The sequence below is a fragment of the Artibeus jamaicensis genome, unplaced genomic scaffold (assembly GCF_021234435.1).
Source record: "Artibeus jamaicensis isolate MK-2021 breed Jamaican fruit bat unplaced genomic scaffold, CSHL_Jam_final contig_233, whole genome shotgun sequence".
In the NCBI taxonomy this organism is placed as follows: domain Eukaryota; kingdom Metazoa; phylum Chordata; class Mammalia; order Chiroptera; family Phyllostomidae; genus Artibeus; species Artibeus jamaicensis.
The window spans coordinates 22,232,160-22,297,075 of record NW_026521486.1 but is presented as its reverse complement, the minus strand read 5'-3'; the positions used below and the strand labels follow the sequence as shown (position 1 = coordinate 22,297,075).

General features: G+C 41.0%; 2 protein-coding genes and 1 pseudogene across 3 annotated transcripts; 2 read left to right on the top strand and 1 right to left on the bottom strand.

The window, feature by feature from the left end:
* The first annotated feature begins 6,266 nt into the window (after positions 1-6,266).
* NECAP1 (NECAP endocytosis associated 1) lies at positions 6,267-17,903 on the top strand. The gene is made up of 8 exons (XM_037167849.2): positions 6,267-6,383; positions 11,480-11,580; positions 11,738-11,842; positions 12,510-12,591; positions 13,426-13,534; positions 13,628-13,808; positions 15,623-15,725; positions 16,049-17,903. The coding sequence occupies exons 1-8, from the start codon at positions 6,289-6,291 to the stop codon at positions 16,095-16,097; spliced, it is 825 nt and encodes a 274-aa protein (XP_037023744.2). The 5' UTR covers positions 6,267-6,288; the 3' UTR covers positions 16,098-17,903.
* Positions 17,904-17,993: 90 nt separating this feature from the next.
* CLEC4A (C-type lectin domain family 4 member A) lies at positions 17,994-55,698 on the top strand. 2 transcript variants are annotated; one of them, XM_053661566.1, is made up of 8 exons: positions 17,994-21,196; positions 34,325-35,795; positions 37,506-37,547; positions 40,112-40,228; positions 41,204-41,305; positions 51,331-51,482; positions 52,502-52,617; positions 53,634-55,698. In XM_053661566.1, the coding sequence occupies exons 2-8, from the start codon at positions 35,714-35,716 to the stop codon at positions 53,773-53,775; spliced, it is 753 nt and encodes a 250-aa protein (XP_053517541.1). In that variant the 5' UTR covers positions 17,994-21,196; positions 34,325-35,713; the 3' UTR covers positions 53,776-55,698. The 2 variants fall into 2 exon arrangements, with proteins under 2 accessions (XP_053517541.1, XP_037023706.2); XM_037167811.2 differs by lacking the exon at positions 37,506-37,547.
* LOC119065693 (serine/threonine-protein phosphatase 4 catalytic subunit-like) lies at positions 50,146-51,247 on the bottom strand (annotated as a pseudogene).
* Positions 55,699-64,916: the final 9,218 nt, after the last annotated feature.

The window sequence follows — 64,916 nt, the reverse complement described above, 5'->3', positions numbered from 1 at the left end:
AAGGTTGATCTCATGCGCAAACAGGCCAATAGCAATCAAGACTCAATTACAACAGGAGGGCCTAGTAAAGCACAAAGGGAACATATCTACTGCACCCAGCTCAGGTGAGCAGGCAGACTGCACCACTGAGTCCTACAGGACACCTACTACATAAGGCCACCATCCCAAGACTGGGAGTCATAAAAAGGTCTACGTAATAGACAGAAACAAACACAAAGAGCCAACCAAAATGGGGAGACAAAGAAACAGGCCTCAGAGGAAAGAACGAGAGAATTTTCCAGAAGAGGAGATAAATGAAATGGAGGCAATCAATTTATCAGATATATAGTTCAAAGTAATGATATAAGGATGCTTAACAGCATAAAAAAGAACATGGAAGCCATAAAAAAAGACCAGTTCAGAAATGAAAGATGAAATACTGAAATAAAGGATACACTGGAAGGAATAAACAGTAGGTTGGATGAAACAGAGGATCGAATCAGCAATGTGGAAGACAAGGTAGAAAAAAAAGCACCCAATCAGAGAAAAACTAACACCTATCCTTCTCAAACAATTCCAAAAAAACTCAAGAAGAGGGCAGACTCCTAATCTCATTATATGAGGTCAGCCTTACCTTAGTTTCAAAACCAGATAAAGATACTACGAAGAAAGAAAACTATAGGCCAATATCCTTGAGGAACAGAAATGCTGAAATTCTCAAAAATATTAGCAAACTAACTCCAACAATTCATTAAAAAGATGATGTACCATGTGCACATTTCACAAAAAATACCCTACTAGAACTGATAAAAGGATTCAGTAAAGTAGCAGGATACAAAATTAATACCCAGAAATCAGTTGCATTGTTATAGGTCAATAATGAGCAATCAGAGAGGGAACTAAGAAAACAATCTTATTCACAATTGCTTCAAAAAGAATAAATACCTAGAAATAAGAAATACCTAGAAATAAGAAAGAAAAATACCTAGAAATAAACTTAACTAAGAATGTAAAAGACCTGTACTCGAAAAACTATAACATACTGAAGAAAGACCTCGAAGAAGATACAAATAAATGGGAGCATACACGGTGATCATGGGTAAGAAGAATTAACATGCCCTGGCTGGGTGGCTCAATTGTTTGGAGCATCATCTCATACCAAAAGGTTGTGGGTCCTATTTTAGTCAGGGTACATACCTAGGTTGTGTGTTTGATCTCCTGTCGGGCTGCATACAGAAGGCAACCTATTGATGTTTCTCTCTGTCTGTCTGTCTGTATCTATCTATCTTTCTCCCCCTTCCTCTCTGATATATCCTTGGGTAAAGATTATAAATAATAAAAAAAGGAATTAATGTAATTAAAATATCCATGTTACCTAAAGCAATCTATAGATTCAGTGCAACTCCTATTAAGATACCAATGGTGTTTCTCACAGAACTAGAACAAATATTCCAAAAACTTATATGAAACTACAAAAGACCCGAATAGTGACAGTGATCTTGAGAAAAAGAACAAAGTTTGAGGAATCATGCTACTTAATATAAACTATACTACAAGGCTACACTAACCAAAACAATGTGGCACTGGCATAAAATCAGACATATAGCTCAATGGAATAGAATGGGGAGCCCAGAAATAACCCACACCTTCAGTCAGTTGATATTTGACAGAGGAGGCAAAAACATACAATGAGTTAAAGGTGGTCTATTCAATAAATGGAGCTGGGAACACCGGACAGATACATGCAAAAGAAAAAGTCAAACTATCGATAGACCACTTTCTTAAACCACACGCAAAAATAAACTAAAAATGGATTAAAGACTTAAATGTTAAATTTGAAACCATAGAAGTCCTAGAATTACACAGACAGTAAAATCTCAGACATATGTTGTAGCAATATTTTTTCTGACATATCTCCTTGGGTAAGGAGAGAAAAAAATATATAAACAAATGGGAATACATGTAGTTAAAAATTCTTTCTTTGCATAGCAATGGAAAATATTAACAAAATAAAAGACAACCTACTGAATGGGAGAATATGTTCCCTGAAACCCTTGATATCTAAAATACATGAAAAAACTTATAAAATTCAACTCCAAAAAAAATCTAATTAAAAAATGGGTGAAGGACCTCATTAGAATCTTCTCCAAAGAGGACATACAGATGGCTACAATAGACATACGGAAAGATGCTCAGTGTCACTCATCATCAGCAATATGTAAATTAAAACCACAATGACATATCACCTCACACTTATCAGAATGGCTGTTATCAACAAATCAATAAACAACACATTGGTGAGGCTGTGGTAAATGAAGAAACCTCATATGCCATTGGTGGGAATGCAGATTGGTACAGCCACTGTGACAAACAGTATGGAGGTACCTCAAAAAATTGACAATGGAACTGCTTTATCACCCAGTGATTCCACTTCTGGGAATTTTTCCAGAGAAAACCAAAACACTAATTTGAAAGAATATATGCACAGCTATGTTCATTGCAATGTTGTTTACAAGAGCCAATATTTGGAAGCAACCCAAGTGTCTATCAGTAGGTAATTGAATGCAACAGCCATGGTACATTTATACAGTGGAATACTACTTGGCTATAAAAAGAAAAAAATTACTCTTTGGGACAGCATGGTTGGACTTGGAGAACATTAAACTAAGTGAAATAAGCCAGTCAGAAAAAGACAAATACCATATGATTTCACTCATATGTGGAATCTAATGAATGAACTGAATTAACAAGCAAAATAGAGACAGACTCACAGATAGAGAGCAGACTGACAGCTCTGGAGGGGGTCTGGGGTGTGGAGGGATTGAGCAAAAAAGAATTAAAAAGAGAAAGAACTCATAGACATGGACAATGGTGTAGTGATTGTGGGGTGTTGGGGGGTTTGGTGGAGGTGGAAGAGAGTATAGGAGGGATAAATGGTAATGAAAAAATTAAAAGAAAAATATAGCTTTATTTCTAGGGCAGTTAATCTGTTTTCCAACCCAAAACTTTTGAATTGTGTAGCTACTACCCCCTAGTGGTCGGCATAGATAAATTCCTGCCAAGATATTTTAATTTTCTTGATTGGGAAGAACAAATTATTCCTCCGGATTTTTTATGTATGTAATGATGTCATCCATATTCAAGACGGTTTTATTTCTTCCTTTTCAAACTGTGTCTTTTTTATTTCTTTTCCCTGCACTATTGTATTGTTTAGGGCCTCTAGGACAATATTTCACAGAAGCGGTAAGAGCATTAACACTTGCCTTGTTCTTCATTTGTTCTTTATCTTCTCTGAAAAGTATCATGCATTGGCTGGTGTGGCTCAGAGGGCTGAGTGCCAGACTATGATCCACAAGGTCACTGGTTCGATTCTCAGTCAGGGCACATGCCTGGATTGTGGGCCAGGTCCCCAACTGGGGGTGTGCAAGAGGCAGCTGATTGATGTTTGTTTGGCTCATCAATGTTTCTCTCCCTCTCTTTCTTACTCCACTCCCCGCCCCATGCCTCTAAAAAATAAATAAAAAATTTTTAAAAAGAAAAGCATCCAATCTTTAACCATTAAGCAGGATGTTAGCTGTAGGTTTCTCATAGATGTCTTTTCTCAGACTGAGGAATTCCCCTTCTATTCTTAGTTTGCCTAGAGGGTTTTTGATGCTGTTGTTTTTGTTTTTTTAAATCACGAGTAAATATTAAATTTTCTCACTCTTTTTTCTCTGCTTCCATTGGGATGATTATGTGGGCTTTCTTTATACTGTTAATATGGTGTATTATACTTACTGGGTTTTGAATGCTAACCAAATCTTAAAATTTATAAGGAGTAAATCTCAATTCGTCACGGTGCACTATCCTTTTTATACATTGTTATATTTGATTTGTTGGTATTTTGTTAAGAATTTTTGCTCATAAGGAAATATTGGTCTATAGTTTTCTTGTATGATCTTTATCTGGTCTTGGTATCAAGGTAAGTGTCTCATAAAATTTAGTTGAAAGGTTTGTTTTTCTCTTCTATTAGAGTTTATATAGGATTTATATTATTTCTTTTTTTTAAAGATTTTACTTATTTATTTTTTGAGAGAGAGGAAGGGAAGGAGAAAGAGAAGGAAAGAAACATCACTGTGTGGTTGCCTCTCACATGACCCCCACTGGGGACCTGGCCTGCAACCCAGGCTTGTGCCCTGACTGGGAATCAAACCGGTGACCCTTTGGTTCACAGCCTGAGCTCAATCCACTGAGCTACACCAGCCAGGGCATATATATTATTTCTTTTTAAAGTGCTTGATCAACAATGAGAAGTTTAGCTGAGCCAGTTGGGAAGGTTTTTAGTCATTAATCCTATTTTTAAAATAGATTTAGAGCTATTCAGATTTTCTTTGTCTTCTTGAATTACTTTAGGTAAGTTGTGTATATCAATGACCATTTCATTTAAGTTGTTGATTTGTTCACCTTAAGTTGTTTTTAATATAGAGATGTGAACTTTCACTTTTCATTTGATACCCTTGCATACTCTTTGGCTCTTGTTAGGGTCCTGAAATTGGGGAATCTGGAGAAATGGCCAAATTAATAAATGATTAAATTGAAATAGAGATTCTGTATTATTCAATGCCCTACTATGTAAAGGGTATTGTGCTGAGTACTGAAAATGCAAAGTTCTTGCCTTTATGGAGGTTACGGTTTAGCAGGAGTTATTTGAAGTACTAGACACAATATAATGGTATAACAGAAGCAAGTGGAAGCATTAGAGAAAATTCATCTAAAGGTCCCAGCAAAGTTACAGACCTGGTATTATTTGAGTTGATATGTGAATGTATCAGTTTGCCAAATTGACAGGCTACAGGAGAGTGTTTAAAGTAGAAGGTTTAAAGCATGGAAAGGTATGAAGAACTTAAAACAATTTAGGGAGTCAGAAGTAGTCGAGGATTACTGAAATTTTAAGTGAAAGTTTGCTGGCTTGTTTTATTTTGAATCTTGGGACCCTTTCTATAGCTTTAATATCAAGGATATATGTATATGTATATGTATATGTATATGTATATGTATATGTATTATATATACATATATATATGGCAAAGCATCCTATGGTAATGGATTTGCCATTAACCATTTCCACTTGATAGACATTCATGTTGTTTCTATTTTTTCCACTAATAATGTAGTAATGTTATTCATTGTGCTTACATTTTTGTGCATAAGAGTTTCTCTAAAATACCTATTAATGGATTTGCTAAATTGAAGGTTATGTGTAATATATTTATTAGTTCTGTTAAATATTCTCTAAAAAATTCTGTACCAGTTAACATTCTTGACAGCAGTATATGAGAGTAGCCAATTCCCACACCTTGCCAGGGTAGATATATATTTTTTGAATTTTGATATATCGCTTATCTAGAGACAGGTTAAGTGGTGAAAATCAATGCTGTTATAGTCAGACAGACTTGAGTTCTATCTTGATTTTGCCATTTGCTATCCGTGCTAATTAAATCTTTTTAACTAATGGCAAGTTTACATTTGGAGTGCATAGGAACATATTTATAGAGAGTTCTTTTTTTTAAAGATTTTACTTATTTATTCATTTACTTATTTATTCAGTAGGCTTCTATCATTAGAACCGGGAACAAATAGTAGCCACTAAATAGTTCATTACACTTCTTTTGTCAGGAATTACATTGATCCCACTTAAAAGTTTACAGGGTCAACTTTTCCAAAGAGAAAACCAGAATACACAACTAGAGGTGCGGCATACTATTTCAACAGGTGCTGTTGTGGATAATATGAGAACAAAGGGTGGTACTGGATAATTAGGCTGGGCATTTTTAACATTTGGATCTGGAGGGTTAAATCCATCATGTCCAGGACTGAATCATACATTTCCTGTAGGTTCTCAGTTGGGGATTATTGACGGGTGGATTTCTGTCAGCAGGGAAACTACGGTCAAGAAGCCACTCTTGAAAGAAAAAGAAAAATTCGCCAGATTTAAAGATGGTCCTTGTCCTTCCAGAGCAACGCGGGCACCTGCCAGGCAATATGGCGCCCTCCCTCATTACTTCTTGGAGATGGGGATTTCTTAAACGTGAGTCACTCACTAGGATGGCATCTTTGCCATTACCTAAGATGGTAAATCGCGTAGCCTCACCGTCTCCAGGTTTCAATATGGTTTCCCCCGTCCAAACTATTGGTCGTTAATCTCCGGAACCAAGATAAACTGGGGCGGAAGTAGCGTAAACGGAAGTTGCCGCGTACCCAATACTCCCCGCCCCCGCGTAGTCTTCGAGTCTACGCTCCGCCCCCAGCGGCGCGGAGAGCAGAGCCAAGATGGCGGCGGAGTTGGAGTACGAGTCTGTCCTGTGTGTAAAGCCCGACGTCAGCGTCTACCGGATTCCGCCCCGGGCCTCCAACCGGGGTTACAGGTACTAAACTACACGCGCGTACTCGGTAGGGGATGACAGTTTCCTTCTGGCGCTGCTCGTCCAGGCCATTGCCCCACCTTGTGGGTTGTCGCCTCGGTCGCCTCCCCTTTACTGTTATCTTCCCGTCTTCCTGCAATTCCGCCACTCTTGACTGCAATCATCCTTGTTTCCGCTGGTTTAAGAAAATACTAGCAGCCTGCATCTTCCCATCCCTCCTCCCCCGGATCTCTCTGGGTTACCCATCTGCGCCCCATCATCCTCATCCAGTTCTGTCTGTTCCATTGCTAGTCATCCTTCGTTCGCTCTTCTTGTGCCCTTTAGTTGGTCTGTCACCCCCATCTAGCCCCATTGCCAATACTCCATGCACACGTGTGAATAATCACTGTGTTCTTGACCACTCTCTGGATGATTCAGTTTATCTTTTGTGCTGTTGTCAGTCAGTCTTGCCACCAAATAACATCCACCAGTTGGTTTTATTTGCAGATCTTTTGCCAGTGGACAAAGGTTGTTTATGATGATAGGTTTTCCAATGGTTATCCATTTTGTTTCTCTTCAGCATATTTTCTTGATGTTTATACAGTGTTTTCTATCTTCTTCCTTCCCTCTCTTATAGCTTTTCTCTTCACAGTCAACACACCTTTTCTCTGTAGGGTTAAACAACCACCTTGCTATTCAGTGCCTGTGAAGGTCCGAGAATGCTGTAGGAAGTTATGAAGTTAGTGGTGGGAAGAGTTAACATGTAACTTAGTGAATTACATGTTAAGAAAGCATGACTTTGAGCCCTGGCAACTTAATTGCTGCGCGATCTAGGACAAGCTCTTATCCTTTCCAAGACTCATTTTTCTCATCTGTAAAGTAGAAAAAAAAAGTTAATAATAAAACATGTTGTAGTTATGGACCTCACAGAAGTTTTTGGAGGGTTAAATGAATTAGGAAACAGTAAAGCAGTATATAAATATATGACATTGTACTTACTCCTCTTTCTGATCCATATTATCATCATGATTTTTCTCTGTGCATTTATTATAGCCTTGGCTGAAAAGTTATCCTCTCCCCTATGTTTTGGAGCAAAGGTTCATTCCTTATGAATCAGTTTTTGCATTTGCTGACCAATGTACTGAACATGCGTTGTACCTTTTGACGAGGCAGTCCTAATTTCATGCTTTCAGTGAGACCCCAAATTAAAGTAAGAGTAGGAGTCTACATGCTTTTTCATGGTGGTATTATACGTGTGACTCATCTGAGACATCATCTCCCTTGGGAAGCCCTCCTGGACCCTTCCATTCTGGCTTAGGTGTGCTGCTTCCATAGCATGTTTGTCTATCACAGTGCTTTTCCTTCGGTATTGTAACTGATTGGTCTCCTGTATCTCCAAACTAGACTATGAGCAATTGGAAGTCTTTTAATCTTACATTCACAGGGCTTAGCACATTGTCTGGTACACAGTGGGCACTCTATAAAGGTTGATTGTAAGAAGAAATTTGTAGGTTACACTTTATCACATAAAATAGCATTGATTGAAGTGTTAAAAAGGAAAGTAGCTCAAGCCTTTCTACTTAAGGTGTTAAGATTTCCTAACGGATGTGATTCATATTGAAGTGGGGTTCTATTCCTTTTCTTCTCCTTTAACTTTTTAAAAGACCTACCTTCTCTCACTCATCTGCATGCTCTACCTTCACTTACTAGTTTAACCACAGCCTTTAGCCTTATATCAGTTAACTGCACTGAGCCATCAAAGCAGTTTCTTAATTTTTCTCTTTTATTATAGTGAATGAGTAGCATACAACTTCATTTTGAATCGTGATTCTTCAATTATATGCTGTGTTACCTTTGGCAAGTCACTTAATCCTTGAGTTTTAGTTTCCTGATCTGTAAAAATGGGTATAATACAGTTACCTTGCAGATCCTCTCACTTAATTTTCGTAAGAATGGGCATGATAAATGCCTGATAAATATTACTTTTCTGTCTTGCATGGGTAATCTTTTTTGTTGTGTACCAGGACTCATTTTACATTATAAGCATGATTTATTCTTTAGGCCACCATTAAAGGAAAAACGGCTTTTTAGGAAGCAGGGGAAATCCTTTCTTTTAGTAATGAATGGTGCCATAGGGAATGAATGACTGTGATTCAGCTAGTGTAAGCTGTTGCTTTCCACACCATTGCTCACCAGACAAATGGAAGGAAAATGATGGTTGATGAGAAACTTTATAGTTAGAAATTGATTTCCCAACCTATAAAACTTAAAAAAATTCATTACTACCTTCTCCCCGACTAAATTAGTATTAAATTCTATAGTGTGTTTTAATGTGATAGTAAAGAAAGCTGGACTTTGAACTTAGGCATTATTAGTTACTGTATTATTGTCTTTTTCTTCATTTAGAGAGGGAGCTGTGATAGAGTTTTCATGCTTATTTCATATGACTGCTGTAAGGATTTATCGCTAAGGTAAATGAAAGTTTGTAAGGTTTAGAGTATTGTCAGAAGACCAGCCAAATCAAGAATTCTTCAGGCTAGGGCTTGGGAGTGGGGGAGGAACTACGGCTGCAGGTTGAGGGAAACTGCTGCCATGGATATCATTCACATATTCAGAAATTGTTAGATACTGACCCCTAGACATACACAGTAACTGAGACGAGGAACCTGTCCAAAGAAACTCACCTAGTAGGCTGGTTCCCAGTATTTTCAGTAGCCATTTTCACTGTGTCTTATCTCTTTGTAGTATGGTAGAATAAGTAACAACTCAATTAAAAATATTAAAAAAAAAGACTATTTTGTTTCTAGAGAGAGGGGAAGGGAGAGAGAAAGAGGAAGAGAAACCCTGAGGTGAGAGAGCAAAACATTGATGAGTTGCCTCTCATACATGCCCCAACTGGAGACTGAACCGCAACCCAGGCATGTGTCCTGACCCAGAATCAAACAGGCAACCTTTGGCTTTGTGGAATGACACCCGACCAACTGAGCCACACTGGTCAGGGCTCAGTTTAAAAAATGTAATTGATGCCACCCCTAGAGCACTCTAATTTGGATTAGATTCAGTATGACTGAGTCTTTGAGAGCAGGGCACCAAGAGAGAAGGACATGACAAGGATTTATCTTAAAAATCCTGTAGAATTCTGTGCTGATTTTCACTTTCCTCCTTTCCGCCTTTTGCTTATCCTGTTGTTAAACTCATGCTTGTTCAGATATACCCTGTTGTTACCTTTCTAACCTGAAAGTTTGGTCCTCAGATCCCAAAGGGATGAGTTATTTATAACTTTTACTTTGCCCTCCCTTTTTAATACTCTTGGCAAACAATCACAAATGCAATGTTTTGGGGTGTTATATATATATATATATTTTAAAGATTTCACTTATTTATCTTTAGAGGGGAAGGGAAGGAGAGAGGGAGAGAAATATCAGTGTATGGTTGCCTCTCATGCGTCCCCTGCTGGGAACTGGCCTGTGCAACTCAGGCATGTGCCCTGATTGGGAATGGAACCTCGATCCTTTTGTTTGCAGGCTTGTGCTCAGTCCATTGAGCTACACCAGCCAGGGCACAAGTGCATTGTTTTATAAATTGGTCATATTAAATGCCTTAGATTTCATTCAAATTCATTTTTTAAAAAATATTTTATTTATTTATTTTTAGAGAGAGGGGAAGGGAAAGAGAGAGGGAGAGAAACATCAATGTGTGGTTGCCTTTCATGTGTCCCCCACTGGGAACTGGCCTGCAACCCAGGCATGTGCCCCAACTGGGAACCGAACCACAATCCCTTGCTTCACAGGCCCGCATTCAATCCGCTGAGCCACACCAGGCAGGGCTCAAATTCATTTTTGACATAGATGAACAATCTTCATTGTTTTCTAATGTTTTATGAACATTCAAACATTTGTATGTTTAGCCCATATGTCTTTTCTGAACTCTAGACTCATGTATTCAACTGTCTACTCTGTATCTTCTTTTGAAAATCTATTAGACATCTCAAATTCAGCATATCCAGAACCCCTGATCTTTCTTCCCAGACATGCTCTATGTTGCCTTTCTTGGCTCAGTTATTGGCAACTTCTTTGCTAGCGCTAGAAACCTGGGAGTTGTCCGTGACTTCTCTTTCTCTTCAGTCTGTTAGAAATCTTGCTGCCCTTACCTTAGCTATATCCAGAATCTACCCACTTTTGCTACTGTTTCTTCCTAGTCACCATCACGCATCTTCCTGGATTTCTGCAGTAGTCTCCTAACTAATCTCCCTGCCTCAGCACTCATATCCTTACACTGCTTCTTCACACCGCAAATTTTTGTAAAAGGGAGATCATATCGCACATTTGCTAAAACCTGTACAAGCTCCTCTGTCACTCAGAGTAACAGCTAAAGTTCTTACAGTGGCCTCTAAGACCAAGCCCTCTTTTAGCTCTCCCACCTCATCCCTCACTTTATTCTCACTCCAGTGGCCGCCTTGCTTGAGGGCAAACATTCCAGCAGGCTCCTACCTTAGCACCTTTGCACTGGCTGTACCCTGTGCCTTTCCCCCCAGTTGTCTGCATGGGCATCTCTCACTTCCTTCCCAGTTTTGTTCACATTCACCTGTTAATAAGGCCGACTCTGACCACCCTCTTGATTACTGCAGACTGTTTACCCTCCCACTACTCTCCCAGTCCCCTTTCTGCCTCTGCATTTCCTTTTTACCTTTGTACTTGGCACCTTCTGAGATGTCCAGTTATTTGACTTATTTATTTGTCTTTTTCCATTGTCTGTTTTCTATTAGAATGTAAGCCTCATGAGGGTGGGAGCCTTTGCTCTGTTGGCTGTTGTATCCCAAACACGTAGAACAGTGCCTGTAACTACTGGCTGAACTCAGTGGACGGTAATATTATTGGACTCCAGAATCCTATAGAACTGTCTATAAAGACAGAACTGTCTTCTTTTTGTTGTGGACTGTGTGTAATATGAGTTGTCTATTTAGAGGGAATCATGAGCTATCCTTATTGGTTATTTGATAGGTGGAAAGAATAAGTAATCCAGGACAGGGACATAGAAATATGGCAAATGATTCTGCATAGGTTGTCAGTATATTAAAGATACGGACCCGAGGCCTGATGCTTTCCATTTTCCTGTCGTAGGGCATCTGACTGGAAATTAGACCAGCCTGATTGGACTGGTCGCCTCCGAATCACTTCAAAGGGGAAGATTGCTTATATCAAACTCGAGGATAAAGTTTCAGGTAACTATGTGGCTGGCCCTCTGACCTGTTAAGGATATTGTTATTGGTGCGCTTTTGTAAGTGCTGTCGAGTTGGGGGCTGAAATGGGAATACTTGTTAGGTGGAGTTTTAGATTTTGGCTTCCTTTGCTCAATGAAGTCTTTTTCTTGCCTGTCAGGGGAGCTCTTTGCTCAGGCACCAGTAGAACAGTATCCTGGTATTGCTGTGGAGACGGTGGCAGATTCCAGCCGCTACTTCGTCATCCGGATCCAGGATGGGACTGGTAAGGGACCTGAGATGTGGACTCTCAATGGGATCAGGAAAATAGTGGGTGCACTTCAATGACAGTGTCTCAGGTGCACTTATCACACTTCAGTTTTCTAAATTTTTCCTCCCATTTCTCCATAATTAACTATAGTTGCTAAAAGAGAAGGATTAACATGTTACTGTAATAGATAATCAAGTTCAAGATGTGGTAATTAATAGGTAGATGTAGATAAATCAAAATGTATATCTAACAAAAGAATTTACACTTATTGCCCATCCTCTCATTGTTTGTGGTGGGTTTTAGGGGGACTATCTTAAATTATCTCTTTTGGAGCAACCATTATCTTTTCTCCATAGTCAGTATCATAGATGGCAAACTTTTTCTGTAAAGAGACAGACAGTAAATATTTCAGGATTTGTGGGTCGGGTGGTCTCTACTGCAGCTGCTCAGCTCTGCTGTTGTGTGAAAGCAGCCGTCAGTAACAGGTACACAAGTGGCTGTGGCTATGTTTCAGTGAGATGTGATTTACAGAAACAAGCCATGACAGCGTTTGATTCCCGGACCCTGGTCTGTGGGCAAATGATTCACATTCCCAGACTTCAAGTAGAGTAACTTCTATTCTCAGCGGGTAGAATTTGCCATAGGGACACTCCTACTCTGAGTATTCCTGTCTTTTTCCCAGGGCGCAGTGCTTTCATTGGCATTGGCTTCACAGATCGAGGTGATGCCTTCGACTTTAATGTCTCCTTGCAAGATCACTTCAAGTGAGTGAAGCTTGTCCTTAGTTACCAGGTTAAATAGTTTGGGGAAAGTTGCTTCTCAGTTGGATGGGGACTATCTCTTTTAGCTCCTGGTTTCTTTATTTGGTAAACTAGTTTATTACAAATATAAATTTTTCCATTCACTGTTTTCTTACATTATTTTTGTATCTTTTTTATCTTTTCCTTATAGCCCGGGATGTGTTTGATTCCTTGTACAGTGGTTCGAGATGATGCTTTTGTTTATGCATTTAGGGAATTTGCTGTAACAGTTAGTGGTTGAGAAAGCATACACTAACCAGGGGGCTGTGTGTAGGATAGGTGGGAGTTACATACCAGGTTTGTTGCTTTGTGTAGCTGACATGATTCGTGCCTGTTGCACCTTTCTTCAGCCCACCTGACTTTTAGCTGTAGCTGTAGCTGTAGTGGGAAGCACCATGCACGTTGGCAGCTTGCTGCCTCAAGGGCAGGCATACTTCTGCTTTCTGGCGCGGGACTCTTGGAAATTGGGGAAGGCCACTCAGTTAGCAAAGGGGTGCAACCTGGAAGAACTGAGGAGTGAACACCCTCCCAGTGGCAGCCTTCAACCATGGGGGACGGGAATTGGTGGCTAAATGCCCTCCTTTGGAGAGACAAGTCTAATACACAGTCTCTCTGGCTCCTCAGAGGAATCCGAGTCCTGGTTGCCCTCTTTCTTGGCTTTTTTTTTCTCAGATCTTCATCCTTCCTCACTTTGCTTTCTGGAATCCTGTCTTACATAAAGTAGCTGTACTCAAATTTGTATGTCAAACTCTGCTTTCAGGGAATCCCAAGTTAAGATAACTTACTCTTTTGCTGAAGGTGGGTAAAGCAGGAATCTGAGATTTCCAAAGAATCTCAGGAAATGGACACACGTCCCAAGTTGGATCTGGGCTTCAAGGAAGGACAGACCATCAAGTTGAGTATTGGGGTGAGTATGCTTTCTTCCCTCTTTGCCTCTATTTCCATAAGCCTGTAACTGCTCTTTCTTTCCCCTGCTCGCCCTCTTTTTTTTATTTTATAGAACATTACAACCAAGAAAGGAGGCACTTCTAAGCCCAAGACTGCAGGGACCGGGGGCCTAAGCTTACTCCCACCCCCACCTGGAGGCAAAGTCACTGTTCCCCCACCGTCCTCAGTCGCCATCAGCAATCATGTCACCCCACCTCCCATTCCAAAGTCCAGCCATGGAGGTGGTGACGCAGGTAAACTTCTCCAGTACTTTTAACCTTCAGAAATCATACTTTAGGTTATAACTGGGTAACACCTATGTGCCAAGGAGAGTGCTGATGTTTTTTCTATTAAATGGCACTTGGTACGCCAAGGTAATTCAGGCAGCCTCTACCAAGGGATCAGAGCTTTTCTAGTGAACGAGAGTCATGGTATGTGGTAGGTTCCTACAGATATGGATATTAGTTCAATTGGTTGCAGATATTTTTTGAGTATCCGTATCATTATCTGCAAAATGGAGAAGTAAAACTGCCCCAGGTCGTGAAGGTTCAGTGACGGACTGTGCTCAGCTCAGTCCCGGAACATGGCAGCCACTTAGTGACTGGTATTTCTCAACCTTTTCCATTTCTTCAGGAGGGCAGTGGGAGAAAATGAGACATTCAGGTTTGTGAATATATTTTTGTTCTTACTATGTGGTAGGAAGAAGAATAGATAGTTATTTCCATTTAAAGAGTGAGAACTTTAGAATGCAGAAAGGAATTTTCCTAAGACTAGAGAACCAGGTATTATGATCAGTGAGTTATAATAAGTGTTAATAGAAGGCTAGGGATAAATATCTAAGATTTAAAAAATTTTTTTAATTAAACTTTTTATTATGGGATAAGTATATATTCACATGCAGTTGTAAAAATAATACAAATAAATCTCTTTACCATTTAGCCTGTTTCCCTTAATGGGGACATTTTGCAAAACTGTAATATCACCACCAGGAAATTGACCTTGATATTATCTACTGAGCTTACTTTGATTTTGTCAATTTTATGTGTTTTCGTTTGTGTGTATGTGTGTGTAGTTCTGTGCATTTTCATTGTGGGCAGGTTCCCGGACCCACCTGGCATAAGGAACAGTCTTGTTGCTACAAGGACCCCTTGCGTTGTTCTGTCAGAGTCATGCCGCCCTCCAGCTCTTCCCTTCTTCATCTTCACAACACCCTTGTCTCCAGCCCTTGGGGGTTACTAATCTGTTCTCCATCTCTGTAATTTTGTCACTTCAGGAATGTTTCATAAATGGAGTCAGATAGTAGGCCGTTATCAATCTTTTTCATCTCATGGCTCACATAAACCAATTACTAAAATTGTGTGACACACCAAAAAATGGTTTTTTTGCTGTTCTGAAAAAAAAGTAGGTATAATTTTGATTCATTCACACTGGACAGCTATTGTTGTGTTGGTTGTCTTTTTTTTTTTTTTATTTGGCAGTTTAAGGCAAAAGAGGTCAATACCCCTGACTAAATAGTCAGGTATTTACACATTTTAAAAAATTCTTGCAGCCCTGGCTAGTATGGCTCAGGGTTTGAGCACCAGCCTGCGAATCAAAGGGTTGGTTTGATTCCCAGTCTAGGGCACATGCCTGGGTAGGGCAGGTCCCCAGTAGGGGGCGTGCAAGATACAACCACATACTGATGTTTCTCTCCTCTTCTTTCTCCCTGCCTTCCCCTCTAAAGATAAATAGATAAAATCTTTTAAAAAATTCTCACAGCTCAGTGGTTGAAAATCGCTGATACAGTATATAATCTTTTGGGTTGGTTCTTTACACTCAGCATAATTCCCTTGAGATCATCCAAGTTGGTGTATCAGCAGTTTCTTGCCATTCATTGTTTCATAGTACTGCGTGGTTGGGATGTACCAAAGTGTGTTTGACCACCACCCACGTACAGACATCTGACTTGTTTCAGTTTCTGTCTGTTACAAATAAAGCTGCCGTGTATAGACTGTGTGAACATAAGTATTCATTTCTAAGATTTTTATTATGTTTCTCCTTTTTTTTTCTTTTCTTATCTTGTATTCAGATATCCTTTTAGATTTGGATTCTCCTGCTCCTATCACAACACCAGCACCGGCTCCAGTTTCTGTGAACAATGATTTGTGGGGAGACTTTAGTACTGCACCCAGGTACAACCGTAGGGCAGCCCGCATGCTCTCAGTCGGGGTGTATGCAGTCAGATGAAGTCTGTGATCTGGGAAAACAGCATTTGTAGGTCATAGAGCATCTCCAGTAGGAATTCTAGGTAAGGAAGTGTAAGCGCTGGGAATGGGGGGATAAAAACAAACTGTAGGATGAAGTTAGAGTGGGATATTTCAGGCCTTGGTAAGTAGAATTGCTGTGAAATACAGTTTTTGGAATTCTAGGCATTGAGTTCTTTGAAACTATTAAGTAAAGAATGGAGTAGCTATCCCAATATTATGTCCTTGGCTTTCTCTGTTTTGTTTTGCAGCTCTGTTCCAAACCAGGCACCACAGCCATCCAACTGGGTCCAGTTCTGAATGGCATTGGCTTAAGGACAGACTTGAAGAATAAAATGACCTTGAGGGCACCAATCTGTGAGGGAAGTTAGGAATCCCTTCTCTCCCCAGAACCAAAATTACCGGACAATCTTTTTCATAGCTTCTCCATTGTATTCGAGCTGGTTTTATTTTATACCCCTGTATTGTTACTTGCTGTGCAGCCAAGAAAGCATTTCTTATCTCCTCTTTAAGCTCAAGGCAGGGGAACAGTAGGTCTTATCATACTTGTGGCTGACTGCAGGGCTCCAAAGGCCAGGGTATCTCTGAGGGGGAAACAACCTCTACCATCTGCAGAATTTTTCTCCATCTTCTAAATTCTTTAACATATTTCAGAATCATCTCATGACCCTGTGTGCCTCTTTGTGAAGCTCTATTTAGCAATTTCAGGAGAAACAAAACCCTTGAAACTTTCCTTTCTACTAACCCAAGACTCTGAAAATAGACAGCCTGACCTCAGTGTTTACAAACACAGGATTTTCTTAGGAATGGAGAAGAGCCTGTTTCTTGGGTCTGCTACATACCCTCCTTCCTGCTTACCCTGATCAGTGAGCATCCGGTGCTGGGTGCAGTTCCATCACCCTTTCGTGTGTCCACACGTTTCTTTCTGTGATACCGGGGTTGTATTGGTGGCACCTCCACTATTCTGTTTGTTGAATCGTGCAACATCTTTGATCAGTGGGTGTCTCGGTTGAAGGAGGTTCAAGGAGCTATGTTTTCCAAGTTATATTCTAGAGAAGTGTTTACAGTAAAGTTCTCAGCATTGATGATAGTTTCTCAACTTTAAGCTAAACCGCTGGTAACAAAGCCAGTTTTACCATAGGCTAATTGATTTGAACAAGAGTGAAGTTCCTGCAGCATCTCATCAACAGCATAACAAAATGAGGTTACTGAAGGACCTTCTGTTCTTTCTTGCAGCGCCATGTAATTGCTGCATTTGAAGCACAGCGTTACTTTGTATTTGCCTGATTATTTTGAGCTAAAGTGGAGGGGTTAGAGTTCTTAACCTGACCTGTAGAGCAGAGAGGTGGGAAGCACCTGACTCTGGTTCAGTACCCACATTGCCTTGCTGCCTGAGTATCTGGCCCCTTTCCACAAACATTTTCAGTCCATTTCGCTCTTTAGTAGAAAAGCTGCTATTACGTGTCCTCATTTATGAAGGAAGCTGGGGAGTCATCACTTGAGCTGTGATAGTTTTTGCCCAAATGACAGCTTTGAGACCCATCACCCAGGGTATCTCAGCGGCAGTTTGCTCTCCCGCCACTTTCCTTTCCCTCTGCCCCACTGTCCCTTTTACAACGCTGTGAAGAGAGTGCCCTTGCACAGCTGGTTGGGCACTGCCTGTTTTGTTAGCAGCTTTGAGGAGGGAGTGAAAAGATACCCTTTCTTCCCTTAGTAGCTGTTTGGATGTGTACACTCTGGCCGAAGGGAGTCCTTATATTTACTTTCAAAATATATTCTCTGTCCAGGATTTCCTTTTTGGCTCCTTTTAACTTTGGGTCCATTTCTTTCCATTGCCTCCCTTTCCGGGCAGCTCTGTTCTTACAGAGCCGTGGCAGGGCATTTTAAATGCCACAGAAAACACTAAAAGGAAAGTCTATAGAATCACTAGTGACTGACTATTGGGAACCTGTTTTCTCAATCTTCCTCCATGTTGTGTTCTTTGTATTCTGAAGATGATAATATATTATGTATTAGAATTGCTGAAAAGTTGATAATGAAGTTTAAGATATATGTATATAAAGTGTATTGGTGCAATAATGGTAATTAAAAATACGGAAAAAGGTAGTGTCTCTCTTATCTTTTTATATGCCTCCTTCATTACCTTTTTTTACTTAATTGATCTAGTATGAATGGGCCAGTAACTAATAAAAGGACTTTTTGTAGCTATTATTTTTCAAGAAATAGGGGCCCTTAAGGAGTTGAGGCGTCACCTCTGCCCATGGTTCTGAACACATAGAGCACTCCTTACAGAGACTCTGTTCATCATTTATTTGCTAGTGCTGTTAATTTCATTTGGTTCAAATTATCTTCATGAGCTACGCCACCTCTTGCATCCCAGAACTATAGTCGACAGAATGAAAGGCATCATTGTAAGAGAGAGAACAGAAGTGAGTCATAGGCTTGGGAAGCTAGAGGATCTTGGAGTTCTCATTCAGTGACTGTTACAGGAGATGGATGAGTCACAAGCATTTGGCTGCTTGCCTTTTTTTTCCTTTTGTAAAGTAACACGTACTGCTCTCTCCAGAGATTCTGATGTCCCTCCCCATTTGATCTCCAGGGGTAGGGTTTAGATGGCTTCCCCCACGATGGTCAGTCGTACGTTACTGAGGTTGTGAGGCACTGTCCTCCATGGAACTGTATTCGAATCCTAAGGTTTTGTTTGGGGGAAAATGTAGTCAATCATTTTTTAGCCCAACCTTCTGAGTTACACATTGATATCTGCCTTCATGGTTGAAATGAGAGCCTTTATCTCCATTCTTAAAAATATTTATTTTTAGAGAGGGGAAGAGAGGGAGAGAAACATCATTGATGGGTTGCCTCCTACATGCCTCCAGTTGGAGACCTGGCTTGTAGCCCAGGCATGTGCCCTGACCAGGGATGGAACCAGTGACTTTTTGGTTTGCAGGCTGGCACTCAGTCCACTGAGCCACTCCAGCCAAAGTGTGGACCTTTATTATTCCTCACTTTCTCTACGCTGATAACCTTCTAGACAGTCACTTGCCAGTAGCTTTCTTAACTATAATTGAGTTTAAATGTGGCCCCAGAATAACTTTCCTAAAACCAAGCCCTGCACAGGTCCTTTAGCCCCTGCTTACTGCCTTTAATAATTTTTTAAAAATTTGTATTGTATATTTTCCATTACAATTTAACCCCCTCATACACCCCCCCCCCCCCCGTGATCCATGTCCATGAGTCCTTTTTCCTTTTTGCTTTATCCCTCCACCCAACTCCCAGGGCTGTTAGCTTGCTCTCTATGAGTCTGTCTCTATTTTGCTTGTTTAGTTTGTTCATTGGATTCTACATATAAGTGAAATCATATCGTATTTATCTTTCTCTGACTTGCCTATTTCACATAGCATAATGTTCTCCAGGTCCATCCATGCTTTTGCAAAGAGCAAAATTCTTTTTTTATAGCCGAGTAGTACTCCATTGTGTAAATGTCCCACAGCTGTTTGATCCCCTCATCTATGGGCACTTCGGCTGCTTCTATAGCTTGGCAATTGTAAATAAGCTGCAATGAACATCGGGGTGCTCATGTTCTTTCGAGTTAATGATTTCCCTTTGCTTACAGAATAAAGTTCAAAGTACCATTTCCTCCACCACTCAGTTTTCCCCTTCGCTCACAATATGCTCCAGTGAACCGGGGCACTAGCCATTCTTCAGTGTCATCAGCACCGTGAGCACTGAATGCTAAAAATTCCCTCTGCTTGATACACCTTTCCCTCTCTGCCTGCATGTTAAAATCCTTCCCATGCTGTAAAGCTAGCTCACCTGTTCTCTCTCCCACTCTGAAAGATGATTTCTAGTTTCTTGGGGTTGCTTTTGAATTTTTCTTCCTTAAATTAGCTTTTAAGCTCTTTAAGTGTAAGGACTGTGTCTTCATTTTTATCTGCTCACCATACTTCCCATTTGCCTTTCGTATAGTAGGTGCTCATTAACTGCTTGTTGAATTCACGGTGATTGCAGTGAAGAGGGACTAGAACTCAGTTGGTTATTTTCCTTCTTTTCCTCATTCTCATTTAGGTTGTTCCTAGCTACCTGACCTAAGTACTCCTCATATGCTTTGTCATAGTTGCAGAAAAATCTCATTTATTTGCTCCAAAGTCAATCAGTATTTGGGATCAAGAAAGCCATAGAGAAGACCAATTTTACTTTGGTATATAGACCCTATGGTCTGGAAAAAAGGAAAATTGAATATTGTGTAGTATAGTTGCTGATAAACTTGTCTCCTTGTAATTATCAGAACTGGCTAAAGATTGTACTTGGGCTATGTTCTAGTTATTTTCTAGCTAAGAAAAACCATTTCTGTCATTGCCTCTCAGCTGTACGTGAAGAAAATTGTGTATGGTTTGTGATTATAGAACTAAACTCAGGTGCTCTCCATTAGTTACATTCTGTGATGAGAAAGAAAGGAAAAGAGTTACTTTATTTGAAGGTCCCTTAACCCTGGGTGATGTGTAGGCTTGTGATGATTTTCACAGCATTTTTTTAAAAGAGAAATCTGGCCTCATTTTTTAGGGAGTTTTTAAAATTTTTATTTTTGAGTTGCAGTTGACATGCAATATTGTATTAGTTTCAGGTGTGTGCCCCTGTAATTGGACACATGTAACTTACAAGTGGTCACCCTGATAAATCTAGTACCCATCTGACACCATGTGGTTACTACAGCATTATTAACTATGTTCCCTACACTGTACTTTCCACCCCCACGACTGTTCCGTAACTACCAGTTTGTACTTCTTAATCTCTTTGCCTTTTCCGCTCACTTTCCTTCACCCCCATCTAACCACTGTCAGAAAGTTCTGTGTAAGAATCTTTCTGTTCTGCTTGTTTCCTTATTTTGTTTTTAAAATTCTACATACAGGTTTTGCGCAGCAATTTTATGGTTTGGAATTACTTCAGAAATTTGCAACACTTGTAATTTTTGGTCCCCCTTTGAAAGCTATCAAGATACAGAGATGGTATCTTTTTTAAAAAGCTCTGGCAAACAGGAGTTGCTCACATCTGAGCCAGCAGTGAAGTAGTGGTCCACTGTGACCTCATGTTTTGCCCGACCCATCTTGGGTTTTTAAAAGTTTGCTTTTTAATATTAAGTGTGCTCTGCCACTAAACCTGTAATAGGAAAGAAATGTTGAAGCATTTTCTGTGAACGTTTTATCTGGCTGCATAAAAGCCAGATAGAGCCACTAGAGGGCGTGCTCCTCTCAGCAACTAACACACCTAGGAAATACTGCTCACTCTCTCGGAAGATGGGGAGAATTTAAAAAGAAAGACGAGTGAAGACTGCCAGGGGACACTGCAGTCTAAACATGCATTCCAATCCAGACTTTGTTGGGAATGTGGAAAAAGATGTTTGGGTAGGTAATAAAGTACAGAATAAAACTTTCTTTAGACTTTAATACACAAATATTTGAATGGGGAATATCCTTATTAATGACCAAGCCCCACCAAAATAGATGACTGGTGGGCCGTAATGAGTAATGGTTATGAACATGGGTTTGGGAGGAGGCAGATTGCCTTGGTGCAATATTTCGCTCTGCTGCTTACTTTCTTTTTGACCTTGGACGACTTATTTAAACTTTGCCTCAATGTCCTCATATGCAAAATGAAGACAATAGTTCCTACTTTATAAATTAAAAATTTAAAGTGCTTAAGAACCGGACTTGGCATATAGTAACCTCTGTGTCAGTGTTACTACTTCCAATTCCGGCTATCAGGATGTGCAGTGAGACGGTAAGTGTAAGGGCAAAACGATGGGAGTTTCTTTCCTTTTTAAAATGTATTTAATTTTTATTGTGATATAGCTGATACGTAACGTTGTACACATGTATACAACATGTCCTGGGGGCGGCGAGGGGCAGAATGTGCCTTCAGCTGAGGCTGTTGGGGTCCACACCATCGACAACTGTGACCCTTGGTGGGCACTGCCTGGGGTCTGCAGAGGCTGTACGGGCTTTTGTCCTCGGCAGTGCCTCCAGATCCAGGGCTGGGGACACTGGCAGGCAATGGTGGTGGCTGGGCCTGGTGGTGCGTGCACACTTGGCTGTGGGGACCAGCTGCAGGGGCCCATTGCAGACGTGTGTAGCGGTGGGGTCCAGGGAAGGCAGCGAGGGCTGGCGCCAACCGTGAGCTCCCTGAAAGCTGTGGCGTGGGTCCCTGACTGGTGGTGTGTTCTCTGGTCATTGCATAGTCTCCACCTCTGTTGTGTGCCCTGCAGTGGTGGCTGGTGACAGACAGCATGCAAGTGCACAGCTAGGGAGGCTAGCCTCAAGTGCGCCTATAGAGTTTGGGGTCAGCGACTTGCTGACATCTGTCCGTGCTGGCATCTTGATTTGTGCAGCTGCAGAGGCCTGGGCCAGCTGTTGTGGGTCCAAGGCTCCACTGAGAGGGTTGAAGGGGGGAGTTGGAAGTGGTGGGGAGAGACTCAGGTGGGTGACAGCAAATGTGGAAACCTGGAGGGTGACAGTTGGTGAAATCTGCAGGGATCTGCTGCAGCTGTTAGTTTCTGCAGCCTGCAGGCAGGTCACTGGACTGGCCGATGTTGGTGACCACTTCCTCCTCCCTCCTTCCTAGCTACCACTGTGTATCTCAGTCTGTGTATCTCAGTCTGTGTATCTCAGCTTCGCCAGTATGGGTGGGGTGAAACCGAAACAGGGCCTTTCTGAAGCTCCCCGAAAGGCTCAGGAAGCTGATCACTCATCCCACTCTTTCTTTCTGCGTCAAGGGAACTCTGTCTAGCTGGTTAGTTCCCTCTTGGTGCTGAGCAGTCCTGGCTTGATGGGTGGGATGATGCAGGCTACATGAAACTCTCTTCCCTTTTGTGTGGCTATTCCTTTTTATCTTTTTGTTTTATAGTGTTCCTAAAGTTTCTTAAGGCTTCTAGCACTGTTTTTATTCACAGATAGTAGTCTAATTGTTGATCTTTTTATGGGGACAGACTGTGGTCTTCCAGGGCATTATTTTGGTGACACTGGAAAGTAATTTATTCAGTTTCTTTATATTTCATGGAACAAGATATTCCAGATTCACCTTGTACTTTCCTACTGCCCTTTCTTTTCTAATCTTGAGCCCAGGGAGAGGTAGTACTCATGGGTGGTCTCTTTCTAGTTTTCCCTTTACTTAATTTACAGTTTTACAAGAATTCTGACTTAGGCAGAGGTCTGGTTGCAACTCCTTGCTTAGTGCTTGTCTGAGGCCTTGTTTTATCCCCTTTCTGTGCATTTAAATCCAAACCATAAGGCCTTATGGAATCTCCCACTCAGACGAGATGACTCTCGGTTCATGATGGTTAGTTAACTCAGGTCGAATTTTCACCTCTGTTCCACCCTCACGTGTTCTGAGTCTGCGAGGGTCCAGTAGAAAGCTAAGAGCATTTCAAAGAATAGAATAGCAACTTGCTGGAAAGGCGTGACTCGCTCTGAAATAATCCCGGAAGCCTTTTTTTGGATTGTACTACTAGAGTTTGCCTTAGACTCCAAGTATGGATCGGCCAAAGAGGGCTCGAGCACCACGGGTTTACCGGGGCGGTGTGCAGGCGCTGCCCTGCAGCCTGGATCACCTGGACGGCCTCTTATGTCGCTAACACCGGAAATGTTGTCAGTTTTCTAGTAACTAATGTATTTGAACACCCAGATGTGAACTGTGTCCCCTTCAAAATCCAAAGAGACTTATATGATAACTTGTTATTTTGGAGGGGATATTTATTTTTATTGTTATTTTTAAAAAATAAACACTTTTCTAAATGCAGTACAGAGGAGCTCTCTCTTCTATTCATGAGCAAACACTCCACTCAATGTATCCAGCAAGTATCGCTTTTATGAATGTAACATGTGCCGGGGTCCAGCCTCGGCAGGTCTCAGGGTCCCCGAAGGATGGATGGCGCAGGCGACGAATGAAGAGTCAGGCACTCGGTTGGATGCTGGAGAACAGCCAGCCTCTGTGGGTCTGACCGAACTCTCAGAGATTGATTTAAGCTTTATTTTTATAGAGATTGATACATAACATTAAAGGAACACCTGCATGGCATGAAGTTATGTTAGACAAAGGTTATTTTGACCAGGAGAGTAAAAAATCATGCAATTAGAGTTAGCTGTATGAATAGAGCTTTTGATGTCCTGTTTTTCTTATCTGTCTAATTCTATTCCTGTCCAAGGTAGAGGAGGGGCTGTTACTCTAACAACTTTTAAATATCCAGGGGCTACTTCATTAAAGGGGAACTTTGTTTTCTGACCAAGAAATTATTTTGTACAACTTCACTGAAATTATGTGAATCATTGACCCTGAAATGCGGGTGTCTAAAAATCCCACCACCTATTAATCACAAAGACAGACATGCAGGGAGAGATAGACAGGAAATCCAGGCACAGTTGCCTCTGCTGTGCAGATGCATCTCATCCGTCCCAACTGTGTCAAGGGAAGGCTGCTGGTCGGCTCCCAACAAACGTGCTTTAAACACTTCTCTAATATATAGTACAGGGGGAGCATGTCCATCAACGCCCAGAAATAACACTCTTGTCAAGCTATCCTGAATGCATCACTGTCATAAACATCTTTAGTAGAGGTGCTTTCAGACAACTTTCTAAAAATGTTACAGAGGTAGTACTATCACTTTTATTGTGGAGGGGATATTTACATGCCCCAGATATCCATCAGAATCACCTGGAATGCTTGTTTAAACACAGGTTTCTAGGCCTCAGCCTCCACATTTCTCATTCAGTTGGTCTAGGGTAGGACCCAAGAAGTTTGCATTTCTAACAACTTCCCAGGTGATGGTGATGCTGATGCTGCTGGTTTGGGGACCACGGAAAGAGCCAGCACCTTGACCACTCTTACCAAGGCATCTCGGGTACCAGATTGTTCTGTTCTCTTCACGGTACCTGCCTACCATCAGTGGAATGCACCAGCTCCATATCCTGTGACGTGGTGAGGTGCTTCAGTTTCTCTGCAGTATAAACGGTAGGACAGAATGAGTTATACAGATCTGAGGCAAGGTGGTGAAGCTATCCTGTTGTTTCTCATAGGAGAAAAAGCGAATTGATTCTGAATTTCCTTTAAGCAATAACATTTTTTTCTTCCACGAATAATTATTGGGCACGCTCACTATATGGCAGGCTGTGTGTGAGGCACTGGGAGGGAATGTGGTCAAAAAGAGGAAATAGTTACTGATCTTAAAAAGTTTGTAGTGGCAGAGGTGTGTGTGGTGGGGAGGCAGCTAAGGGGCAAAACAAGCAAAATGATTTCAGTGTGGTGTGATGTCATGTATCTTAGAGGTTTACTCCTTTGTATTGCGGGGTACTATTCTGTAATTTGTTTCTTTATTCACTTGTTGATATTTGTTGTGTTTCCAGTTTTGGACTATGATGAACAAAGTTGTTATAAATATTCATGTCTATATGAGAGTGTACATTTTCGTTTCTCTTGGGTTATTGATCCTGATTTTTTTTTTGATTATTTATGAAGTGGAAGGAAAGATCCACCATGTTAACAGCATGTACTGAGGACCGAGGACAACATTGATTTGCTCTAGACCTAACGTCTGAAATATCAGCTGAAATTGGAGTTGCCAGCTGAATAATTTATGATAATTCATTGCCATTCTTTGTGACCCATCTACATGGGCAAGATGGATGAGTTAAATCAGGAATAAAATAGGAATGGTTTGAGGGATGGGTGAAAAAGGTGAAGGGATATTGAGCATCTTTTCATGTGTTTGTCGACCATCTATATGTCCTCTCAGGGGTCATGTCCTCTGCCCATTTGTAAATCAGATTGTTTTCCTGATGTTGAGCTCTTTGTGTTCTTGATGTACTTTGGGTATTAACCCCATATCTGGTATATCATTTGCAAATATCTTCTCCCATTCAGTTGGTTGCCCATTCAGTATGTTGCCTTTTTGTTTTGTTGTCGGATTCCTTTGTGGTTCAAAAGCTTTTTGTTTGATGCAGTCTCATTTGTTCATTTTTGCTTTTGTTGTCTTTGCCTTAGGAAACATACCAAAAAAAATACTGCTAAGATCAATGTCAAAGAGTTGATTGTATATGTTTCTTTTAGGATTTTTATGGTTTCAAGTCCTACATTTAAGTCTTTAAACCCATTTTGAGTTTATTTTTGTTTGTGTTGTAAGAAAGTGGTCTAGTATCCTTTTTATCTTTTTCATGTGTCTTGTTTTCCGACACTATTTATTGAAGAGACAGTCTTTACTCCATTGTATCTTCTTGCTTCCTTTGTCATAGATTTTCTGCCATAGGCATGGCTTTATTTCTACCGTGCCCATTTATAATTGAATTTTTTCCTACTGAGTTGTATGAGTTCTGTATGTATTTTGGGTTTTAACCCCTTATCAAATATTTGCTTTGCAGTTGTTTTCTCCCAATCTGAATGTTGCCTTTTCATGTTGGTCATGATTCCCTTTACTTACAGAAGCTTGTTAGTTTGACGTAATCCCACTTGTTTTTGCTTTTGATGACAAATAAAGATACTGTATTATATATACTTGAAAGTTGTTAAAAGAGTGTATCTTAAATCTTATCACCACACACACGCAAATGGTAATTATGTTAACCCTACTGTAATAATAATTTTGCTATATGTATATATATATGTGTGTGTGTATATGTATATATATTTTTTCAAACTATCACTTTGTACATTTTCAAATTACATATGTCAGTAATATCTCCATAAAGCTGGAAGAAATGACAAATACTGTACAATCCCACTCATACGGGAAATCTAAAGAAGCTGAGCTCATAGAAACAAAGTGCAATGCTGGTTGCCGAGGAAACCAGGGGGATGTTGGTCAAAGGGTACAAACTACGCTCTGGCATGAACAAGTTCTGGGGGGTCTATGTACAGCATGCTGACGATAGTTAACAATACTGTGTTATATAGTTGAAGTTTCCTGAGAGAAAAGGAATGTTATAAATGTTCTCATCACACACACCAAATGGCAATTATATGAGGTCATGGAGGGGTTTACTTAACCTGTTATAGTCATTTCACAATATACATCTGTATCCAATCATCTCTTTGCACACCTTTATCTTACACAATGTTATATGTCAATTTTGTCTCAAGAAAGCGGGGAAAATAGAATATTAATAAATTTGACTCATTATGCTAATTTATGCTGAGGAGCTTAGACAAATTTTGGTAAAAGATAATATAACTTTTCCTAGTTTCACTGAGAAATAATTGGGATATTGTTCTGTAGAACAGAGGTCCGAGGGGGGGCAATATTTGGCCCACCCAGGGACGGTAAAAACTGTTACTGAACAGAGGGGGCTGAGAACTGTATGCTAATACCAAAAGGACCCCCCAGGTTCGTTATGTCCACCACCAGATAGGAAAGACATTTCTCAATGCTAGAGATTTATGAAAAGGAAAGGAAATGTTTATTTAATGCTATACAGGCTTAGTGACCTAATGTCTTCATTAAAATATCAAAGTCCTTTTGCATACCCACAGATCCCCACAGCGCTTTCTTCACCCCCTGCCCTAATTCAGGGTACCGTAGCCCAGGAAACAAAGCAAAAGTTCGTGTTTCAGGCCGCTGGCACCGTCAGCTGTGTCACCGTCCAGGCAGGATCTTCAGTTAATCCAAAGCCATGTGGCACCTTCTCATGGCCTACTGGCAAAGAGTTCTTTCAGCCTTCTCCCAGGCCAAGTTTCTCCTGCTTCTTAGACCACATGACCAAAAGGAGCACCCCTAAGCTGCGTGGTCCTCTTCTACCAGAGCTGCAGGGGTCCCCACTCTGGCCAAAACCACATGGTTCTTTCCTCCACCAAAGCTGCGAGGAGTGGGGGAGGGAGGGTCGCCACTCTCCCAAAGCTGCGTGGTGGTTCTCTGCTAAAGCCACATGGTGATTCTCTTTACCCCCAGCTGCGGGGGTCCCCACTCTGCCAGAAGCGTGGCTTTCTCTCCTTCACATGGCTGCCAAGTCCGGGTTTAAATCCCCACACCCATCTTCCTCTGCATTCCCCATTTCTGACTCCTCCCACAATCAGCTCCACTTGCCAGCATTCCTGTATTATTCCAAGTTTACTAGGCTGCCGTTGTGAGTCTGGGCAGGTGTGGCCCCATGTCATGGAGCCAATCTTCCTCAAGCTCCCATGCAGCCACTGTAACTCGGGGTACCTGCCCCTAGTTATGTCTTGGGTGGAAGTCACTTCCATCCCCCTATCTCAGAGCATGGCCACAGCTATTTAGCATATCTATGCAACCAGTTAAAGGTTATAAATATGTTAAATGACCATGCCAGAGGTCAGCTGCAAAGCCATTGCTGTACAAAACAGCTCTCAATGGCTCTGCTCCATTTGTCCCTTCCCCAACTCACACTTGGGGGGGGAATGGGTGAGGACATCTTAATATTTCCTGGACACCTTGAGTTCTGGACCCCATTCTGAATTTTATTTTGGGTCCCCCCCCTCTTGGCTACACCCTGTTACAATATTTCACGTCATAAGTTTTATATAAACTTGTCTAATAATCCTCCAAATGATCTCCATATCTGCGATTCTGTTCTTGTTCTGGCTGTTTGATTGGTTTGTTTTTGTTTTTGTTTTAGATTCAGTTGTTGGTAGTTGTGAATTTGTTGCCTTTTTAATGTTGATAGTTTTGATCTTTTTATTTTTATTTTAATATTTATTTATTTATTTATCTTTAGAGGGGAAGGAGAGAGGGAGAGAAACATCAATGTATGGTTGCCTCTAGTGCATCCCCTGCTGGGAACTGGCCTGCAGGAAACTGGCTTGCAACCCAGGCATGTGCCCTGACTGGGAATTGAACTGCGATCCTCTGGTTCGCAGACCTGCACTCAATCCACTGAGCTATACCAGCCAGGGCTTGATCTTCTTTTTATTAAATAAATCCCTTAAAATGCCATGTAATAATAGCTTCATGAAGATGAACTCTTTTAGTTTTACCATGTCTGGAAAGCATGGTAAAGCATGCCCTTCAATTCTAACTGATAATTTTGCTGGGTAGACTAATCTAGGTTGTAGGTCCTTGCTTTTTATTACCTTGAATACTTCTTGCCAGTCCCTTCTTGCCTGCAAGTTTATTTTGAGAAATCAGTTGATAGTTTTATGGGTCCTCCTTTGTAGGTAACTGTCTCCTTTTTTTCTTGCTGTTTTTAAGATTCTCCCTTTATCTTTAACCCTTGGCATTTTAATTATGACGTGTCTTGCTGTGTTCCTGTTTTGGTCCAACTCGTTTGAGACTCTTTGTACTTCCTGGACTTGCATGTCTATTTCGTTTGCCAAATTAGGGAGGTTTTTCTCTTTCATTGTTTTTTCAAATAAGTTTTCAATTTCTTGCTCTTTCTCTTCTCCTGGAATCTCTAGATTTGGATGTTGGCACATTTGGAGATGTCCCAGAGTCTTCTTGTACTATCTTTTTTTTTTTTTTTAAATTCTTATTTCTTCTTTCTGTACTGGTTGAATGTTTATTTCTTACGTATGTTCCAAAACATTGATTTGAATCCCAGTTTCCTTCCCTTCACTGTTGGTTCCCTGTAGATTTTTTTTAAAATTATTTCACATAGTTTACCTTTACTTCTTCCTTCATGTTGTTGCCATACTCAGTGAGTTCTTTCAACATCCCGATCACCAGTGTTTTGAACTCTGCGTCTGATACGTAGGCTATCTCCATTTTCTTTAGTTCTTTTTCTGGGGTTTTGTTTTGTTTTTCATTTGAGCCATATTTCTTTGTCTCTTCAATTCATCAACCTCCCTGTGTTTGGTTCTGTGTTTGAGGTAGAGCTATTTTGACTCCTTGTCTTAGCAGCATGGCTTATGGTCAAAAAGGCACCAGTAAATTGGGTGAGGCGGAGCCTTAGGTAACTGCGGGGGTGGGGGCAGCCTGCTTCACTTTGGGGCTACATGTCAGGGGAGGTTTCAGAGAAGGGACTCTGCTGCTGCCTGGCTTCTGGAGGCTTGCCCTGCACTCACCCCACCTCCAGTCACTTCATCCACTCCCTGTATGCAACCGGCGCCCTTCCAGCTGATGCCCTTGTGTTGAATCTCAGAGTTGGTGGGCTTGCGTATGTTTTAAGACTGTGTGGGCCCTTTAAGAAGAGTTTGCTGAAAATCTTGCAGTTTCTTTGACTGCCCCAACCCCCACTGGTTTTACCAGCCAGAAGTTATGAGATGTATATTTTCCATGCCATAGGAAGATGGTATGAGATGTCTTATCTTCTTGGTGCTGGAATACTGGGCTGTGTAGTCTGGCCTGGGACTGGGATCACTTGCTTCCAAGGTAACCCTCCTGATTTTTATTCACCACAAGTGAACGTGGGACCACCTGTGCCCACCTGTGCCGCTGCCGCCTCTCTCTTCCACACTGCACCTCTCCTGCTTCCGCATCTCTGCCCCTCTACTTGTCTGGATGGATGTGGTTTCTTTAAATCCTTAGTTATTGGATTTCCATTTAGTTTGGTTTTCTGACAGTTCTGGGTGTTATTTGTTTTAAGATTTAGTCGTAATTCTTTTTAGGTTGCGTGAGGAGGTGAAGTGTGTCTACCTGCACCTCTGTCTTGACCAGAAGTCTCAATTTATCCTTCTTCTTAAAAGTAGTAGCAGAAGAGAAAAATACGGCAGTGTATGATGTTTTTAGTTTTTTTTACAACAAACAGTAGTACTTTCCAATAATTGTTTATTTAGTAGTTAAAATGTCAGTCTTAAAGAGGACTTCTTTATCAGCTGCTGGTCATCCATATGGCTGTCGATGCTGTTATCCATTTCCCTCGACATATTTTGTGTGCTCCTACTAGTTGAGAGTGCTTGGTATATGCAGTGTGTTATTTGTGTGTGCTGTTCTTGCCCCTGCTCCAAGTTATGATGGCTCCTCAGACAGGGCCCTCTAGTCTTCATTCAGTGATTGCATCTCATCCTTTTTTGGTCTGTTTCTTTGTACTTAACCGGGGTGTCTCTCACAGGCCAGCCCACTGACACCTCTTTGGACCATCTCAGTGTCCTTGCTAGCACGTGTCAAGGAGTATTTCTAAGTCTCTTTCTTTGCTTTCCTGGAACAGGAGATTGTTTAGGTCTCAGGACCTACTGTTACATTAAAAAGGTGAGCAAAAGGGAATTAGACATTGACTTTAATAAACTGGGGAACATAAGTCTGCTTGCTTGGCCAGGAAGGTGCAGCTTTACACTCCAGGGGATCACAGCATTGTGCTCTGCCAAGGAGATTAACATTCTTCTTTTTCTCACTCTGGTACCAGATTGCCAGGTGGGAGCAGGTGAAAGCAGGCACATGGGCAATAGACATCAAAATGGCACAAAGAAACCTGTCAGTCAGGCCTGGGAGAGATGGGATTCCCATCCAAAGCCCACAAAAGCTTGGGAAATTAATTGGTTCTTTGGAAAGGGCTCTTGACCTGTACCACACCTAAGTTAATATAATCCCAGGGGAACAAAGAAGCCCCCTCTCCTGCCACTTCTACCTCACCCCTTAATATGCTCACCCCATGCACTTGTGTGTTCTGTCTCCATAGCAGCTGCATGGCCAGAAGCCAAGTGGACTCTACCCACTGGAGTAGCTGGGAGCAAGCTACCTGGATGGGGACTGAGACTGCTTAATGGCCACCTGCAGGCTTCAAAGGACTAAGCTTTAATATGCTTTGGAGCATACCCAAGCCTTTTCTTGAGCATGAATTTTTACTTTTTTTCTCTTAAACTTGAAGGGTCCCATGAGACTTGCAACCAGGGGAGAAGCAAGCAGCAGCAGCTTGTCCTGGGCATCCCCCTTGAACCTGTCTCCAAGGCTCCCGTTTTCTCTGACTTTCCAATGAGCTAAAAGTAGCCCGACCTTGGCTCACTCCTGTTACTGTGACTTTCACTTCCCAATGAGCTAACGGCAGTCCCACCTTGGCTCACACTTCTTTCCTCTAACATTTCGAGGGAGCCAAGACAGAGCACCACCTAGGTTCTCTCTTCTACCTCAAGTCCTTCCTTTGTTTCACTGTCCCCAGCTTCAATAAATTACTCTCAGATCACCTAGACTTGTGTTTTGAGAGTAAAAACATAAGTAAAATCTTTTCTGCACAAAGTCAAGGACTCACACCGTACTGGCTGGCCTGAGACAGATCCACTCTGGGCCCAGTCCCCATCTGGTAACATAAGGAGCCTTTGGGACAACTTCAAGCATACCAACATTTGCATTATGGGAGTGCCAGAAGGAGGGGAGACAGAGCAAGAAATTGAAACCTATGTGAAATAATGATGAAAAACTTCCCTGACCTGATGAAAGAAATAGATGTACAAGTTCAGAAAGCACAGAAAGTTGCAAACAAACAAATCCAAAGAGGCCCACACTAAGACACATAAATTAAAATGCTAAAGTTTAAAGACAAAGAGAGAATCTTAAAAGCAGCATGATAAAAGCAGTTAGTCACATACAAGGAAGCTCCTATAAGACTGTCAGCTGAATTTTCAACAGAAACTTTAAAAAGCAAGGACTTATAACCAACATTTTTGTACCCAGCAAAGCTATCATTTAGAATCGAAGGACAGGAAAAGCAATTCCCAGAGAAGAAAAAGCTAAAGAAGTTCATTACATGAAAAATTAAAGGGTCTTTTTCAATAATAATAATAATAATAATAATAATACATATCTATCAATAGTTAAATCTGAAAAACAAATTAAACAAACAAGCAGAACAGAAACATACTCAGATACAGAGAACATTTTGACAGTTGCCAGATGGAAAGGGGTTTGGGGCCTGGGTGAAAAAGCTGAAGGAATTAAGTACAACTGGTAGTTACAGAATAATCATGGGGATGTAAAGTACAGCATAGGAAATATAGTTAGTATTATAATAACTATGTATGATGTCAGATGGGTACTAGAGTTATTGGGATAATCACTAAGTTATATAATGTCTAATCCCTGGGTTGTACACCTGTAACTAGTATGTCAACTATAATATTGTATAGTTGATATTGTATGTCAACTATAATTAAAAAATAAAAATTGTTTAAAGTAAAAAAAATAAAGTAAAAAGGTGGATTGAGTGCTGCCCTGTGAACCAAAAAGTCATCTGTTCAATTTGGGGTCAGGACATGTGCCTGTGTTGTGGAACAGATTCCCAGTTGGGGATGTGAGAGAGGCAACTGATTGATGTATCTTTCACACATCAGTATTTCCCTCCCTCTCTTTCCTTCTCTCTAAAAATAAATAAATAAAATCTTGTTTTAATGTTTAAGTTTTTATTGTTGTTTAGTTACAGTTATCCCCCCCTCATTGCTCTTCCCTGCCCTGCCCAGCCCTCCTCTCCCACATTCAATCCCCCCCCACCTGGTTGTCCTTGTCCATTGTGTCCTTTTAATATACGTGCCTTAACTGACCCTTCCTCTGCTTTCCTCCGTTATTTCCCTTCTCTCTCCCCTCTGGTCATTGTCAGTTTGTTTTTTATTTCAATGTCTCTGGTACTGTTTTGCTTGCTTGTTGTTTTGTTGATTAAGTTCCACTTATAAGTGAGATCATATGGTATTTTTCTTTCACTGCCTGACTTATTTTGCTTAGCATAATAATGTAGTTCCATCCATGCTGTTGCAAAGGGTAGGACTTCCTTCTTTATTTCTGCTATATAGTATTCCATTGTGTAAATGTACCATAGTTTTTAGATCCACTCATTTACTGATGAGCACTTAGACTCTTTCCAGCACTTGGGTATTGTAAATAATGCTGCTATGAACATTGGGGTGCAAAGGTTCTTTTGGATTGGTGTTTCAGGGTTCTTAGAATATAATCCTAGCAGTGAAATTGCTGGGTCAAAAGGCCGTTCCATTTTTAATTTTCTGAGGAAATTCCATACTGTTTTCCATAGTGGTTGCACTGTGTCTCCAATCCCACCAACAGTGCACTAGGGTTCCCTTTTCTCCACAACCTCTCCAATACTTGTTGTTTGTTGATTCATTTATGATTGGCCATTCTGACCGGTGTGAAGTGGTATCTCATTGTGGGTTTTTTGTTTATTGTTGTTCAAGTAAAGTTATTTCCATTTAACCCTCTCTGTCCCTGACTCCTACCCTCAATCCTAACCTCTTTGGTTTTGCCCATGTGCCCTTTATTCAAGTTCCTTGATGAGCCTTCTCCTATTTTCCCCCATTACCCCTCTGCCCCATTCCCTATGGTTACTGTCAGTTTGTTCTTTATTTCAGTTTCTCGGCTTACATTTTTGCTCACTTTTTTGTTTTGTTGATTAGGTCCTGCTCATAGGTGAAATCATACAGTATTTGTCTTTTATCTCCTGGCTTATTTCACTTAGCATAATGCTCTCCAGTTCCAACAGTAGGGGCCTGGACTAGGGAGTCAGAACCCAATCAGGAGAGAAAGACTTCTTAGTCAGGGAAGAAGTGGAAGCAAGAGTAGAAGATTTGTTATATCCAGGGGACTGATCAAATAAGGAAGTAAATTCAAGATAAACGGAAGCAGATTTTTTAAATCCTCACATGAGAACATTTTTCATTGCTTTTAGAGAGAGAGAAGCATTGATGTGAGAAGCATAGACTGGTTGCCTTCTCATACACACGCACCTGGACAGGGTTCAAACCCAAACCTGAGTATGTGACCCAACCAGGAATCAAACCTACAACCCTTTGGTCTACAGGATGACACTTCCACCAACTGAACCATGCTGGCCAGGTGAATAGAAGCAGATTTCTTACTGTCACAGAAGGGAGTTAGAAATGCGGAAAAAGAGCAAACCAGAACTCTTAGTGCTGGATTAGAATTAGAGGGATTAGCGTGAAGTCATATTTTCAATGTTTAGATATAGAAATAAATACAGAGGTAAGTGTGTGTGTGTGTGTGTGTGTGTGTGTGTGTTATTGAAGGGGGATGAGTTAAGTGGGAGAGATGAAAAGAAAGGATTACTTGGGGGGAGCTGAATGAACTGTGAGCAGGGAGCCAGTATGGGACAAGATTTCACATGGAGGATTCAATTTTCAGAATGTTTGTTTCTTGACCTTTGGAAAAAAATTATATTTAGCACCCAGTTTATCTTCTTTTAAATTGTGATTTCATTAAATTATCTTAACTGTTAGAAAATAGTTATATATAACTGTATAGCCTTTCATTGTGCTGTTGTGGCAATTAAGGAGATAGAGAAGGATGCAGTAGAGGAGGGTGGCCTACTCCGCCGACATCCAATAGAGCAGCCTTCAGAAGTTGCTGGAGCTGATGGTAGCAAAATGATTAGAGATTCATAACGAAGCTAGTTAAGAACAACGGGGAAAATCAGAGAGCGCTGAGAAGAAGGTTCGGAAGGCATATGATCTGTGTGTATGGGACAACTGTAATAGAATAGCAATAAAAATGATTAAGAAAGAAGACACTTGATCTAAAGTTTCACTTCCCTCATACATTAGAGGATGCTAACTCTTAAAAGTGGGAAGCTGACTTGAATTTTTCAGCCACAAATGGAGAGGCAAATGTAGCTTAAGTGAGTATAAGCCAAGGTTGGTTGGTGTACAAACAATTATGTTTGCATGTAGATGCAAACATACATTTTACTCTCGCTGGCGAGTTCAGATAGCACAGTTCTCAGGAAAGATTTTTCTGTTTCTCTTTGCTATGCCTTCCTATTTCCCATACCCTTTGAGTTCCTACTTTCATTATCTTTGCTAGCACAGGTTTAAGGGATGTTGTTTTAACTGTGCTGACCCTGGAGGACAGGCCTCTGTCTTGAGGTTTTTTGTTCTCCTGAGGTGCTTTTCAGGGCTATTTGCATAACTGGGGCCTCTGTTCTCATCCAGTTGCCTAATAGGAAGTAGAAAAAGTTGCTGTAGTGTTTGGTTTCATTTAAAAGTGTTTTAAAGAGGAGATGGAAATGGTTTTTTGAGAAGAGCAGAAGGTCTCGTCTAATATGGCTTCAGAGATCACTTACGCTGAAGTGAGGTTCAACAATGAATCCAGGTCCTTAGGCACCAAATCAGAGCCTCCTACAGGTAAGAAACTTTTCATTGTGGTCAGAATTGATGAGAGGAAGGATGAGGAGAGAATACGATAAACAAAGCATAGGTGGTATTAGATGCTGATTTTCTGCCTGGCCACAGTTTGGAACTATACAGGATTCCAGAAGATTAAGTTGCCAGAGAATAAGTATTAGGGATTGTCCTATAACAAAACTAAGATGTGAGAAATCTACTATAGTCCTGAGCTAAGGAGAGTGCTAATTATGGGAGGAAGTTGTCCTGTGTCTTCTGAGGCTCAGTGAGACTGCAGTCAGGGTTAATAAAGCCACTAAATTATCCCTGCAGATTGGTGAACTACTGGGCTTTGTTCCTTGACTCATTAGAGGAGAAGAGCTTGAGTGGAGAGTGTTTTAGGCATGTTCGTTTGTACTGGACTAAAGTGGAACAAAAGATTATTGCAGAAAAAAACACTAGAAAATATTACAAAGAAAGCCCATTATATCTCAAGGGAAATTGCTCTGTAATCAGAAAATCCATTGCATACTGCATCTCTGAGATGAATTCAACTGAGTTTGGGAGTAGATAAAAGGTAGTTTGAGTAGCATATGATATCTCAGATATAGAGGAAAAGAGAAGAAAAAAACATGTAGAGTATAAGAAGCCATGAGAGGGTGGCGATGATTGCTTACTTTTTTTAAAACACCTCTGGGGAGATATGGAGAGTGCTCAGAAACATTTTTTCCCTTTAAAAATATATATCAATTCCTTATTCTATGTTAAAATAGTCATTGTAAAAAATTAAAAACTAGGGGTACATAAAATTTATAATTTGTTCTTACCATCTAGAGATAACTATAACTTATATTTAAATGTATATCCTCTTATTCAAAAATATACATTTATGTATATGTGTTTTTTATCTAAAAATGAGATCATAATGTACATTACTGAGAGGTTTTGGTTTTTTTTGGTCATTACTTTGAGAAAATAATTTTTAAGCATGAAATAATGACTAAAAGATCTGACCTTATCCCATGAATGTGATGAGGGGTGATTATAAAGATTTATCTGCTATGGCGTTATTGAAAGTAGTTAAACTTGGAAACAAAATGGAAACAGATTCACTGACACAGAGAATGAAATGACAGCTGTCAGAGGTGATGGGGAATTGGGGGAATGAATGAAATAGGTGCAGGGATTAAGCAAAAACGAAAAAAGCTCGTAGACGCAGACGACAATATGGTGCTTACTGGAGGGAGAGTTGAATGGGAGGCAAGTAGAAGGGGTTAAAGGAGGGATAAATGGTGACAGTGGTGAACACACAATACAATATGCAGATGATGTATTACAGAATTGTACACTTGAAACCCATATACATTTATTAACCAATGCCATCCCAATAAATTCAATAAAAATAGAAATTCCGGAAGATTATTTAGATATATAATGTAAGAGTATGCCACAATAATAGTATTGTAGAAGAAAATAGGGTATGAAAAATGTTCTTGATGTAGCATATAAGGAAATAAGAGTTCAGAAAATATGGTATGTCATATATGGTATGTCAATCATGTGAATATAAACACTCTAAAAATTGCTGGAAAGATATATACCCAAAATATTAACCATGGTTGTCCCCAATAGTAGGGATTTGTGCTTTTATATATTTTTCAAAGTCTTTACAATGAACATTATTTCCTTCTTATTTTTACATTGCTTCCGATGTCAAACTTTTAATAATAGTACGCCATCCAAGAAAAGAGAAGAGGAAGAAAAGGAGAAAGAGTAAGTAAAGGCCAGAATTTACTACTGATAAAAACTAATTCAAGATGGTGGCATACGTAAACATGGCTCACCTCCTCACACAACCATATCAAAATTGCAACTGAAATATAGGACAACCATCACTCAAAACCATCAGAAATTGAATTCTGAGAACAATGGAAGTCTGAAAACTATGGAATTAAAGAAACCACACCCATCCAGACCAGCAGAAGGGGTGGAGATGCAGAATATGCTGGTCCCACATCCACATGCAGTGGCTAAAAAATTCAGGAGGGATATCTCGGGAGCAAGGAGTCCCAGCTCCACACCAGTCCCCCCAGCTCAGGTATCCAGTGCCAGTAAGATAAGTTTCCCTACCTTCTGGCTGCAAAAACCAGGGGGATTTCAGTTGGTGGAAGAAACGTCTAGAGTCCCAAGCAGTTCTACTTAAAGAACCCACACGTGGGCTTACACAGATGCACTTCTTCTGAGCTCTAGAATTAGGGTAGCTGCTTAAAAGGTACAAGTGGCATAAAGGGAGGAACTGAACTTTCTGGCATGAAGGCAGGAGCTGGAGGACATATTGCTCCAGACAGAAAGGTGGGCAGAGGCCATTGTCACTTTTCTGAGCCCTCTCCCCAAAGAAGCAACAGAGCTGGCAGGAGGGGCCATACCTGAGACTCCATTAACATGTCTAACACTGTTTGCCTCACCCTGGAGACCCCCTGAGACTCCATCCCATTCAACTTTTTGGCCCACCCAAACTGTTAACCATGACTTTTCCATATGAATGGCTTCTTGGCTTATGCTTCACGAGTCTCAAAATCCTGTCAAACAACAACGGTTAAGTGGCCTCAGGTCCTGCACTAGCAGCAGCCAGCCTAGAGTCACAGCTTAGTGTTGCCTGTGCATCTAGAAGCCTAGCACAAGTAGCAGCCATCTCAGCTAGCTTTATAGTTGATGCAGGTTGGCCCAGGGAAAAACACAGGTGGGGGTTGACCTTGGTCTGCACCATCTGGGAAAGTCCAGAGCCTGCATACCTAGTGGATAGCTACTGACCATGTCAAAGCACTGCCACCCTCCCCTACACAGCTGATCCTCCACAGAGGGTGGAGATTTAAGGTCAGTGGTCACAGCCTATCCTTGTAGCAACTGTGTGAATCCCTCCCATTGACTTGGCTACAGCAATCAAGGCTCAACTACAAGAGGAGGGTGTGTTCAGGCCACACATAGAGCATACCTCGAGGACCTAGCTTGGGTAATAGGGGAGGCTGTGCCACTGGACCCTACAGAAACTTACTACATTAAGGCACACTACCAAGACAGGCTGCCAAAATGAAAGAAAAAGAAACATGGCCCAAATGAAGGAACAGATCAAAACTCCAGAAAAAGAATTAAACGAAATGGAGATAAGAAATTTATCAGATGCAGAGTTCAAAACACTGGTTATAAGGATTCTCAAGGAACTCAGTGAGGACCTCAATAGCATAAAAAAGAGGCAGTCAGAAATGAAGTATATACTCATTCAAATAAAGAACAATTTACAGGGAAACAATAGTAGAGAGGATGAAGTTAAGAATCAAATCAAGGATTTGGAACACAAAGAAACAAAAAACAATCAGAACAACAGGAAGAAAAAAAAAAAACATGGATCATGCAAGCAGCCTCTGGGACTACTTCAAGAGGTCCAACATTTTCATCATAGGGGTGCCAGAAGGAGCAAAGAAAGAACAAGAAATTAGAAATCTCTTGGAAAAAACAATGAAAGAAAACTTCCCTATTTGGTGAAAGAAATAGACATGCAAGCCTAGGAAGCACAGAGAGTCCCAAACAAGATGGATGCAAAGAGTCTCACACCAAAGCACATCATAATTAAAATGCTGAAGGTTAAAGATAAAGAGAGAATCTTAAAAGCAGTAAGAGAAAAGTAGTTTGTTATCTACAAAAGACTTCCCATAAGACCATCAGCTGATTTCTCAAAAAGAAATTGTTAGCTAGAAGGGATTGGCAAGGATTATTCAAAGTCATGAAAAGCGGAGACCTACAGCCAAGACTGCTCTACCCAGCAAAACTATCATTTAGAATCAAAGGGTAGATAAAGAGGTTCTCAGGCAAGAAAAAACTAAAGGAGTTTATTGTCACCAAACAATTATATGAAATTTTAAAGAAACTTATTTAAGAAAAAAGATCAAAATTATAACAATAAAATGGCAATAAATACATATCTATCAACAATTGAATCTAAAAAACAACAAGCAAACAAGAAAGACAGAATCATGGACAGAGAGCATTTTGATGGTTGCCAGATGCAGGGAGTTGGGTGGAATGGGTGAAGAGGTGAAGGGATTAAGAAGTACAAATGGGTAGTTACAGAATAGGCATAGGGATGTAAAGTACAGGACAGGAAATGGAGTGGCCAAAGAACGGACATGCGTGACCCATGGACATGAACAATGGTGTGATGATTGCTTGAGGGCGTGGTAGGTGCTGGGTGGAAGGGGGAAAAGAGGGAATAATTGGGACAACTGTAATACCATAATCAAATATAGTAAAAAAGGAGAAATAACATTTAATATCTCTTTTAGCTCCCAAAGAGAAGACCAGCCCTCACAAAAGTAACCCTGGTTTTCCCAAGGTACTCTTCTCCTCATTGGTGATACTTCTGTTGTTATTGGCAGTCTCATTTTTTATTGCTTTCATCAGTAAGTATCCAAGTGAAACTATGAGAAATGTCCACAGACAGAATCCAAACCATTGCCATTGGTCTCAGGAAGTTCAGAGAATGGTAGTAACTGGTCATGTGAACCAGTGGTTATAAGGTTGTGCAATAGTATTGCACAGGCAAGAAGCGCAGAAGGCTGAGATAGGCTTCCTGAAGGAGGTGACATAGAGATTTTAGAGAATGTGGGAAAAGGTGGGGAAAGCTAAAAATAAAAGACTGGAACATATGGTGCTTAGTGAGCTGTGAGAAATGAAGTCGTAGGTGGGAGAAAGAAGCAGGCTCAGGTCATGAAAAGTATTGTGTACAATTCTCATGAAGGTGAGTTTTTACACTGAAGGTTATTGTATCAATTACCTTCTGCTGCTTAATAACTATGCCAGTGTAAAACTTGGTGGATGAAAATAACAGTTACTTAACCCGTGATTTTGTGATCTGGCAGTCTGGACTGGGCTTAGTGGTCCTGGCTAAAACCAGGGGGTAAGGTGGGGAGAGAGCTGAGGTCAACTATTGCAGGAGATAAAAGAGGAAGAAAACCAAGAAGGAGCCCTAGAATATTACTGATGACCATTATAGGGGTGACTCTCCTAAAGTGTGAAAGCAGAAGCCATTTTTTCTCTATTCCTCCTCCTCCAAGTTTAGCCTTTGTGTGGGCCATACATTATATTGGAGGAGAATATGGATGATGAGTGCCTTTGACCCATAATAATGGAACTGCTGTGTCTCTTTCAAGTACTGATCTTGTAGCTGTACCTGGATAAATATCTGATTTCAGAAGCAGTAGGATTGGGATTATGTTGAATATGGGTTGAAAGGAAATTTTTCCCATACTCAGGATCTTCCTACTCAAGTAATTGGGTATTTGTAAGTTTTCTTTGTATAAAGAATGCAAGGGAGTAATAATGAAAAGCAAAGTCATCACACTACCAGGAAAGTGAATGTCTATTCTCTTTTTCAGTTTTTTTTCAAAAATATGCTCAGCTTCTTAAAGAAAAGGAGACTACAAAAGAATTTATCCACACAAAATTGGAATGTATAAGAGAAAATTTAACCATGGCAGGTAAAAATTAATGTTTCTCTAATTTAGTTGTTGACTATACTATGTAAGGATCCTCAGTCAATATTTCTGAAAAGAGTCACAAGTAGATTTTACTAACAGGTAGAGTCTCATGATCATTTCAAGCTTTAATTGTAAAAATATATAGGACCTAAATACCTTATATGAATATCTTTAATATACCTGTGCAAAAACAGTCTTTAAATTTTTTATTTTTTAAGTACAGTCACATTCAATACTATTCTGTATTAGTTTCAGATGTACGGCATAGTGATTAGACAATCATGTATCAGTACTTTACAGAGTGGTTCCCTGATATTTTCAGTATCCACCTGACCTCATACACAGTTATTACAATATTATTGACTCTATTCTGTAGGTTATAATTGATATCTCTGTGAGTATTGTGTAGCTACGAACTTGTACTTTTTAATCTCTCTCTTCACCCCCTTCGCCCAGCCCCCCAAAGCCCCTCCGCTCTGCCAACCATCAGTCTGTTTTCTGTGTCCGTGGGTTTGTTTCTGTTTTGTTGTCATGTTTACTTGGTTCTTTAGATTATAACCTAAGTGCTCGCCAAGAGACAAGTATATAAAAAATTGTGGTGCATATAAGCAATAAAATACTACTTGGCCACTAAAAGAATGAAATATTACTTTTTGAGACAGCATGAATGGACCTAAAGGGTATTATGCTAAGTGAAATAAGTCAGACAGCAAAAGACAAATATTATATGATTTTATTTGTATGAGGTAATTATCTTAATTGTGAAAAAGATTATATTTCTTTTTGATTTCTTCAGTCTTTATTTCTTTCTGAACTTCTTGTGTACTTTCTTGCTCTTTTTCTCATATATCAGTTAAAACTTACTCTCCTATCTTTGCCATTGTGGCTCAGTTGGTTACAGCATGGTCCTGTAAACTGAAAGGTTGTGGGTTCAATTCCCAGTCAGGACACATGTCTAGGTTGCAGGTTCTGTCCCAGTCGGGGCACATATGCGAGGTTTCTTTCTCACATCAGTGTTTCTCTCTTCTCTCTCCCTCTCTTCTCCTCTCTCTAAAATCAATAAGCATGCCCTCAGATGAGGATTAAAAAACAAAACAAAACTTTCTCCAGAGAGATCTAATCTATTTTTATTTTAAGAAAATATATCACGTATGCATGAAAAATTTCTGGGAGAAAAAAATGCGCTTATAGGGAGAGAAAGTTTAGTTTTGTTTGATGAAGATGATGATGGTGATGATACAAAGATGATGATTTTAATATGAATGTGAATATTTTAAATTAGAAACATAGACTATTTTTAATGCTTCCAGTTGCATTTCAGTTGCATTTTTACCTTTCTTGAAGTAATAAAGCACAATATGCTAAAAGTGTCACATATTTTTTCATCTTAAATATTAAAATGGCTACACAAAAATTCACCAATTTTAATAATTTAAAAAAAAAGCATGCTGATACGACAACCGTCACAATACAGTCTAGCAAAATTGTTTCAAATGAAGTTGAAGACAACTGAACACTACTAGAGTCATCTTACAGAAAAAAACCAAATGAGCCTTTTGGCCAACCCAACGTTTTATTCTTTATGCTATTACAGTTGTTCCAGTTTCCCCCTTCGCTGCCTTCACCCATCACATCCCTCACTCCCACAGTCAGTCCCCTCACTGTTGTCCATGTCCCCGGGTCATGCATATATGTTCTCTGACTAATCCCTTCACCTTCTTTCAACCCTAATAGTTTTTGGTTGTTGTTGCTGTTCTAGGATTCTATCAGGGATGCTTCATTACATTTAGTGTTTACATCTCTTTAGGCTCCTCGTGGCTGTGATTGTTACTCAGATGTTTCTTGTTTTTGATGACTTTGACAGTTTTGAGGAATATTGGCCAAGTACATTGTAGGATATCCCTCTACTGGAAATTGTTTAGTATTTTTCCTATAATTGGACTAGGGCTAATTGGTTTTTGAGAGGAAGATCCCAGACATGAAATACCACTTCCATAACATCATATCAAGGGTTTTATATAATGAACATGATTTGTTGACAGCTGATGTTAACATTGATCACCTGACTGAGGTAGTAGTTGTCAAATTTCTCCACTGTAAAGTTATTTTTTCCCCTTTTCATGCTGCACTCTTTAAAGGGATGTTGCTACATGTAGCCCACAATTAAGTACTGAGAAAGTGTACTTTCTGTGCTTTAGTGGGGAGTACTATAGTGGTCTGATTGGACTGCCCAGCAAAATACAGATATCCCCTGCTTTCAAAAGTTTCTGTTATGCTACTTTACTTTTACAAAAGACCTTCATTATCACCTGTTTTTGCTAACCAAATGAAATTGGAAGAGGATTTTCACTTTTTTTATTGTTATTCAAGTACATTTGTCTCCATTTTCACCCCACTATACCCCCCACCCCAACTATCCCCTCCTCCCACCCTTGAACCCACCCTCTTTATCCCTGTCCTCGCTTTTATTAAAAAAGGCAAAAGAGAAGAACAGCACTTAGGATTTGTTTTGCAGCAAGCTGTTACGGAGGCACACACACCCTGGGCAGCAAGAGCAGCACCACCAGCTTTCTCTGGGAATCACACCGAACATCTCAGCATCAAGCCATCATACCTTTGGACTGTGTCTATGAGCTTTGGTGCTTTATCTTGGTTTATTTTATGCACCCATGAGCAATATGTGTCCTCAGGTATTAGAAAAGCCCAAGAGAGGTTATTTTGGGGGATCTGGGTGCAGCCATGGATCCCCCAAAATACTTGAAAATTTCTCTGTACGAGGTCAGTCTGTAAAAAGTCCAGCCATTGTTAATATAATGAAAACGGTTTGCGCCACATCCATGTAACCTGGCAGCAAAGGAGAGTGGACTGGAATGTGCATACATGAACAATGACAACTTCACTGTACTAGTATGTGGGGGTGTTAGACACCATTCAGCGAGCATGTGTGCCATGTGACCGTTGTATTCAAAATGACTGAGCAAGTAAACAATGGATCTGCATCAAATTTTGCATTAAGCTTAAAATTTCCTCTGTGCAAACTGTTTTCAGAAGGTCACAGCTATGGGCACTTGGTGATTGGCAGCTTCATCATGACAACACACCTGTTCATGCGTCACATTGTTACAGAAAACAACTCAGCTGCTTTTGGGTGTACGGAGTGGAAGTTTATTTTACGTGCAGACGCAAAGGAGCCAGTTTCCAAATTCTGGGCCTTGAACAAAGGGAAAGCAGTTATTTTATAGAGCAGGGGTTGGGGGATAGAGCGGGGGAGGGGGGGGAGAGACCGGTCCTTTAGACCAAAGCAGGAGACAATTTACAGAAGCAGAAAGCAGAGCGTTTCATTATCTCTGGTATGTAGTCGATAAGCTAGAAGAAACAAGGCAAATCACTGGGCTGTTAAACACCTGGGCTGTAAAAACAGTCCCCTGATTGCTGTGCTATATTTCTAAAATAATGAGTCACCCTCTACGCACTGAGCTATATTTTAAAATAGTTATCAATTTCCCCCAACAACATCTCATGCAGAGGTTTTTTTGGCAAAACATCAAATCACCCAGGTGACTCAGCCCCACTACAACCGAGATTTGGGGCCCTGTGACTGACTCCTGGCTTTTCCCAAAACTAAATTGTAGGAGACCATTCTGTGTGGTGTGGGCTCAGCTCCCAATGGAAAGCAAAGTCTGATGCACAGGATCCACACCCACAGATAGGTTCTCTCGCAGGGAATCAGGCCTGCAATATGCCTAGGCCACTTTGAGACTTGCTTTTGCTAAAAGCTCCCTCACCCTGATTTGCAGCAAACATTTACTGAAAAGTAGCTTCCTAAAATCCATGCTAAACCTTCCAAGGATGAGTGTAACTGGTTCAACCACTTTTGCCTTTTCATTTGTAAATATCCCTCTTCTGTGATGTGATCACCAGCATCCTCTCCTTTGTTTTCTGTAAATGGTAACCACCTAAAGCAAACCTGTGCGTAGTTAACGAGGACCTTCTTGTAAGGTGCCCAGAAAGACAATAAAAGCTCAGAGAAGCAAGGGCTGAGGTTTTTGCTCCCCTTGAGAGAGAAGCCGCTTGCCTTTTTTCTGCACAGGATTCAGTAGTCTGTGTGAATTTATTTTGTTTCAGCTATAACGCTGTGGACCCCCATGGCATCTAAGTAGGGGTCCTTGATATAAACTCACCTTTGAAAGGGAAGAAATTTCAGACTGTCACTGAGATTCAGGAAAATACAACAGGGCAGCTGATGGTGATTGGAAGAACTGTGTGAAGTCCCAAGGTGCCTACACTGAAGGGGACTTAGGCATCATTGTCCTGTGTACAATGTTTCTTGTATCTTGTATCTTCTTCAATAAATGTCTTTATTTTTCACAGTACATGGCTAGATACCTTCTGGATGGACCTCATGTAAATGAATAGTAATTGTTTCTTCACTTCATTCCATTTCAGTTTGCAATAGGTTTCATAGAAATGCTTTACTTTTGGATAGTAAGGGAAACCCAAATCAAAAACTGGGTGGTTTAAGGGTCTATTTATTTACTTATTTTTTAGAGAGCAGGGAAAGGAAGGAGAAAGAGAGGAAGAGAAATGTTGATGTGTGGTTGCCTTTCACATGCCCCCCCCCCCAATTGGGGAACTGGCCTGCAACCCAGGCATGTGCCTTGACCAGAAATCGAACCAGTGACTTTTTGTTTCACAGGCTGTTGCTCAATCCACTGAGCCACACCAGCCAGAACAAAAAAGAAACCTAGGTGGTTTAAACAACATTTATCTTCTCACAGGTCTGCAGGCTTGGAGTCTAAGATCAAGTTACTAGTAGGATTGGTTTCTGCTGAGGCCTCTCTTTCTGGCTTACAGATGGCTACCTTCTCACCATGTTAAAGAAAATAACTCAGCCGCTTTCAGGTGTACGGAGTGGAACTTTATTTTATGTGTGCAGACCCAGAGGAGTCAGTCTCCAAATTCTGGGCCCTTAGCAGTGGGGAAGCAGTTATTTTTATAGAGCAAGGAAGGGCCCGTCCTTTGGACCTTTACTTCTGGTGCAAAAGCAGGAGGCAGCTTACCGAAGCAGAAAGCAGAGCGTTATCTCTGGCATGTAGATGATAAGCAGTCATCCAGAGAAGCCAAAAGAAAACAGCTGGGCTGCAAAAACAAATTACTCTCTAGTCGCTGTGCTGTGTCTTAAAATAGCTATTAATTTCCCCCAACAACCACATCCCCACAGAACCTTTTCTTTGTTCACACAGAAGTGGAGAGAGACAGAGAAAACAGAGATAGATATATCTCTGGTGTCTCTTAGAAAAACACTAGTCCTGTTGGATTAGGATTCCATCTCTTGACTTCACTTAATCTTAATTATCTTCTTAAAGACATGGCTACACTGGAGGTTAGGGCTATAACATACAAATTTTAGGGGAACACAATTTAATCCATAACATTCAACCCAAAAGTCACATTCTTGGTAAAGTAGTCTTGGTTGTAGGTCCTTGCTTTTCATCACTTTGAACATTTTATGTCAATCCCTTCTGGCCTGAAATATTTCTGTTGAGAGATCAGCTGACAATCGTATGGAGCTCCCTTTCAAGTAATTACCAGCTTTTCTTCTTGCTGCTTTTTAAGATTCCTTTTTGCCTTTAACCTTTGCCATTTTAATTATGATGTGTCTTGGTATGGACCTCTTTGGGTTCATCATGTTTGGGACTCTGTGCTTCCTGGACTTGTATGTCTTTTTTTTTCCACTAGATTAGGGAAATTTTTGGTCGTTGTTTCTTCAAATAGGTTTTAGACCCCTTGCTCTCTCTTTTTCTGCTTGTACCCTTCTAATGTGGATGTTGTTACATTTCTCGTTGCCCCAAAGTTCTCTTAAACTGTCATCGTTCTTTTTTATTTTGTTTCTTTTTGCAGCTCTGATTGTGTGTCTTTTTTCTCTCTTGTCTTCCAAATTGTTAATGTGATCCTCTGCTTCGTCCAGCCTGCTTTTTATTACTTCCAATGTATTCTTGATGTCAGCTATGGTATTCTTCATTTCCAACTGGTTCTTTTGCATGGTTTCTATGTCTTTTTCATGCTGTTATAGTTCTAAGTTCCTTGAGAATCCTTACCACCATTACTTTGAACTCTATATCTGACAGATTGCTTGCCTCTATTTCATTTAGCTCTTTTTCTGGAGAGTCTTCCAGTTCTTTCACTTTGGGCCTATTTCTTTGTCTCCCCATTTTGGATATTTTTTTCTATTTATGTATTAGATAGATCAACTATGACTCCCAGTCTTCATGCAGTAGCCTTATGTAATAGGTGTCCTGTGGGACCCAGTGGTGTGATCTCTTTGATCTCCTGCACTGGGCGCTCTTGAAATATCCCTTGTTTGGGTTTTGGGGGGTCTCCCTGTTATAATTCATTCTTGATTGCTGTTGGCCCATTTGCACATGGGATGGACTCTCAGGCTTTCTGACTATGAAGCTCAACTCTAACCATGGTGTGTGAACTGCTGTGCAGGTGCTGACCAAAAATAGACAAAAAATAAATAAAAACAAAATAAATATAAGATTAAATGAAAAAAAAGAAAAAGGGGGGGAAGGGGAAAACAAGGAAAGAAAAGGAAATAAAGAAGAACAAGAAAAGAAAAAAAGAATAGGCAAAGAAGAAGAGAAAAAAAGAAGGAAAAACAAAAAAAGAAGGAAATAAAGAAATAGAAATGAAAGAAGCAAAAAATTAAAAAGAAAACAACAGTGTTCTTCTCAGCAGCATTTAGTGTCTGCTATGAGCTGTCTTTGGATATGCTATTTGTGATGTGTGTTGGGTCTTGCTGTGATGCTGGCCACTTGGCGTATTGGTTCTGGGCTCTTTGGGAGGGACTCTGACACAGGCCAATGTCAGATGCTGCCTGGCTCTAGGCCACCTGTCTGGAGCTATAAGCAATGCACAGTCTGTGTATGCCTTTGTCAGACCTGTCTGCACACAGGAAAAATGAAGCTTAGCTTCAAGGCCTGGTTTTACCAGCACCAGGCCCAGAGGCAGCCAGCAAACATCCCAATGCATTCCAGGATATGTCTCTTCGCCTCTTCCACCCACCAGCTGTCTGCCAGACTCAGTCACTGAAAGAGCCTCTGGTAGAATCGAGAGGATGAGTCTAGTGGATCTCCTATGATAATGTTACAGAACAACAGGTCTGAGGGGGGGGCAATATTTGGCCCACCTGGGGATGCTAAAAACTGCTACAGAACAGGGGTCCTTCCCAAGGACAGAATACTAATATCTACTGGGCTCTTCTGTCCACTGCCAATTAGAAGGACATCTCTCAATGCTAGAGATTTATGAAAAGGAAACAAAATGTTTATTTAATGCTATTTAGGCTTAATGCCTCCACTAAAATATCAAAGTCTTTTAGGGTATACACCTACACCCACACAGCTCTTGCTTCTCCCACTGTCCCAACTCCGGGTACCATAAATCAGGAAAGGAACACTCATCTGTTTTTCAGGCCACTGGCACCGTGCAGGCAGGATCTCTCTCTAGTTAATCCAAAGTCATGTGGTACCCCCTCATGGTCCACTGGCAAGAGTTCTTTGTACCCAGTTCCAGTCAAAGTCTCTCCTGCTTTCCAGGCCACTTGGCCAAAGGGGGCACCCCAAAGCCACGTGGGCCTCTTTTACCAAAGCTGCAGGGGTCCGCACTCCACCAAAAGCATGTGGCTTTCTTCTTCACCTGGCTGCAGGGATCTTCATTCTGGCAAGGTTGTGTGGTTTTCCCTTTCACCTGGGAAAGAGGGGGTCTGCACTCTGCCAAAACCATATGGCTCTCTCTTCACCTGGCCAAGAGGGGACCCTTACTTTGCTGAAACCGCGTGGCTCTCTCCTTAATGGCTACCGTTTCTGGCTTTTAAATCCCCGTGCCAGTCTTCCTCTGTACCCTTATTTCCGACTCCTCCCACGATCAGTTACACCTGCAAGTATTTCTGTATTATTACAAGTTTACTGGACTGACATTGTTAGTCTGGGATAACTCAGCATATGTTATCCAGCAGTGGTCCCATGTCCCATGTCCTAGAGCCAATCTTCTCCAAGCTCCCACACAGGCGCTGTAACTTGGAGGACCTGCCCCCAGTTACATCTTGGAGAAGTGACTTCATCCCCCTAGCTCCAAGCATGGCCACAGCCATTTAACATATCCAAGTGACCCACCAAAGGCTATAGATATGTTAAATGACCATGCCATGGATTAGCTGCAAGGCTGGGGCTGTACAAAACAGCCCTGCATGTTCCTGCTCCATGTGTCCCTTCCCCCAACTCACACCTGTGAGGGGGAGAGGTGAGGGCATCTTATATGTCTCTCCAATATTCCTATACGCTTTGAACTCTGGACACCATTCCAAATCTTTTTTTTGCCCCCCTCCTTGGTTGCACCCTGTATCAATAAAAGATGCTGTTCAGGCTTCAGGGAAGGTGACGGGTGTGATCCCCCATTCTAGAACCACACAGCTGACTTTGGTTTCCATGCAGTTTGCCCTGTTCCTTAATTGAATTTAATTAATTTATCTTTTCTATTAGTATTATTATTTTTCCTCAAAACCTTTACCTAAAAACAGGCAAAAGAAAAAGGAAAGAAATAAAGAAAAACAAAAATTATTGGAGACTTCATGGTTTCAGGTGGGAAGGGAGAGGAGCATGGAGCTGAGGCCCCAAGCCTCAGCTGAGAAAGCTCTCACTCTTCAAAAGTGCCCTTTTTGTAAGGAGAGAAAAGCAGGGAATCTATCCCCCATGTCCAGCCTCCATCTGGTGAAGAGGGTAGCTACACAGTGGTCTGAGGGCCAGAAGGGCTGAAGGTGGGGCAGAGGTGGAAGGGGGTCACAGGAAGTTGTCAGCCAAGGGCTTTGTAGAGGGGATGCCCTGTCTATCCTGGGAAGTGGACTCAAAGATGGTTAAATCTTTCTGGATATGGTCAACCAGCTTCAAGATGGTTGCCATTTTCCCCCAGTGGTAGCAGTAGTGGGTTCTGGCCACACAGTGAGCACAGTTTTATCGGAGTGCTGCTTGCAACCCTCCATCACTACTTGGTGGGCACTGCAGATCATGTCAATTGTTAATTGCAGGTCATGTCCATGTTGCTGGCTGCACTGAACTGGGCCACCATGTCATTGATGAATAGGTAGCTAGCCCCATGTGGGCTTACACTTCCAGCCTGTTATGTCTTCCAGGGCAGACTAGAGCAGGTCACATATGGGCTCATCCCCTGAGGCACTTCTTGCTTTCAGTCAGTCTTCTGGATCTGCAAGTGTCCGGATAGACGGGAGAGGCCCCTGTGCATGCAGATATTGTCATCGATGATGGCTGACAGGCTGAAGTGGTCAAAGGGCTCAGTGCAGCAGTGCCACACAGTCACCAGGCCATATTTATGCAGTCACTCATCAGCGAAGCCTTATACCTGGGCAGTCTAATGGCTGTCATGGTTGCTCCAGATCAGGGTGATTCTGTCGGATAGCGAACCTTGTGTGCCAGCAGCAGGATGAATGTTTCAACGCTGTAGAAACCACGTTCCACAAAGTCCCTCATGAAGAGGTAGTTGGTCTCAGGGACATCACCACCCACTCCGAACAGCCGTTTGAGGTCATAGAATTATCCATTAACATTGCTGCATACTGTGACTGGCACGTCCACCCTCTGCACGTTGCTTTCCTCTACCAAGATCTCTCTGGCCTTAGCACGCAGGACCTTGACTTCGCTTTCCTTGAAGAGTTCGCAGTGTCACAGCTGCTCACTCTGCTGGTCCAGGTCGCTGATCTCTGCTTTGCAACCCCTGCCCACCCCCTCCCCCCACCCCCGACTGTGAGGGTCGGAGCAAGGGTTAGGGCTGCAGTGCGCAGGGATCTCTGGCACTGTGACTGTGGCTCAGGCTCTGGGGCTTTCTGCCTTCCTCCTTCCCTCTGGTTTGAGCTGCTGCCTCCACCATTTCTTCCTCCGTCCTTAACTTTAATACACACTTTGAAAATTACTTTTCTTATATTGCACCTACACGGTCTTCTGTCACTACAGGGAAATACTGGAGCTGTTGTCCAAAGAACTGGAAGTCATTTAGGTCTAATTGCTACTTTATTTCTACTGAAAGCAAAAATTGGACGGAAAGTGAAAAGAACTGCGTAGGAATGAAGGCTCACCTGCTGGTGATCAACACCAAGGAAGAGCAGGTACAGTCTAATAATAACATCAAAAACCCAGACTAGATTTTGTGCACCTCTCTTTGAAAAGGAGGAGGTTCTCATTGCTTTGGGATATTGGTCTGTGGCAAGGGCGTTCAACAAAACAGGAAATGTTTCTTAAGCCAGTCCACACTTTTTTTTCTGCTTCCATAAAACTAAACTCTCCCAAAATAAATGGAGACATTTAAAATATAATATGCGGGGTATGATTGGAAGAATGAAAATATTTCAGCCTAAAATATCAGTTTATTATTTAAACATGTAAATATTTTATAAATCATTAACTAACAGAAGTGGTATTAAGTCAAATAGGGAAATAAAAGAAACGCGAGGTTGTGAAAGGAAAGTGATCTAGTCTGCAAAGGTCTGCTTACGCCTAACTTGAAAGAATTCCCTCTCTTAATGAAGAAAAGAGAGAAGTGAGTCTGAGACGAAAATTCGTTATGATCATGATAGAAATTGAACATTGCTATGTTCTGAGTACGTGTGTCCTCTCCAAATTTGTGTGTTGAAATTCTAACTCTCAAAGGTGATGATATCAGAAATTGGGATCTTTGGGAGGTGCTTAGGTCATTCGTATGGAGCCCTCATAAGACCAATTACTATTCTTATAAAAGAGACTCCAAACAGCTACCTCACCTTCCACCATGTGAGCTCACAGCCAGAAGGTGCCAGCTATGAATTAGGAAGAGGGATTTACCCAACCGTGTGAGTACCTCGATCTGGAATTCCGGCCTCCAGAACTGTGAGAAATATCCTGCTATTGTTTCAAGCTGCCCTGTCTATGGTGTTCTGTTATAGCAGGCTGAATAGACCAAGGCAAACATCAGGCTCACAAGTGGTGTCAATGATCCTGCACTGTGCATCCAGAGAAGACCTACAGTCCTGGGCAGGGCCCCCACGTGGCTTTTGCCGGGTCATCTCTCCTTTTCTTCTGTTCTCCCCAAGGCCATAAGAACCTCAATTCAACCTGAATACTCTTAAGCCATAACTCTTTTCTTTCTCAGGATTTTATCATTCAGAACCTGAATAAAAACTTTGCTTATTATGTGGGGCTGTCAGACCCAGAGGGGAAAAGAGCCTGGCAATGGGTTGATGGGACACCGTACAATGGAAGTGCCAGGTGAGTATCATACTAGATAAAGGACCCCTGAGTCCTGGCTCTTTAGGCATGTTCGGGTGTCCAAACTGTCAGACATTAAAATGAAATACCTCACCCTTCTGTTAACTCTAGGGCACTAGGTTAAATAATTTCATTTATTATCTCATTTAATAATCACAAGAACTCTATGAAGTACACATTATTTTTTTTTCTCTCTGTAGAGCTGAGGAATCTGAGTTTAGAGAGTTTAGATAACTCAGCATATGTTATCCAGCAGTGGTGACAATGGTTTATAAAGCCGGGTCTATTTTACACCAAAGTCTGAGCTTTTGAACACATGTTCATATCTCTAAACAATCACACAGTCATGTCAATTAAGATCATAACCAATTGTTAAAATATTTGTTATCTCATAAAGCAAATGAACCAAATTCTGATAGTTTTATAATATCCCATATTTATGTAGGTCTTTTAAAACTCTAAAGTACTTTAGTACATTTTAGTACGTTACCACTTTTTGTTCTTATATTGTATGTGAAATAAACGGGTATATTACTCTATTCTTTATTTTTAGATATGTAAATGAGGGACATTAAATTACTTGATCAAGATAACAGGCATAGCAGCAGATTCATAGATTTTTACTTATTGAATATGTACTTCTTTAGACTCCAAAAGCAGTACATTACAAAAAAGCTGCGGTGAGACTTGGGACCAGGATAAACCTTTTCATTCATTAAGGGAGCCCATGAACTGACAGTCCCCTGGAATGGGACATGGACAAATAGAGGGGAGACTCTGGAATATCTGCTGGAAAGTGTTTAATTCAATAAGATGACTGAGTGATGTCGGCATAGTTTTCAAGGGAAATGCCAGAGACACAGATGGAGAAAAAAAACTGCCTGATAAGGTCGGGGCGAGATGATTGGGCATGTCTGCCTTGCATTCCACACAGTTCAACCCCTGCACCCTCTTCTCACTGGTTCTAACCTTCTCATTATTCGAAGACACATCCCCATCTTTTTTTCCTCTTTCAGATTCTGGCATCGAGGTGAACCCAGTAATTCCAATGAGCGTTGTGTTATACTGAATGCTCCTCATCAAAACTGGGGCTGGAATGATGTCCCTTGTGTTGGCCATCACTCGTCAATTTGCAAGATGGTGCAGATACACTTATGAATGGGACACTCTCCACGAACATGTGGTTGAACTGATATCCACCATTGAGGGGGTAGTTCATTTGCTTTTTAAAATTCATGTGGTTCTAAGTGATTCCAGTAGGTTGTCACCTATTCAGCTTATGTAAAATCAGTGTACATATTCTTTCATTTATTCCTTCATACAATGAATACTGACTGAGCATTTTCCATGGGCAGACAGTGTACTGGCAAGCCTATCTGCAGGTAAATAAAGAGAGCATGAGCCTCCTCTCCTGATTTTTGTCTAATTGCTAAGGGGTTAGATGCTGATGTAGTAATATGATGTGGTTCTTCCATCAATCTGGATTTATCTCTTTATAGGTTGGCCAAAAGCAAAATAATACCAACCATTACATTTCACTTCCCTCAAAGAGATTCATTATTTTCACCCAAAGCGTATTATTTATCAGCTGGAATATACGTATGTCAGTGGACAGTAAATCCCAGCTTTGGCCCAGTTAACATTCTCTGGTCTTGGACTGTCCTCAGTATCAGAGCACAGGCATAGGAGTATCAGCAATTGAGCATCAGATATTTAGAATCAGAGAATTAAAAGGCATTGCTGATGTAAAAAGAATATAAATGCAGCCTCTCTAAAATGGAGTCAGAGCTGCCATCCCAAAGCTTTGGAATGTTAAAACTTGGCACAGTAACCTTTGGAGTGAACCTAAAGCAGCATTATATCCCAAACCCTTGGTAAAGACAATAATAACAATAACAATAACAAAAGTTATCACAGCTTCCTGACTGAAAATGAGACACCTTCTTTAGAGTTAGTGTTATTATGTAGTCTATCTTTCCCTCTAGAAATCCCTATATCTCTTTATATAATTGTTCCTCTTACCTTTCTCAAATACCCCTTACTCTCAACTCCTACTTGGGACATTAAGTTTCTGTCTGAATCAGCACTTCCAGAATAGCTTTTGGATCTTAAAAAAATGCTTGTTGACTGTTACTTTGGTCTTTTATTTTTAGGTTAACACTGGTAGTAGACATAGATTTAATTTCATCAGATATTCTGATACATTTTTTCTTTAAGCATTATAATTTCTATGTATGGATTGCTACTGAACATGGCCCCTGGCATATTTACATTTCCCCTTTTACTACAGTTCATATATATAATTTTCTTTCCACAACAATATAAAATATATGATATTTATAACAAAGTCTATATTCATTGCTTTAGTACAGTAGTTGCAATAGATTATGATAAAGCTGATTTTTACCTTGACTATCCCACTATGGCCTAAAATTATACCTTGACTTTCTTGATTTAACTGATTATATTTACCATCATCTCCTGACTATATCTAAAGTTAAGTTATCTTTATGCTGGTCTGATTTTATACATTATATGTAGAATTTACCACTTTACTTCCAGATCACAATTTTGGAAAAATTGGGGGGAAACTTTATTTACAATGAGTTTCCTCATAATTATTTCAATAATATGGGGACAGAATGAAGGGAGGGCAGAAAGAACCACTTTACCTAATACCTTCGATGATCAGAATAGAAGGTGTGTTTGAACAGGAGTGAAATGGATAATGATAATATTGTTCAGTGCTGGAACTTTTCTCCTTCCTCCAATACACATTGCATGAATGTGGTTCAAAGCCTATTTCTTTAAATTTTCCTAGAAACTATTAAGTCAACATTGTGTTTAATAGCTTTTCTGTAAAATTTGTGTTAAAAAGTGACATTTAAATGAAGAAGCATCTAGTTGAGTCCCAGAAAATGGATAGAATTGTGAAACATAACACAAGTATTTATAGCCACTAAGCTGTGGGGTAACTTGTTATTCAGCAATATGTAACTGAGACAACTTTAAATTATGTTATACAGTTTTGAACCAAGATTCTGCAAAATAATGAAACATCTCAATCACATTGCTGCCTCTAAAAAGATTAGTAACAATTTAATGAGTATATTAATTGTACTATCAATAAATAAAATATAATATTAAAATATCCAGTGTTTATATCATTTAATTCCTGTTATTGTATAGTGGGTTTGTTATGTTACATTACAGCATAGGTTTGTGGTTCTTAAATATATCTTCAGTAGTAAATGTGCATATAATACTTTTTCTACTATTAAGGATGTGCAATCAAAAATTGTTTTGAGCACTGGCTGGTGTAGCTTGGTGAATTGAGCATGGGCCTGTAAATCAAAGGATCACGGTTCGATTCCCAGTCAGGGCACATGCCTGGGTTGCAGGCCAGTCCCCAGCACGGGACCATGAGAGGCAACCATACATTGATGTTTCTCTCCTTCTCTCCTTCCCTTCCCCTCTAAAGATAAATAAAGTATTTTTAAAAAATTGTTTTAATATCACTATTCTAGAAAAATGCATAAATAAGTAAGTAAGTAAATAAATCTATCAATGCTTCAAGCTTTTTTCATCAAACTACCACTTGGTAAATGAATGAGGCATAAACTCAGTGGAAAAAATACTTTTCCCCTTTGGGATTGGAAATGATTAACTATGGGGGCAACTTTTCTCGCAAATCCCCGAGACCACTGCGGATGAGAGTAAACATGACAAAGAGATGTGATGTGATTTGCTTGGGGAGGAGAGGTGGCCATTTTCCCAGAGGAAAAAGTCCGTTGAGTAGTGGCCAGTTTTTCAGGGGAAAAAGGCCTTGAGCTTCCTCCTCCAGGGCCTTTTATTGGGTTGTAATACACAGGAATACAGGGCAGCAAGGATCAAACAGTAGATAACATTTCAAAGAGATCTGAGGGCTTAGTATGAATCAGAGTCTGTCAGGAACAGAGTTTTAGGGTTTCCTGCTTAAACCCTTAACATATGAAAGCACTCTTAGCAGAGCAGATTTCACAGGTATATCAGGAAATCTTTGTGATGCCAGATTTTCCCCCAGGACACACTCTAGCAAGGCAGGGAGCTGCACCCCTCCCCATCAGGTATTCAGACTTAAGGGGATTAGAGCCAGGAAGCACTTCTCCCAGAGAATATGGGGACAGTCTGGCTTAGGTTGCCCCCCACTGTAAGGGGTCTTACCCATCATTGACTTCTGACCAAGCTTTGGGGGCAGGGGGAGGAAACTGAAGCAGTTTGCTACCAGAGACAAGCTTTGTCTCCTGTGGCCCGAATTCCAAAGGTTGTTTCTCACCCTTAGCCACAAAGTGTAGAGTTACAATTCCTAGAACCAGGCAGAGTGGTCTACAACAATTAACCTCCATGATATCTCTAAAGGTTGGATTCTCCTGGCACCTGACAACTCTAGTAGGCCTGTAGGAGTTAATTTTTATTAGATGATCTTAATACCAAAACATGAATGAATAGTTCTGTCTTTGCTAACATGAAAATCGTCAATGGTTCGCGTTTTGTCAAAGGTAAGTTTTATGACTCCAGCATGGAATAAATAATGGGAAAATTCAACTGTTAAGCCAAATGTGTAGTATAAGGATTTGATTAATCATATTCTGTCCACAAAATGAAATGCTCTGCATTAGTTAAAATTGTTGCAAATGGGATTCTATAATTAGGAGTTTGGCACATATTTGTTGGGCTATTTATCCTTTTTTTCCTTACAAGCAAAACTTCAGTGTTGTTTAGAAAGTCACTTTCCTCAAGCATCTCAGGTGCCTTGGGATGCTAACCTACTTCATATTCAGCTCCATGGGTCGATACCGATTAATCCAAGGTGATCAAAATAGCCACCTAGTGCTTGGTTTAGCCATAGGCACAAATTGCAAGTTATTCCCATGCACTGCCTCTGTTTTTTCTCAGAGGAATTATGGAACTAAATCTCCCTCTCCCAAAGAATATGAATAAAGAACTATGTAGTTCTCCTTACTGATGATAGTCATGCTATGATCATGATGGGAACTAGCTTTCAGAAGACAGGAACACCTTCCATATCATTTTGTGGCTTGATAGCTCATTTCTTTTCATTGCAGGGGATATCTTAGTGTATGAATATACTATAGTTTATTGATTCACCTATTATAGGACATCTGGGTTGTTTCCAGTTTTTGGAAATTATGAATAAAGCTGATATAAGAATTTATGTGCAAATTTTTGTGTACATGTTTTTAGCTCACTTGGTAAATACCTTGGAAATGATTGCTGGATTGTATAGTTAGTAAGTCCATGTTTAGCTTGGTAAGGAACTGGCAAACTGTGGTTCAGTGTGGCTATATTAGTTTTCATTCCCACCAGTTATGAGTGAGACATTATTTCTCCACATCTTCACCAGATTTTCACAGAGTCAGGGTTTTTTGTTTTTTGGCTTTTTTTTTTTTTTAGCCATTCTAATGGGAATTTAATAGTAGTGATGTGGGAAGCTTTGGAAAACCTTTGCTCACCCAAACCCCAAGCGCCCTGGGAGAGCGATAAGGCCGTCTAGGAAAAGCAAACAGCAGGATATTCACAAGGGCTAGGGCTAGCACCCCCGCAATTAGAACTTCACATTTAGCCTTTGCACTCTGCTTCTGTCATATAGCTAGAACTAATTTCTGCATTCCGCTTCTGTATCCCGCTTTGCTACGAAGACAGGAAGACCCCTGTAGACTATATAAACCCCAAGAATCCTTTGTTCAGGGCTCAGAATTTGGAGACTGACTCCTCTGGCCCCGTGCTCATTAATAAACCTTGTACTCCAGAATCCCTTGGTGTCTGGTTGCTTCATTTTCCTGTAACAGTGGTATCTTGTGGTTTTAATTTGCAATTTCATAATGACGAAAAACACTGAATGTCTATTAATATCCTTTTTTGCCACTATATATCTTTCTTGGTAGGGTGTCCATTCAGATCTTTTGCTCACTTTTTAATTCAGTTGTTGGTTTTTTTGTTAAGATTTTATTTATTTAGTTTTAGAGAGAGGGGAAGGGAGGGAGAAAGAAAGGGAGAGAAACATCAATGTGTGGTTGCCTGTCATGTGCCTACCAGTTGCCCTGGCTGCCAACTGGGGACCCACAACCAGGCACCTGCCCTGACTGGGAATCAAACCAGAGAACCTTTGATTTGCAGGCCGGCACTCAGGTCACACTAGCCAGACTCATGTGTTATTTAATATCAAAGTGTTTTGGGGTTTTACAGCTATCTTTTTATTATTGATTTCTAGTTTACTATCACTGTGGGCTGAACACAGACATTGTATGACTTCTACTCTTTTAAAATTTAAGGGTTTTTTGTTTTGTTTTTTTTGCCAAGAATATGGCCTGTTGTAGTAAATGTTACATTTGGGAAGAATGTATATTCTGTTGTTTTTGGATGAACACTAAATGTCAATTAGATTCACTTGATTAATGGTTCTGTTCAGTTTAATTGAATTCTTACATATTTTATTTCAAGATCTGTCAAAACTGTGAGAGTGGTGTTGATAGATCCAACTGTAATAAGGGATTTCTCCTTGCATTTCTATCAAGGAGTTGGAAAGGGTCCATCAAGGAGCAATGTCTTGCTTCGTGTATTTTGATACCCTGTTGTTAGGTGCATTCACATTAAAGATTGTTATGGCTTCTTGGAATATTTACCTCTTTATCATTATGTAATGTGTGCCTTTATTCCTGATAATTTTTGTTCTGAATTCGGCTTTGTGTGAAATTACTATAGCTACAGAGCTTTATATATACATATAATATATATGAAGCTTGTCCAGAAAAACTCCAACCATTGTTAATATAATAAGAATGATTTGAGCAAAACTGATGTAATGTGGCAGGCAAGGAGAGTGGAATGGAAGGTGTATGCATGAACAATTACGACTTCACTGTACTAGTCTGCTATGTAGTACAACATTGTGAAAATGTACCACAATTTTTTAACCCACTCATTACGGTTGGGAACTTAGGCTGTTTCCACCCCCCTGGCTGTTGTAAATTGTGCTGCTATAATCACTGGGATGCATTGGTTCTTTGGAATTGGTGATTTGGGTTTCTAGGGTATAATAACAGCAGTGAAATTGCTGGGTCAAAAGGCAGTTCCATTTTTAGATTTTTGAGGAAATTCCATGCTGTTTTCCACAATGGCTGCACCAGGCTTCATTCTCACCAATAGTGCACTAGGGTTCTCTTATCTCTACATCCTCTAGAACTCTTGTTGTTTGTATATTTATTAATGATGACCATTCAGACTGGTGTGAAGTGATATTTCACTGCAGTTTTAATTTGCTTCTCTTTGATAGCTAGTGATGTTGAGCATCTTATCATGTCTGTGGATTGTCTGTATGTCCTCCCTAGAGAAGTGCCTATTCAGGTCCTTTGCTCATTTTTTAATTGGATTATCTTCCTGGTATTGTGCTCTATGAGTACTTTATATATTTTGATGATCAAACCCTTATCCGATGTATCATAGGCAAATATGTTCTCCTATACAGTCAGTTCCTTTTTGTTTTGATGATGATTTCTATAGTTGTGCAGAAGCTTTTAATTTGATGTACTCCCATTTGTTTATTTTTTCCTTTATTTCCCTTGTCCTAGGAGGTATATCAGCAAAAATATTGCTACATGGGATATCTGAAATTTTACTGCCTGTTTTCCTCTAGAACTTTTATGGTGTCACAACTTATATTTGTCTTTTATCCATATTAAGTTTACTCTGGTGTATGGTGTAAATTGGTGGTCTAGTTTCATTTTTTTTCATGTACCAGTCCAGTTCTCCCAACATCACTTATTGAAGAGGCTATTTTTACTCTGTTTAATGCTTCTGCACCCTTTGTTAAATATTAATTGACCATAAAGACTTGGGTATATTTCTGGGCTCTCTATTCTGTTCTATTGGTCTATGAGTCTGTTCTTATGTCAGTACCAGACTGTTTTCATTACAGTGGCCTTGTGATACAGTTTGGTATCAGGTATTGTGATCCCTCCTACTTTGTTCTTCTTTCTCAAAATTGCTGCAGGTATTTGTGGTCATTTATGGTTCCATATAAATTTTTGAAGTGTTTGTTCTCTATCTGTGAAATATGCCATTGGTGCTTTGATAGGTATTGCAGTGAATGTATAAATTGCTTTGGGTAGTATGAACATTTCGATGATGTTAATTCTTCCAATCCATGAATGTGATATTGATACAGGGTGCAGCCAGGGGGGCCCCCAAAAAAAGATTTAGAATGGTGTCCAGAATTTAAAGTGTATAGAAATATTGGAGAGACATATAAGATGTCCTCACCCCCCCCCCCAGGGGAAAGGAATGAATGGAGCCAGGCCATTGAGAGCTATTTTGCATAGCAACAGTTTTGGAGCTAACCTCTGGAGGAATGGTTATTTAACATATCTATAACCTTTAACTGGTTTCATAGATATGTTAAATAGCTGTAATCAAGGTCTGGACTCCTGAGTGAGAAGGAATAGCAGGGTCGGAGGATGGAACTTGGGGGACTGAGGATGGAACTAGGAGGACTCAAGATGGGAACTGAGGGGCTGCTCTCCTGAGGGAGAAGGGCTTGGACTCAGAATGTAACCAAGGGCTGCTCTCCTGAGTGAGTGGACTGGGACTCAGGAGGATGTAACTAAAGTCTGGTCTCCTGAGTGGATGGGGACTCAAGATGGAACTAGCAGGGACTGAGGATGGAACTAGGAGGACTCAAGATGGGAACTGAGGGGCTGCTCTCCTGAGGGAGAAGGGCTTGGACTCAGAATGTAACCAAGGGCTGCTCTCCTGAGTGAGTGGACTGGGACTCAGGAGGATGTAACTAAAGTCTGGTCTCCTGAGTGGATGGGGACTCAAGATGGAACTAGCAGGGACTGAGGATGGAACTAGGAGGACTCAAGATGGAACTAGCAAGGACTCAAGATGGGAACTAGGGGCTGCTCTCCTGAGGGAGAAGGGCTTGGACTCAGAATGTAACTAGGGGCTGCACTCCTGAGTGAGAAGGGCTTGAGGACTCAGGATGTAACGAGGGGCTGCGGCTCCTGAGTGAGAAGGCCTGGGAGAGAGAGCCACGCAGTTTCAGCAGAGTGAGGACCCCCTCTAGGTGAGGTGAAAGAGGGAGCCACATGGTTTTGGCAGGGTGCAGACCCCCTCTTTCCCAGGTGAAAGGGAAGAACCACGCAGCTTTGCCAGAATGGAGATTCCTGCAGCCAGGTGAAGAAGAAAGCCACATGCTTTTGGTGGAGTGCGGACTCCTGCAGCTTTGGTAGAAGAGGCCCACGCGGCTTTGGGGTGCCCCCTTTGGCCGCGGGGCCTGAAAAGCAAGAGAGACTTTGACTGGAACTGGGTACAAAGGACTCTTGCCAGTGGACCATGAGAGGGTACCACAGTACTTTGGATTAACTCGAGATCCTGCACAGTGACACAGCTGACGGTGCCAGCGGCCTGCAACACAGACGTGTGCTCTTTTCCTGATTTACGGTACCCGGAGTTGGGACAGTGGGAGAAGGGGAACGCTGTGTGGGTGTAGGTGTACAACCTAAAGGACTTTGATATTTTAGTGGTGGCATTAGGCCTGAATAGCATTAAATAAACATTTTGTTTCCTTTTCACAAATCTCTGGCTTTAAGAGATGTCTTTCCAATTGGCGGCGGACAGAAGGGCCCAGTAGATATTAGTATTTTGTTTTGGGGAGGGGCCCCTGTTGTATAGCAGTTTTGGGCATCCCGAGGTGGGCCAAATATTGTATTGCCCCTCCCTCGGACCTCCTGTTGTTCGGTAACAATATGTGTTTCTGTTTGTTTGTGTTTTCCTTAATTTCTTTCTTCAGTGTTATGTAGTTTTCTACATACAGGTCTTTTATCTCCTTGGTTAGGTTTATTCCTAGGTATTTTCTTTTTCTTTTTTAAAATATATTTTATTCATTACGCTATTACAGTTGTCCAATTTCCCCTCCTTCATTCCTCTCCACTCTGCACAACCCCTCTCACCCACATTCCTCTTTAGTTCATGTCCATGTGTCTTAAGTTCTTTAGCTTTTACATTTCCCATACTATTCTTACCCTCCCCCTATTTTCTACCTACCATTTATGCTACTTATTTTCTGTACCTTTCCCCCCCTCTCCTCCTCCCACTCCCCTGTTGCTGAAACTCCATGTGATCTCCATTTCTGTGGTTCTATTTCTGTTCTAGTTGTTTTCTTAGTTTGTTTTTGTTTTAGGTGTGGTTGTTAACAACTGTGAGTTTGCTGTCCTTTCACTGTTCATCTTTTTTATCTTCTTTTTCTTAGATAAGTCCCTTTAACATTTCATAAAATAAAGGACTGGTGATGATGAATTCCTTGAACTTGACCTTATCTGAGAAGCACTTTATCTGCCCTTCTATTCTAAATGAAAGCTTTGCTGAATAGAGCAATCTTGGATGTAGGTCTTTGGATTTCATGACTTGGAATACTTTTCCAGCCCCTTCTTGCCTCTAAGGTCTCTTTTGAGAAATCTGCTGACGGTCTGATGGGAAGTCCTTTGTAGGTAACTGTCTTCTTATCTCTTGCTGCTTCTAGGATTCTCTCCTTCATTTTAATCTTGGCTAATGAAATGATGATCTGCCTTGGTATGTTCCTTCTTGGGTCCAATTTCTTTGGGACTCTCTGAGCTTCCTGGATTTCCTGGAAGTCTATTTCCTTTGCCAGATTAGGGAAGTTCTCCTTTATGATTTGTTCAAATAAGTTTTCCACTTGTGGCTGTTCCTCTTCCCCTCCTGGTACCCCTATAATTCGAATGTTGGAGCATTTAAAGATGTCCTGGAGGTCCCTAAGCCTCTCCTTATTTTTTTGAATTCTTGTTTCTTCATTCTGTTCCGGTTGAATGTTTTTCTTCCTTCTGGTCTGCTCCCCTGATTTGAGTCCCGGTTATCTTCCCATCACTATTGGTTTCCTGTGCATTTCTCTTCATTTCATTTAGTGTAGCCTTCATTTTTTCATCTAATTTGAAACCAAATTCAACCAGTTCTGTGAGCATCCTGATCACCAGTGTTTTGAACTGTGCATCTGATAGGTTGGCTATCTCTTGGTCACTTAATTGTATTATTGATAGGAGCCCTTGAACTGAATAATGGGAGCCTTTGAACTCTGCCCCGTAAATAGAACTAATTATCGCATTCTGCTTCTGTGTCCTTGAGCTCTGCTTCTGCCCCTAGACAGAACTAATTACCGCATTCTGCTTCTGTATCTTGCTTTGCCACGTAGATAGGAAGACCCCTAATGTATATATTCCCCAAGAATCCTTTGTTCAGGGCTCAGAATTTGGAGACTGACTCCTCTGAGTCCATGCATGTAAAAGGAATAAACCTCGTACTCCAAAGTCCCTCGGTGTCTGGTCGCTTCATTTCCCATAACATTTGGTGTGTTGGCCCGGAAGCGACCTCACGCAGATTCAGGCTGTTTGCCTCCGACTGGGTAAGTCGGGAGGCGGCCGCAGGTCCAACTGGGGAAGCGGGAGTACACGTGCCCTGAGATTTCTTAGGCCCTGTCCGGTTGGGGCGGCAGCCGCTGACCCGCACGGCCAGGCGGGAAGCGAGGGATCCGGATTACGACTTGACTGGAGGCGCCAAACTTGGTGAGTGCCCCGGGGACTTTACCCGAGACTGGAAGAGGCTGATCACCTCTAATTAGAACCTTGGGTCGAATTTACACTGAATTCGACCATTTGACCCTCACTCGGGGAGGGACCTGAGCTTGGGTCGAATTCATGCTGAATTCAACCACTTGACCCCTACTCAGGGGGGGATTGTTTAAACTCTCTCGGGGAGGGATTGTTTAAACTCGGAGTGCTTGAGTGTGAAAGTGTGCGCGACTGTGTTTGTGGCTCCACGGGCTGGTCCTACGGAGCAAGAGTGGGTCCCAACCTGCGGTTCCTGTGTCAGGTCATACGGCATAACGGTTGGCAGCTAACCCCGAATTCTGCTGGGGCAACCTTAGCCAAGACCGACTTCGTCCCACGAGGGAGCAGGCCAGGCGGACGAGCGAATCTACCCCACCCTTTGTGTGTCCGCGTCGTGTGGGAGGCTTCAGAATGGGAGGAAAACCATCCACTATTTTAGACTGCATGTTGCAGAATTTTGGTAAATTCAAGGGACAAGACTCGTCCCTAAATGCTGGTCAGCTAGAAACGTTTTGTACCTCAGAATGGCCGACCTACGGAGTCGGCTGGCCCCCCGAGGGAACTTTGAACCTCTCCACAATTAGGGCAGTCCATGCCAAAGTCACGGGGAAGCCAGGACAC

Coding starts and splice junctions, on each gene's coding strand:
- CLEC4A (XM_053661566.1), top strand. CDS start 35,714: ATGGCTTCAGAGATCACTTACGCTGAAGTGAGGTTCAACAATGAATCC. Junction 35,796..37,505: donor CAAATCAGAGCCTCCTACAG/GTAAGAAACTTT, acceptor TTTTAATAATAG/TACGCCATCCAAGAAAAGAG. Junction 52,618..53,633: donor CCGTACAATGGAAGTGCCAG/GTGAGTATCATA, acceptor TTCCTCTTTCAG/ATTCTGGCATCGAGGTGAAC.
- NECAP1 (XM_037167849.2), top strand. CDS start 6,289: ATGGCGGCGGAGTTGGAGTACGAGTCTGTCCTGTGTGTAAAGCCCGAC. Junction 11,843..12,509: donor CCGGATCCAGGATGGGACTG/GTAAGGGACCTG, acceptor TCTTTTTCCCAG/GGCGCAGTGCTTTCATTGGC. Junction 13,809..15,622: donor CCATGGAGGTGGTGACGCAG/GTAAACTTCTCC, acceptor TCTTGTATTCAG/ATATCCTTTTAGATTTGGAT.